At 38.6% G+C, this 60,948-nt stretch overlaps 1 protein-coding gene across 1 annotated transcript; it reads left to right on the top strand.

The window, feature by feature from the left end:
• Window positions 1-14,331: 14,331 nt before the first annotated feature.
• On the top strand, window positions 14,332-48,107 carry RASEF (RAS and EF-hand domain containing). The gene is made up of 17 exons (XM_054398003.1): window positions 14,332-14,690; window positions 24,952-25,098; window positions 25,882-25,972; window positions 28,785-28,880; window positions 29,790-29,867; window positions 30,297-30,412; window positions 31,166-31,234; window positions 32,153-32,237; window positions 35,838-35,929; window positions 38,483-38,717; window positions 39,678-39,815; window positions 39,903-40,050; window positions 41,977-42,058; window positions 43,356-43,470; window positions 44,331-44,450; window positions 45,965-46,041; window positions 47,999-48,107. Exons 1-17 carry the CDS (start codon window positions 14,332-14,334, stop codon window positions 48,105-48,107), a joined length of 2,157 nt encoding a protein of 718 aa, XP_054253978.1.
• The last annotated feature ends 12,841 nt before the right edge of the window (window positions 48,108-60,948 follow it).

The following is a 60,948-nucleotide window of genomic DNA, read 5'->3' as shown; positions in this document are numbered from 1 at the left end:
ACATTGTATCACAAAGTTGCAAATATGAAGATTGGAATGGCACTTTCTGTGAAGAGAAAAGGTAATTTAATACTTTTTTTTCTCCATTACCTTCCTTTGGAAAAAAGTATGGGCATAACAAGACTCTACACAGGCATGGAGCACTGCCTTAGGAATTAAGTTTCTTGTTCCTGAAATGCACAAGCTCATTCTTTGAATGAAAAATTGTCAGTGAGTCTATGATTTTCCTCTTCCCATATTCCTCTCCTTACGCAATCCCACCTCACGCCTTAATATGATCCTTGGACATAACATGTGGGTCATCATTGTGCTATCCTATGAGTAACCATTAATTTCTTCCCTAAATGTGATCTAGATACTGCTGCACAATACTGATAAAAATATTCTTCCTACTAGTAAAACTTCACAGATGAAAAAGAAACATTATTAATGTTTTGTGCTTTGAGGCTTAATGAAATTGCTACCTTTATGGTTATTATTGCATTAATTTATTTCCTTTTAAAAAATGAGAATCTGAGTTCCACCTGCCATTTATTGTCTTAGTAAAATTTTCATATATATATATATATATATATACACACACACACACACACACACACACATATATAATACTTCTTACTTTATAATGTCCAGGGTTGAATCAAAATATTATTAATCTACACGTTTTATGATTTTTCATAGGTGGATCAACTTATATATATAAATTAAACAAAAATATAATTTGGGAACATTTCTCTAGATGCATAATCCCTCTTAGAAAATGTTATTTAATATTTACGTGTATCTGTCACACAATAAAGAACAGGGAAAAATGTAAATTATTTGTAGTTATAGATTTTTACATATATATCTTTATATACAATTTTTCTGTATTTGTAAAGATTGTAACCAAATGCCTGTGACTTTATTTGTGATAGCCTGTGATAAGGTGCAAATATCTCGTTACAGAAATTAAAGCAGAAGCTAACAGACTTCTCTTATAAGGCAGAAAAATACTTCTTACTGTTTAAACACATTGTTACTCTTGGTTAAAATGAGTAATAGTATTTCTTATTAAGAATGTAGATGATCTTGTCCTTGCCAATTACTTGCTTACAGAAAAGAATGAACCTGATCATGGGATCTCCTGGAGTGCTCAGGCAGAGCACAGTCTCTGGTCATTGATTTTTTGAAATTTCATTTTTTCTTTAAATATGAGTCAGTAACAAATTTGCATTTGCATTTACCATTTCATTTCTTTTCCCCTGGTTGTAGACATTGATTCCAATACTCTTTCTCTTATTGTTCTGATCAATATGTATACTAATAGAAAAACAGACTCATTGTCTATCTGAAGTATTTTCTTCCTGGAAATCTTAAAAGCATTTTGTCCATTTTTATTGTCATATTAAAATTATTATTTTTATTATAATTTTGTTTATTTAATGACATTTACTTTTTATTTCAGAGAAATATCCAAAGATGTTGAAAAAGCAAACACCTTATAATTTTCTTTTGGGATACAATGACAAATCTTAACGGTCTAATGAACATGGAATTAGAAGACAGTAGCCAATGTATGATTCATGCAACACATGATAATTTTCTTTAAATAGTGTCTTTCATAGCAATGGTCTGTGCATGTGTTGGTTTTGTGCTATCTAAACAGAGATGACATTTTAAATAGAAGAGGAAGTTCAGGGTACTGCACCTGGGCCAGAACAATCCTCACTATCAATACAGACTGGGGGATAAGGTGATAGGAAGCAGCCCTCTAGAAAAGGACTTTGGTGTGCTGATGGACAAGAAGCTGGACATAGCAGACAGTGTGTGCTTGCAGCCCAGAAGGCAAATCACATCTGGGTTGCATCAAAAGTTGTGTTGCCAGCAGATTGAGAGAGGTGATTCTGCCACTTTGCTCTGGCAGGACCTCACCTGGAGTACTGCATCCAGGTCTGGAGCCTTCAATATAGGAAGGACATGGACCTGATGGAGCAGGTCAAGAGGAGGGCCATGAGAGTGATAAAGGGGTTGGAGCACCTCTGCTGCGAGGACAGGCTGAGGGAGCTGGGGTGTTCTGGAAAAGAGAGGGTTCTAGGTAGACCTAATAGCAGCCTTCCCATAGCTGAAGGGGGCCTACAAAAAGATAGAGACTGTTTACAAAGGCGTGTAGTGAGAGGACGAGGGGCAATGGCTTCAAGCTAGAGAGCAGCAGATTTGAATGTTAGTATAATAAAATGTATATTCTTACATATTTTTCTGTTTAATATTTTTGGTGGTGGTATCTTCAGACACTGCCATAACTTATTTACAAAGTATATTTACAGGTTCTGTTATTCTGTTGTGAATAGTACATTCCGCATATGGAGACAGTTAAACTATTTAAGCACAAATCTGAGAATTTCCAATACAGTGACTTAAATTGGAAATAAAGGTGCTGCGATCTGTGGTTTCCCACAAACGGGATTCTGTGGCAGATGAGATGGGTACTCACAACTTGCTCCTTTGTCTGGTATCTTCCCAGATGCTGTAACTATAATTCAAGCAGCTCTTGGCTTGGAGCCAAGGGGCCTGCCTCTCCTTCATGCCCAGTACATGGTCTGGAGGTTTTCCTTGGCTTGAGGAGAGCTAAGAGGTCTTTGTCTCTTGTGTGTTCCATTGGGAGGCTGTAGCCTTCCCGTGGCTCTTCTGGGATTCAATTCTCTTGAGGCTTTTCCCCTTTCTGCCTTGGTCCACCTGCAGGGCCCAGGTGTCATTTGGCTGTTAGGACAAGCTCTTCAGCTGCAACTTTGCCAGCATTTGGATCTTGTTGCTTTCTGTGTGAGAACAAGGCCCAGGTAGAGCTTGCCTGTTAGTTAGGGCAGGCTCTTCAGCTGCAACAAGGCAGCATTTGGCTCTTGCTGCTTTCTTGGTGAGAACAAGACAAATTTCCTACCATCATGGCTGGTTAAAATATTGTCCAAAGACAATTAATGCCCTTTGGTAACAGAGAAACCTGATAGCTGAACCTATAGAATGGGGCATATCCAAACATGTCCAGGGACACACACAGTTCACAAGTGTGTTACAAGGTTAATTACACATGATACATGTTTGCCTGGACCATCTAGACCCCAGGAAGTGTTCAGGTTTGCACATTCACAGGTGTTTAACCCATTGTCCGGGTTACAGCCTGTTTTAGGGCTTGTCCCTTCAGGACAGTGGGGAAGAGGTTCTTTATCATGAGGGTGGTGGAACACTGGAACAGGTTGCCCAGGGAGGTGGTTGGGGCCCCATCCCTGGAGATATTAAAAGTGAGGATCAACAGGGTTCTGGGCAACCTGATCAAGTTGAGGATGCCCCTGCTTAGCTGCAAGAGGGGGTTAGACTAGATGACCTTTTGTGCTCCCTTCCAACCCAGACCATTCTATGATTCTACAATTCTATGTATATGTATGTGGGTATGTATGTATACACAAATGAGACATACACATGAAGTTCGCCGTAAAATGAATGACAAAAATTTGGTTCCAATAGAGACGGGTTTCAAGGAACTTCTGTAGTGCATTTGTTACAGGTTATTTGATGATTAACTGCTCCAGTTTCTCTTTTGGGCGGTCTGCCTTAAAACTCAGTGATAATTCCAATTGAAAGAGTTAATTTTAATTGGATAGTTCCTCAATCAGAAATGGTTTGGAGTGTTTTGTTATTGTTGGTGTTATGAATGTATGAATGTATTAAATCAACATGGCAAATATGAATATTAATTAAAATATTAATAACTTTTATTAATATGAAAAATTGCCAAAAACTGATTAAATAGGTTCTAGGTTGGAATATATATTTTCAGTGGGAATGTACAGTATTTAGGCAAATATAACTAATTTAACAATTTTAAGCAAACTGGGAGGAATAACAGAGAGAGAGAGATTCCTCTGTGCGAAATGGCACCTGATCATGGGGGGAAGACTCCACAGGAAACATTAAGCCAAGGAGGCAATGAATTAATTACTCAAGAAGAGTCATACCCCAAGTAGGGGGGGTGCTGCTGCTATATTAGCCATTGAGGCTTTTTGGGGCATTCTCATGTGCCAAGCATGGCTGGCTGCTGGCAGGAACGCCACACAGCCTTCGATGCTGGTCTGACTTCAGCAGGGTGGCAGGTGATAACGACGTGTTCAACGTGAAGGGCTTTTGTGTCTTCCTGGGTAAACTGAGGCATGGCTCAAACTCTAGTTGCAAGGGGAAGGAAGGCTTGGATCCTAAGGCTTCTCAAGCTTACAGTGGGGAGGCTTGTGGATTCTGTCTGAGGTTTTGGACCACGTAGCTTGAGGCAGGGCAACTTGAGGCAAGGCAGATTAAAACAAGGAGGTCCAAGCAGGCAAGGCAAGGCGAACACAAATCAGCCTGCTGTTGAGCTTTGTAGTGCAAGTGTTTTGAAATGCTTAACCAATGACTGTTTAGATAAGTTTTGTTTGGCTAGGATGGAAAAATACTGCTAGAAACAGGCTTTCTCTCTACTTCTGCTAAAAGATATATAAGCTGAGTGTTCTTACAATGAACAGATCCTGGCCATTCTCTAAGCTATTTATGGTGTCATCAAGTCTCCTTTTTAGATACTGTGGGGGTCCATAGATGACCATTTTAAAGATTTATCAGGGGAAAAAAAAAACAACTTAATTCGTGTTGCTGTACTTCATGATTGACTAGAAACGTGTAATTAGACAAATGCCATCTTCAGTGTGTGTTTGTGTCTTTATATATACACACACACACACACACATATATATATACACGTATAAGGATTCAGGTGACCACAAAACTGAGAAGAGTTATGTGCACTAGGTCACTGCATGTGCAACATGTTCGTATTGACAAGGCTCTGTTTATAAGATCTCTTCAGATTAACAGCACTGTTTAATTTTTGGCTCAAGACTCTGCAGAGGAGCCATGAAGGCAAAGTTCTGTTCTCCTCCCCCTCTACTCTGCCCTGGTAAGACCTTACCTGGAATATTGTGTCCAGTTACAAATACTATTGCTTGTCATTACATAAAATGGGAACTGGAAAAAAAGAAAAGAAAAAAAAGAGAGTCTTTCTTTTCTTTACCCTTGGTCATTAATATATTTATATAATTTTAGATTGTTTTCCAGAAATGTGCCACTCAACAATTCCTTTTCAGAGTTAATTGGCAACCCAATGTCCTGTCAGAAAAGCAAGAGCTCTCACATCTGTACTAATAAACAAATGAATGTGTCCGGGATTGTTCCTGGGTTCTGAAACAAATCCACATGACACAGCACATGTCTGTGTGGTCTGTGTTTTGGGAACAGTCTTGAAACAATTCTAGCTGCCTGGGAATTGTCAAGAGAGTGCTAGTTAGAACAGGCTGAACCTGTGTCAAGAAATGGTCTAATAACTTAGTAGTAGAGTCAGATGAATTATAGGAAGTAGCAGTGACAGAGAGGGAAACTAGCTATTTAAATTGGACATGTAGACAAAGTTCTTCTTCCTAACCTTGGAATTCATACATAGAAATTAAAAAAAAAATTTTGCTTTGGTAATTTTGCTATATTTTCCAGAATTATTTACTCGCCCAGTTTATACTTAATTTCCCTTTTTTCCCTCAATTTTTCTAAAATGTGAAAAATTTAATTCAAAATTAACATTGCTGGGATTTGGAATTTAATATTTATTTATGGTTTTCCAGAAGTGAAGCTGACTCAGCCTTAATAATTATGTGGTTGTGTATGCCTGTAGAACCTAATGTCTCTCTGCTCTTTCTTGTCCCTTTTTGTGTACAGGGGGTAAGGGAGAGCAGGGAGAGAGAAGCTATTAGCTTCCCCTGGTCCTTGGCCGGGGGGGGGGTGTCCTTGTGCTGTTCATTAATTGTAAATACTTGTAAATATTGTATATCCGTACATATTCATTACATTCCATTGTGGATTGTAGTTTTGCTTGTAAATACAGCTTTCATTTGCTTCAACTGAGCTGGTCTGGCAAATTAAATGTTGGGGGGGAAATTTTCAACTCACCACAATTTTTGAAACTAGATGTGTCCTCATTTTTGCTGAAGACAAATCACATGATATATGATACTCCCTGATCACATGGGTGAACTAGATGGCCCATTTATGTTAAACCTTCCCTCAGAGCACATTTTGTTAATAGTCACATAGCTACAAAGTGGGACAAAATATAACATGAATTTATCCAACAGCTTTTAGCCCAGTGGTGAAGTTGACTAAAGCACTTAGATCTCATCACTGCTAAGTCTACCCTAAGACTGGGTTTCAGAAGTCAGGTGCTTTAGGAAGAGGAGCAGCTTTCCATGAGAAGCACTCATTTTACATACATAGAACTAACTTGCCATAGATTTTCTTGAGTGTTTACTTGAAGTTTACTAATATATGAATGTCAGTATACTTTGTAAGAGATTTGTGAGCAGAGGTGGACACAATACAATATTTGTGGAAGAAACTACCTGTAAAAAACCAGCACATTGGAAATATGAGGGGTTTTGTGATTTGAAGATCTGCAAGGTAATACACATCTGAAGGCTATGTTAAGGTGTATTTGTCTCAGTGTGACAGCTGAAATCCCCCCACCAACAATAACCAGGCTAGCTCAGTCTGGAAGCAAATGAAAGCTGTATTTACAAGCAAATTTACAATCTACAATGAAATGCAATGAATATGTACAAATATACACTATTCACAACATTTACAAATATATACAATCAACAGAAAAAGCACAACCAAGCTCCCTTTGCTTTCCCCAAAGGACTTTCCCCAATGGGCATCTTCCCTGGGGGCCTCCCCCCAGAAAGAATCCCTCCAGACCCCCTGGCAGAAGGCAGAGTTAAGAAGCAGAGAGGCTATTAGACTTAGCTTATCAAGGTCAGTGTGTTATCTTCAGCCAGAAAAGAAGCAGCAGCAGCCAGACAGAAGCCCAGCAAATTGCGAACTGCCCCACTCAGACTCCGACTGCCCCAACTTTGTTCTGAGTAGTGGTTCTTACACATTTCTATCTATCCAATGGAAGTGTTTAGAACAATTGTTATTTTGCTTTCTTACACCCAACAGTGATTTATTTACATTCTTTCGCTTCTCTGCTTGATCTTTGTAGAGAAAAATTAAAGATAGTTTTAAACCGTCACTTAAGGCTGTTAATGAATTTGGACTCATAAGAACACTTTTTTTTTTTTTAAATGCTGTGGAGGTAGATGAGAGATAACCAAGTTTTAGTAACCTTCTTGAGGAGGAAGCATTCAATATAACTAATTATTTTTCTTTTCAATTTATCTTTTTCTGTATTTTCTATGACTAGAAAAGAGGATCTCCAAAACTGGAGAAACTCTGGCAGATTTTTTTTCCCTAAGGCTAGGACAAAAATCTCATTCCTCTTCAAGACTAACAAGCACAGTATTTCATCTTACATTCCAGAAGAGTTAGTATGGCTTTATAACAGTGTGAGTCTTTTATTTGTTTTACTCCACAGGTCTGCATCATGTCACATTTAACCTCCTTTGGTTTATAAGTCCCATGATTTTCTTTTAACGCTTTTCTATTTAGGAGATCCTTGAGGGATGCTTTACTACACCTTTATTCTTGTCCAGCTTTCCATTCTTTTATCACAATATTGTTTAGTTGTACATTGTAATAAATAATTATTTAATAGTTTTGAATGCACTTATTTTATTTCTCATATGATACAGAATTAACCTTGCATAGGTGGTGAAATGTCAAACAGTTGTGTTCACATTTACTTAGCAGATGAATCTGAACTATTGTCAGGGTAGCATATATTCAGGAAGTAAATTCCAATAAGATTATCATGTCAAATGTTATTTTGGCCTTTTGTAAATTAAAAGACCTACACAGGCTATTATTCTGTCCTAGCAAATTAAAAACACCAGAAATGCTCTCTGGCACTGAGACCCGTGGGCATTGCAGTATCTACTTCATTATTGTTAAATTGGACTTACCTTCCAAAACAGGATGGCTGCATTAAATTTGTCTTATCCTGTTAAGAAATTGTACTTAACTAATAAATGATATGGCAAATGGGTGTTAATAAAAATATTAGTAACCCTTTATTAATATGGAAAATTGCCAAAACTCACTAAATAGGATTGTTGTATGGTTGGAATATATGTTTACAACGGGAATGTACAGTCTTTAGGCAAATATAACAATAATTCTATGCAAACTGGGAGGAAATAACATGGAAAGAGAGTAACCCCATGAGCAAAAATGGCACTCAACCACAGCATGGCAGTGGGGGAGACTCGGTAAGAACTTTTAAGCCCAAGAGGCAATGAATCAATTACTCACAGCTGGTTTCACCCAAGTCGGGAGTGCTGCTGCTCTGCATTAGCTATCAGGCTTTTGGGGCACTCTCGTACGGCACTGGCATGGCAGGTTGCCGGCAAGAAGATGCCATACGGTTCCAGAGCTGATCTGGCTTCAGCAGATGGTGGGTGGTTTATGACGTTTCTCATGAAGGGTGCTTGCTTTGTCCTGGGTAAACTGAGGCACAGCACAATTCCAGTTGCAAGGGGAAGCAGGCTGAACTCTGTCTCCTAAGCTAGTGGCTTCTCCAGTTTGCTGTGTTGTAGACTCGTAGCTTTCTCCCAGGCTCTGGACCGGGCACTCGAGGCAGGGCAGGACAACTCGAGGCAGCTTCATGCAAGATGGGTCCAAGAAGGCAATTCGAGCATGGCTTGAGCAAGGCAAGACTTGAAAGCATATAATTTAACAGTATAGGTGGCTGAGTTTCAATGTATTTGACAGTGATCTGGCACTTTTGAAATTTTTAGTTGTGGTCAAGGGGACCAAGACACCATCTAAACCTGCCTTCAATGGGACATTGACCAGTTCTGTTTTCCCCAGGAAAATTGCCCAGGAGCCTGAAGTTGTGGGCTTGTCCACTATCCTGTTGGCACTGAATAGCCTAACAGCCAAAATCCTCTTTCTTTCCTCTTTAAGGATCTCCTCTGGTGTCAATACACAGAGCTTGCCTAACAGGAGAAGGCTTCACACAATGAAAATCAACAGCAGACACTTTTGCCCAAAATAAAGCAGAAGGAAGTACTGATTGTGTGTGTCTTTACAGAGCAACCTGAAGGTATGAGCATTACACATAAGTTTGCGGGATGGATTTAGCCTTTCTCTCTGTATGAACAGATTCAGATATTTCTTGCTCCATGCAAGAATTCCTGTTCCTTAGGCTGTCTTACAGTTGCTCAAGCCATTGAATCTTCCATTTAGCCAGAATCTCTGAAAACAGTGTAAAATTTTCCAGACTGGACAGAGAGAATGAAGGATGTATTAGTAATGCATTGGCACAGGGAAAACCAGCATCCAGCATCTTTTCCGAAGAGTCTTTTATCTAGCCATAATGCACTGTAAAGATCAGATATTTGGAGAAGTGGCTGTGAGCAATCGGATGCGTCAGCTCTACCTCTGTCCCTAACAGTTTTTGCAATTAAGACATCTGAATGACAAAAAAGAAATGTAACTTTAAGATGTTTCAGGTAGAGCAGTGAGTTAAAACGTGATTCTCCTGCTTCTGGTCATGTTCAAACGAACTGACCAGGCAAGGGAGATAGCAAAAGGGTGAAACAGTAACCTTGCTCTTTGCAAGGCAAATCTGGACTTCGCTGTGTTTTTGAAAGAGATTTGGCAGCAACCTGCAGAAAAAGTTCAAACCTAATCCTAACTGGAAGGAGATACATGTGTTTGACCTAACACTGCTCATCTCTGTCCTGAAGACAATGTATCTATCCTCTGTCTTCAGAACTGCTCATTGTTAACAAGGCTTGGATATTGTATTTGTCAGATGCCCATTTCCATAAAAACAGAGAGGGTTAATCAGTAAATGTATTTTGGTTTTGACTACTAGAACTGGAAAAGTATGTAAACTTTCAAACACAAGGAAGGCTTATGTATCTGATATCTTATATAACTGTCAGTTAAAAATACTATCTTAGCCTAATTCCCATTACAGTAGAAGTAACTCTTGGCTTCTGTAGGAAACCTAGGAAACTGATCAGTATGGATTTCACCATCTGTGACCATGCACAAATTAATATCTAGACCACTGTGAAATTCAAACTCTTCATATTGAGCAGGGTGTAATAATCTAATGTGGTAAATGACTTCTCCATTGATAAATTATATTTCTCTGTCAACAGTATGACTACTTTCTTTTTCAGTTCATTTTATGAATGGACTCCGAGAGTTTTGCTTAATATTAATTTCTTCTATAATTTCTTCACTGTGTCTATAACAGTGACAAAACCCACGCACTTCTACTCAGTACAGTAAGGATATTTTAGTGATACAATGAACCTCTTTTTCTTCTTATGACTCTCTGAAGTTCCTTCTAAGAATAGACACATAATTTTAGAACAAAGCACTGTTTTGCCATTGCCTGCCATTGCCATTGCCTTCACAACTCACTCTGTCCAGTTATCACCTAGATCAGCTTTTATTTGTTATCTTCTGTGCTACTGTGATAGGACCGTTTACTGTGCCATGGCCTGCCAAAGCAAGTACTGGTTGTGCGGCAATCTATAACACTGCAGACGTCATCTGGTTTGCAGGCTATACCTATGCCATAGCAGTGCTAAATGACACACTGTACTTCATGCCAGTGCCTGAGATTTGTTTGACAAAATTTCTGTAACAGTGTAAATATGGGAGATGCCAAAGGCAATGACATCCACTACACACAATGGATTACCTACACGTGAAGGCATAAATTTGGCCTATGTAGACATTACATTGGCAGATATTGCAAGACTTTTACATGGCTTGATTAAAAATCAAAAATTGATGCGAAGATCTCCATTTACTTCAGTGTTACTTATATTCCATATATTTCACAGAACTACAGAATCACAGAATATGTCTGGTTGGAAGAGACTTTCAAGATCATCTCCTCCAACCTTTGACTCAGCACTGAAAGGTCAACATTAAACCATGCCCCTAAGCACCAGGTCCACACATGGCTTAAACGCTTCCAGGGATGGTGACTACCCTGCCTGGGCAGGGATGGTGATCACTGCTCTGGACAGACTATTCAAACGTTTGACAACCCTTACAGTGAAGAAATATGTCCCAATATCCATCCTAAACCTCCCCCGGTGCAGCTTGTAACCATTTGCTCTAGTCCTGTCACTTGCCACCAAGGAGAAGAGGCTGGCCCCCTCCTTGCTTCAACCTCCCTTCAGATAGTCGCAGACTATGGAAAACACAGTATCACATAAACATTTTAAAGAAAACAAATATGCAGACCTTTGAAGTCTGAGGATCAAATCCCAAGTCATATAAAAACAGAGTATCACAGAGAAATGTGGGAAAAGATGATGTTAAATCTCAGAGAAAAGATGGGGGCTATATACCTGAAGTCTCTGCCTTCAATTTGGCAATGCAAGGTGGTTACTACCACAAGAAATACATTCAACAGAGTGAACAGACTGTGGGCAGAATAAGGATTACTGATAAATGTCAACTCATAAACCTACAGACACAAAAGCAAACAAGAAGGTGAGCACACTGATTTCAGTGGGAACTCCCTGTCTGTTTAGTGAGACACAGTCACCCTCAGAGAATCACAGAATCACAGAAACATTCAGGTTGGAAAAGACCCTCAGGATCATCAAGTCCAATTGATAACCCTACTCTACAAGGTTCACCCTTATAACATATCCCCAAGCACCACATCCAAATGACCTTTAAACATGGCCAGAGATGGTGACTCAACCACCTCCCTGGGTAGCACATTCCAGTGCCTAACCACTCTTTCCATGAAATTTTTTTTCCTAATGTCCAGTATAAACCTACCCAGTTGCAGCTTGAGGCTGTTCCCTCTTGTTTTAATGCTAATTATATGTGAGAAGAGACCAGCACCAGCCTCTCCACAACATCCTTTCAGGTAGTTCTAAACAGGGATGAGGTCTCCCCTCAGCCTCCTCTTTTTCAAACTAAACAGCCCCAGCTCCTTCAGTTGCTCCTCATAAGATTTATTTTCCAGGCCCTTCACCAGCTTCGTTGCCCTCCTCTGCACTTGCTCCAGCACCTTGACATCTCTCTTGTATTGAGATGCCCAAAAGTGGACAAAATACTCAAGGTGTGGCCTCACCAGAGCTGAGTACAAGGGGACAATCACCTTCCTATTCCTGCTGGACACAGCATTTCTGATACAAGCCAGGATGCCATTGGCTTTCTTAGCCACCTGGGCACATTTCTTGCTCATGTTCAGCCACTTGTCGATTAGAATTCCGAGGTCCCTTTCTGCCAGACAGCTTTCCAGCCACGCTTCCCCAAGCCTGTAATGTTGCTTGGGGTTGTTGTGACCCAAGTGCAGGACCTGGCATTTGGTCTTGTTGAAGCTCATCCTGTTAACATTGGCCTATCAATCCAATCCAATCCATCCAAGTCCCTCTGTAGAGCCTCCCTACCCTCGTGCAGATTAACACTCCTACCTAACTTGGTGTCATCTGTGAAATTACTGATGACACGCTGTCTTCATCAAGATCATCAATAAAGGTGTTAAACAGAAGCAGTCCCAACATTGAACCCTGAGGAACACCACTTGTCTCCGGCCACCAGCTGGATTTAACTCCGTTGACCACCACTCTTTGGGCCCATTCATCCAGCCAGTGCTTTACTCAGCAGAGCGTGTGCTCATCTAAGCCATAAGCAGCCAGTTTGTCCACAAATGAGGCCATCTCATGTCTTGGATGTTTGCCCTTGGAGAAGGCTGTTCCATTTCAGCTCTGGAGCTTGTCCACAATGAAAGCCAAACCTCTTGATGCCTATAAGCAGAGCTGATGTGTGTAAGAAAGGTAAGTTCGTCTCTTTGGATGGCTGAACATTCTCTCACCAGCCACATAAGGGTGTCATGGTAATCCTGGTGAAAAAATTAGGTAGATTAGCGACTAAGAAATAGAAAAACACTTCTGTTAAATTAATTATTAAACTACTACTAATTACTAAATGAATTACTAAACTGTTATCAAACCATTACATTTTGTTGGACTATGATAGTACTGCTTTGCTACTCTTCGCAATCCTACAATTGTGTAAATGGAAATGTAGTGACAAAAATGTATAAAATCATGACTTGAAGACCTTCAGTTATTTAATATTTTAAAGCTAAACTTCATATTCCAAGTTACTTAACAGCTGTATTTCTTGAGAGTGCAGGGAACATTTCACAAACATTTTACTGACTAGATATTGTTGGCAGGATTTTAGGCTGTTTGTCTAAGTCTGACAAAATAGTAATCAAAACCTGGAAAGTAATAATAGTTTATTCTTATGGCATTCCTCATATCTCAGGCAAAGGAACACTTCATAGTTGCCATTTACAGTATGTGGTTTATTCTACTGAGAGGTCAGACGGACTTTTTGTGCTCTGATGGATCATGTACTTTGCCTTGGGCTATGTTTCTGTCAATAAGGAAATAATTTTTCAATAGTTGGATTTGTATTCTGCTTAACTCTGTCACAGATTCAGTATGCACAACACATTTGCAGATAGACATAGACAAGAATAATTGGAGCAAAGTTTAAAAAATCCCAAACAACACAAACCAAACCTCAATTAAAATGTAACTTCTCCCAGTGAAGTCTGAGTTTTGAGTCCAGCTTCAAAAAAATGAGAAGTCTTGACTTCTGTCAAGAAAGACAGATGCTAGTTCTAATCAGAGCACTAAAACCCTGTCTCTTTTGGTTTATTAATCTGAACACAGCTTTTGCATTTTCACTTTAAGACGGTATTTTAACAATGAACCTTTCTAAATCACTGGTGATGGGATAGTAGTGCCCACGTACTTGTCAGTGTGTAATCCCAACACTACTTGTGGCCAGTAAGAATTCTTGTGAATAGATACCAGTGAATACCCAGTGAATAGATTGGAACTTACATTTGATTGCTGCAGCGGGTGTGAAATGCTTTTAACCTGTAAATTTACCTGTTCTGTTAGCAAAATACCAGGCAGAGAGGTGCGTCAAGGGTACATAGCACCTGCGGCCGGAAGTCCCGGGCAAGAAGGGGCCAGCATCTCTCGTCCTCCCTCCCCCGCCCCGCGTCGGAGCCATCCTGCCTTCTTCCCAGGGCGCCGGTAGTGCCACCCGTGTGCCGCGGCCGATTCGGCAGGGGAGGCACCTGCCACAGCCGTGAGTCGCCCCCTGCGGCCCGCCCCCTACCTCGTCCGTCCCGCGGGGCTCTGGGGCGGAGCAGGGGCCGTCCCGCCCTGTCAAGCGGTCGGCCAAGTTGTGCCACCAGGTTGCGTTACTGCCGCTTACCCCGTCAGTGGCGTCCCGTCCCGGCCACGGACAGCGCATCTGCATCCCTGGCCGATGGATCCCGAGGCAGTGGGGGACGACCTGTCCCGCCTGCGCGCTCTGTTCCTGGCCTGCGATGCCAGCGGCTCGGGCCGCATCGAGCGGGAGGACTTCGCTGCGCTCTGCGCCGAGCTGCGGGTGCGGCCGGCTGAGGCCGAGGCCATTTTCCAGCGCCTCGACAGCGACCGCGACGGGGCCATCTCCTTCCCGGAGTTTGCCCGTGGCTTCCGTGGCGCTACCCGGCGACAGCCCGGCGGCGGCGAGCCGGAGGGCGAGGAGGAGGCGGCGACAGCGGCATTGGCCACCGCGGGGCTGGAGCAGCCTTGGAGAGACTTCGAGGTGCGGCTCGGGGACGAGGCGAGGTACATTCCCAGGTAAGGTCCGGGCCCCGCCGGCACCCGTCCTCGTCCTTGGCCCGAGGGCGGCAGCGACAGCCTCCCCGTGGAGCGGGACTGCCGCGGCGGGGGTGCCGGGGTTGAGCTTGCCCGCGGGGAGCCTCGTGGCAGCCGATCGCCCCAGCAGGCCTCCGGAACGGGAACTGCCCCTCCCGTCAGCAGCTTGCCCCGGTGCTGATGCAATACCCTAGTGGGGAACGGCCGCACCGGTGTGCTGCCCGATCCCTCGCCCGCAGTGTTTGCAGGCATTTAGAGCCCGCCCCAGATCTGCTTCCCGGTTTTGAGGGTTTCCAGGTGTTTTTCCAGTTTGCTTGCTTTCTTCCGCGGCTCTGCCACTGACCCACGTGGGAAAAGCAGGCCGGTGAAACAAACGCACGGGATGCAAATTGCTGCCCGCTCCGCAAGTGAATCTTTATCCTCCGGCTATCCCCGACCAGCATCTTTCTTGCACCCCTGTCTTCCTTTCCCTGGTACAGCCGGACCACTGTCACCTTTGCCTCCGGGTTAGCGGGGTTCGTAAGTACGACTCTCGGGCTAAAGTCCGTGAGAGCTTTGCCCCTGGTGTCAGTGAGATGAAGACAACTAGTGGTGTCTTGGTTTGGGGTTAAATCCGATTACCACAGATCTTTCAGTACCGACATGGTTACAGGCACATCGTGGTGATTCACAGTTATCTGCACCTGCGGTGCTAAAAATTAATATGAAAATCCTGTCCGTATAAAGGACAGAGTGATTCTCCATCATTTAAATGCTGTAATTAAAGATTAAATGAAAGAAATCTGAGTTTAAGGGCTTGTCAGCAAGTTAAGAGGCAGTTAAAAAACCCTATACTTGAAAGTATCCGGAGACACTGTCAAGTTGCAGTGCATCCTGGCTTCGAGATACACAGAAGGTACTAAAATCCACGTTAATTTTCCTGTGACATTGGTAACAATCCATCAGAACGTGCAGCTTGTAGTTTTACAGGAGCATGGATCAAGTCATTAGCAAATTGTTATACCCGTCTCCAAGTAGTGCATGTTAAATTCTTACCTCCCCCACTTACTGGGTTCTAGCCACTTTTAAAGAAGTGTTTGGATTGTGAGAGGAAAAGGTTCTTCAGAGAGATTTTCAGTTAACCTAACCTGCTACTCATGTGCACAACTGGAATTGATTGTTCCTGTCATATTGGACTAGAAGGGTAAGAAAGTTTGGTTGGTCTTACTGGAATGCTTCAGTTCGGGCAGATTAGTAGCATAATACAGGTGTTTCTTACCTAGTTTGTCATGTCTTTCTTGCTACACACTTGCTTTCTACAGAAAGGGAACAGCAACAACAACAAAAGAAAAGCTTTTTAAAAATTTGCAGAAGCCATGAATAATTTAACCTAAAAAGCCAGGCAGAAACTCAGGAGGAAATGGAAAAAAACTCTCACAATCAGTGGTGGCTTGTTACACATCTGTCTCCTCTTGGTAATAAGCCTATCTCAGTATCTTGGTTACTATGTTTGCAGCAGCAGTTTGAATATAGTCCAGTTGTTTGTTTAAGAGTATAGTAAGACAGAAAGGGAATAGCTTTTGTCAGCTTGGTTTTGTAGATGTGTCCTTTAGCTTTGTTAAATGAATCATGACACAATTAATATAATTTGTGTTATGATCCTTGTATGTGAAAATTGCAAACAGAACTAAATTTTGATAGTTAAATATATGTGTGTGCGGTAGGAAGTAATTTGATGTAAATGTTTCCTATTCATGTTCAGCTTTATGAATAGCTTTGAAAATACTTCATAGTTGGCTGTATTTATTAGGTCTGTGGCAGCATCAGCTGAAGAGCAGTGTGCACTTTGGATTTTTTTTTCTTTCCTGTCCTGAAGTGCAAGAAGCAGATTTACATTACAGCTCAATGTTTTTCCGTTTGTGGCTCTCATATTTTTTTCTTTTTTCTTTTTTTTGTTTAATGTATCTGTACAGGTTTTTTTAGTTGTGAGTAGTCCCACTGCAATCGTTAGCGTAGTGCTTGTGTAAGTAATAAATGTATTGAAATAGCTTGAGTCTGGGCATAAGAGAGATGTTAAGCAACAGAATAAAACATAACCATGTTTTAAGAACATAGTCATGTTTTTAAAAGCAAGCTGGTACTTAAAAAATTTTTCTACTTTTTAATTTAAGTTTTATTTTTTTAATTCCAGTTGTGTTTTCTGTTCAGGTTTGGGGTTTTTTAGTGGGTTTGCTTTTTTGGTGTGTGTGTGTTTTTTGTTTGTTTGTTATTTAGGGAAAGGTAGTACTTTGAAAGACAGGCCTGCATCCTCATAACTATAAAAAAACCCAGTTGGTCTCTACATTGTGATTTATTACTCTTCATATGTTTGCTGTAACATTAGTGTTGAAAACTGTGAGAAAAGAAATTACAAGGAATAAGATCCTCAGACTCAGATGAGTGGAGTTAGTTGTCCATATTTTTTATCTTGATCATACGTGTTTTTGTATTGATCATTTTGGGGTTCAGTTCCTCAAACTTCTGTGCCTTCTGGAGCCAGGTTAGAAAAGCAAGGCTTCTGTACCTTGATGCTATTGTGATGTATACAGAGATAAACAAGGCATAGACGGTGGAATTAGTGAGATAAAAACAGAAATGTATGCAGCAAAGACCTGAAGTCCCTGTCGTTTCTGAGCTTGACTGAATGCCCATGGAAGTTTTTCGGTGATACTGTTCAGCCTTTTTTTCTGCAACTGAGCTTTTAAAAACTCAAATAAGCCTCCATAATGAGGTGTGAAAGCCAGTAACAGATCTGGATCCTGACTCAGCCCTCACTGCAATAGCAAACATTAGGTGCAGCCTTGATAACTGACAGGTACCACATCGTTCCAGGTGCTAAAATAAGCATATACTACAGTAAGAGTATTTTGAATTTAATATATTTAAAAAAATATAGTTCTATTATGTGATGTATCCTGCCTCTCTGTAGTTTGCACAGTTCTGTTAGCTTGTACTTTAAAACATCCAATCTTGTATTGCTGGCAAAACACTTCACTGAAAACAGATTTTGAAATTTTAATGTCAGAGACCTTCAACCCGAAAGAACAAAGAGTTGAGGCTCTTTGTGTTGTGTGTGTTCTTTTATATTGTGAGATCACTCTGGGATAAACTGAATCCCTTTAAGCCCTAGGAGGCATTTTTTGGTGGTATCTGATTGTAAAATGAAATAAATTAATTAAAGGCTGGATAAATCTGGAAAAGAAAGGGTTTGTTTTTTTTTTAGTTAATTTTTTCTGCTTCTGAGAATTCTCATACTTTAGTGCTTTGGTTGTGGTCTTGTCTTGCTTGTGGTCTTGTAATTTGAGCCAAGCTTTTTATGGGATTTCAGTAGCAGTTCTCCACCAGTCATGTCATCTGGAGCTATACGGGGAGTGTGGATCTGGAGGATGTGATGAAATGAGAAGAATTTTAACATGGACTACTTGAATTGTGAAGGCAGCCAGTGCTAATGGAATATACTGCTGTGCTGCAGCAAAGGCAAGGGCTCTGCTGCCTAAGGAAAAAAAAAAATCCAAAATCTATCAGACTCTTCTTGTCAGGAGCCAGGATGTATTTTTGCCAAAGTCAATACAGAGCATAGCATAAACTCTTATCAGCAACTTCTGTTTGCTTGCATGAGATGATGAGCCATGATACCAGGATTGGAGAGATTTCCTTGGAAGTTGAAGTGTGTTCACCAGACGGGGGATTAAGGCAAATCATGAGAAAAAAAAAACAAATGCTGGTTCCCCACCTTGTCACTGTGCTGGAGAAGAGATCTCTGCTGTAAGAATGATGTGTTGCCTTTTAATACATCTCACAACAAGGGATTGACAAATGTGCTTGCTGCAAGTGTGATGAATGGCTTTTTATGAGCTAGAAGAATTTCTGAGCTCCCTTAGGTTTTACTGCTCTTCTGTTTTGGTTTTTTTTTTTTTTTTTTGTGTGTGTGTGTGTTCATTTTTTGCTTTAGTTGGAACGACATCTGTGCCAAGTTACTCTATCATTTTTTTTCCTGGTTATATTCATGTCACGCTATCATTTGTCATAACCATATCCTTTGGACTATTCTCCTGTTCCATAGATTTAATATTTTGCTCGCTGTCCCACAGCCTTTTTCACTCTTGCATCACTGGCTCCAAATCACACCTCTGTTTTTAGGAAGGAAAAAGTATTTATTCCTTGGAAACATTAAAAAATTCTTTCCCTAGGAATCGACTGTTCCAACACCTCTCCTTGGGATAGAGGGTGAGGCTGACTGACCTGTAATTTCCTGGGTCTTCCTTGCCCTTTTTGAAGACTGGAGTGACTTTGTCTTTGCTCCAGTCCCTCAGGCATCTCTCCCATGCTGCATCACTATCTTTGCTTTTACCTGCACCTACAAAACCAGAAAATATTTTTCTAGTGCTTGAAAGATACCTGGGTGAAAAGAACAAAAAGAAAGTATTCGGGGACCTTAAGTCTGCAGGATAAGAAAGATGTGAAGATGTTGAGAATGATAAGGATGTTTTGTTTAATTTTCTTACCTTTCAGTACAACCTTCCCCCAGCTAAGCCTGACAACTTAAGTGAGCTTTTACCTTGTTTTGCTTGCTACTTTGTGCTCCCCAGAGTGCCCTGCACAAATGAGTCCTGGTATTGTGCTGGTTACCTTGTCAGTCTCCACCTCTCTGAAACAGACTAAGGTAAACATATGTAAAATGGCAACAGAAGAAACACCAAATCTTTAACATGTGCATGAGGGAAGGTGTTATTGTCACAGGCACATCTTTGGTTTCTTCCAATTTTCAATTGGCTTGATACATTTTTGTAATAAATGAATCTCTTGGGCAGTGGTGTCTTCAAACACTACCATAAGTTATTTACAAGATAAGTATTCACAAGTTCAATTATTCATTTATGGGTATTACATTCCAGATATGAAGACAGTTAAATGATTTAAGCACAGATCTAACATTTCCAATACAGCAATTCAAAGTGGAGATATAGGTGCTGTGATCTGTGGGTTTCCCACAAATGGGATCCTGTGGCAGATTGGCTGGGTACTCACAACTTGCTCCTCTGTCTGGTATCTTCCCAGTTGCTGTGGCTATGATTTGAGCAGTCCTTGGCTTGGAGAGAGCTAAGGGGTTTTCTGGTTCTCTCTCTTGTCATGCCCAGTTCACAGTCTGGAGCTTGCCCTTGGTTCAGAGAGGGCTAGGAGGTCTTTCTCTTGTGTGCTCCCTTGCTGGGCTGCAGCCTCTTCTGGGATTCAGTTCCCTTGGAGCTTTTCTGCCTTGGTCCAGGTGCAAGGCCTGGGTGAAGTTGTTGGTGTGCTAGAGTAGGTTCTTCAGCTGCTAATCAGGCAGCACTTCGCTCTTGTCTCTGTGGTAAGCAGGCCCTCAGCTGCTACTCGGGCAGCATTTGGCTCTTGTTGCTGTCTGGGTGAGGATAATGCAAGTTGCCTGACTTCTTGGCTAGTTTGAATACTGTCCCAAGACAATTCATGCTGTTTGGTAACACAGAACCCTGATAACTGGACCTATGGGACAGGGCATATCCAAACATGGCCAGGGGCACACACAGTTCCCAGCTGTGTTACAAAGTTAATTACGCATGGTGCATGTTTATCTGGACCCCAGGAAGTGTCCAGGTTTGCACATTCACAGGTGGTTACCATGTTAATCACACGTGCTGCACATTTACGATGGCCATCCGGATCCCAGGAACTGTCCAGGTTAGCACTTTGCAGGTGCTTAGCCGATTGTCTGGGCTAGGGCACGTTTGGGGGTTTGACCCTTCAGGAGAACTTCTTACATATTTGTTGGGAAACTGATCTGAAAAGACTGCTCTTGGGGTCAGACTAAAGAGCCTGTGTAGCACAGCGTCCTCTCTCTCGCAACTACGTGGGGAATGCATGTAAGATACTGAGCAACTGCAGGATTAATAATTCTGTAATAAATTCAGTCAGCTCCTTTTGAGCTGCATTCAGAGTGTGGATCATTAGACAAATACGACTATTCAGCAAACCACAATAATGCTATGAATTGATATGAATTAGCACAGGTCTCTGGGTTAACTGAGATTGTGACACTAAGTATCACCTAAATATACGATAATCTCTAATCTCAGTGTCTTTTTTCCTCTCCCTTCTACGTACCCTGTATTCCACCATGGTATTTTAAATTTGTCATGTTGCAAATTGTATTATCATCAGGGCAGGGTGTTTTTTTTTTTTTCCTGTAATTCTCTCAGGAATTTTATGAAACCACATGAATATAGTAACTTTGATTATGTTGATTTATATGTAAAGTTGTGCAAATATTGACTAATTACACTTATTAATTGTTAAATTTACAGACATCTTACTTTATAAAACCTTTGAGATGAAGTAAGTTAAAGCCAGAGCAATACTTGCCCAGAATACTACATTTTTTTGGGTGTTAGTGTTTTGTGTCTGTATTTTGTAGAAGCAAGAAAGGCATACACGGTAGGTAGTGCAACCATAGTGCCAGATGGTTCAAAGGAACCATTTCTTTCATGTATATAAAAAATCACTCATTCTATATATTAATGTTTACAAATGTCTGCCATTGTGTTAGTATATAACTTAAAGGCATGCAGCTAAATCCATTTGAAAGTGATTTCAGGATTTCAAGAAAGACCAGTTTAAGAGGGCAGACCTGAGCATTTCTGATGAATTCTGCTGAAACCGAAGAAAGAGCATTCCAGTTGCATTTTTTGTCCAGTAGAAAGCTAGATTGTTCAGGCATCAGTTTGGTGAAATCTATTTGTGAAATCTTCCTTGATACATGATTTTAGCTAATAAATTTGCAGAAATAAATAGCATATATCCAAGAGATAAACAAACAGATTGGGTAATATTAATAGCAAATAATCTTGTCCCGCTGCAGTGGTGGCACTGATATTCACCAAAGCATATGAAAACAGTGTGAATGAAAATATAGAGACAGTTCAGAACAATTAGTCTCATAATTGTTAAATACTTACTGCATGTTGCTGTAGAGTGTATATATAGTTGCATCTTTCTAAAATCCTGTGTATCTATAAAATATTATCATACTGTGCTTGCTGGTAATTCATCACAGATGCTAGGAGCAATTAAATCAATACCAATCTTCCCTGTTCATCAAAGTGATATTGCTTTTTTACAGAAGGCATAAATGATTAAGCAGAGTCTTACCAATTTTGTTGCATGACTTTAATTTCTCCTACTTTTATTGTTGCCGGAGTAGTTGTTGAGTTGGGTTTTAAGTAAGAATTCCAATAAAGTTGCCAAAGGAGCATGTAAGTGTCCCTCAGAATTTCAAAGACCAGCTTTAGTTTAAGAGTCTTCCAGGCTCTTTCCAGGATCTGCAAAAGTTGTGGTTGTACAGATATTGCTTTGCTTCTAAGTGCTGCTTCATAAAACTGAGTGACTGAGATATTTTGAATACATCTGGGTGGTAGCTGGTTACTAGGCTAAAGAGGAATAAGTATAAAGAGATTTTGTTATCATAGAGGGAGAATAAACTCTTGAGTTAGCTGTATAGCAGAGGCTCAGCAGCATGGCAATACAGATTTCTGCCTTCAGTTCTGGTATGTGTATTTGCATACACTTAGAAAAGAAGCTGCAAGAAGGACTGTCTGTGCCATTCTTGTAAAGAGAATGAAAGCTGCAGAAGTATGTTACAATATTCCACTGCAGATGTCTTCTGCTCCTGGTGCAAAATACAGTAAGCAAAGGCCCAAACAATTGTGTTTGTTTTTTTTTTCCCACTCCCATCATCATAAGGCATAAGACCTTCAGTTTTGCTACTTCATCAATAATGTGTATGGTAGGAACCCTCTGATATTAGCATTACGCATGTGCTGTTTTTTAACACAGAACTTTTAGTACGGTTTGAGGTACAGATGGAGCTTCATTTAATTTAAAGGCAGCAGCTGATTTATCCTGCATAAGCAAAAGGTAAGAGTACAAATGTAACCTGTAATCTTTTAAAAAGTGTTATGTAGGTCCTTAGAGATTCAACCTTAATTCAGTCACCTGTGCTTCAGAATAGAATCAGGAAAATGTTTGCTCATATAAGAAATATTTTACCTTAGTGTCAAATAACAAATAAATTTCCTGCTATTTCCTTGCTTTCTAGAAAGTTTTTATTGAGCGTCTCTTTGGTGAAGTGTAAAGGCAAAAAGAAAATTTCAGAACTCAAATTTATGATTGTATTTGGTGTCTCTAAAAATCATGTATGTTGACCTGAATTTGTCTGCTTTGGAAGATTGATAAGCTGTTCATCTTGTGGTGTCTACTGCTATTTCTGTGCAGGAAAGACTTCAGTGCATGAATTGCACCTTTGTTGTAGTAGTACAGCGTGAAAGTCTAAATTTTTGGGAGGGCTCTTTCCCCTAGTTTTAATATTTCTGATGGTGTTGATAATGTTAGTGTTGTTTTAGGGAAAGCTGCTGCTAAATGAAATGTTCTTAGCAGTTTTTAAAATGTGAGTTATTAATTGAGTAAACATACATGTGGGGAGTTCTTTAATGATGCATTATTTATAAATACTATCTAGCATCTGATAGTCAGGTAAACCTACATACATTGGAGCACTATTTTAAGTTTAACTTCTGGAAATACTGAGTACACCTAAAGCATTAGCTTTTGGAAAGGAAAACCTTTGAAAGACAAAGACTTGTACATGGAAATCCTTCTGGCATCGGTAAATCGGTATTTCTTTGTGCTGCTGTTATGTTTCTGTGTATTGAAATGAATGTTAGGATTTTAGCTGGAAATAGATTTTACAGTGTCCTGAAATACCTAGGTTGTTTAAAATGGAAATCTGGTCTATAGTAACAATTATGGTACTGTTTTAATAATTTCATTGGAGAAATCACACAGAAGCAGAGTGCTGTAGTGTGATAATCTAAGATGTTGAATTGTTTCAAGTAGGGAAAAATACAGAGAATATACACTGGTTGTTGATATCATGTATATGATGACAGTGTTAAGCAGCATTACCTCCACAGAAGTCAGGAAAATAACTTGTATATAATGAGGAAGATCATTAAATCAATGTTAGACTTTATGGTGCTAGATTGGAACTTGGAAAAGAGCTTTTTTTTTTGCATTTCTGCCACTAGTAGGCTGTATTCCCTCATTACTAGCCTGCTTCCTCAGCAGACTTGATCTACTCTTTTCCTTTTAATTAATTAAAATTAATTTAAAATTCTTGAATGTCCTTTCATATTCTAGAATATAGTCTGCGTGGCAATCAGCTTCAATGTACAATGAGACTGCTAACTTGTGTTACAGAATTTTTTCTGGTTTATGGTGTTATATCAATACAGACAATGCAATGTAGCTGGCATGTAACATGGTGTTGCTAGAAGTCAGTGCTTTGTATGTAATGACCTATGTAATAGTGTTTTGATCCTTGTGTTACTCTGCGATTTTGTATCTCATCAAAGTTATTTGTTATGAGAATTAAAACGATGTGAGTCCAGATGAAATGGAAATCAGAATATACCATTCCTTCCCGGGGGCAGCTTTTATGAAGCCATATACATTTCATGAGGACAAAAATGTTTTTCTTTCTTCTGTACAAGCTCTATCAGTTATCTTTCATATAAGAAAAATGTAAAGAATTAACTTCTTACAACAATGTATTTGCTGGGGTGTAAATCAGGGCTGGCATTATGACAAATGCAATCATCTGGACCAGAATAATTTGTTTTAAACCAAAGAGCTGTACTGTTATTTCCCATACAGCTCCCTGTGCTGCCACATACTGATACAAAAAATGTAAATACTGGAAGTCCAGCAGCTGGAGGAACATCAGGAGGAGATATGATCACCTTCTTCTCTCTGCTTTAAACATCCATTTTCATGTAGATGATTGGCATTTATACCCATATTAATTTCTTGTGCAGCCTCCTAAACTCATAAACTTCTTCATGGATTGTGATTAACATTAAACCACTAACAAACTTTATACACTTTATGGGATACTCTGATGCCATGCTTTTCAATATACCATGAATAGAAGTTAAAAAAAAATTACTTAAGCTAACAAGTGTTTTTCTACAGTAGCTATATTAGAGAAGCAGAAAGGGTAAGCATAATTTAGGAATGAGTCACACTAATCTGAATGTTCAAAGTACATATCTAATTTGCTAGATTTTAAAAATATGCAAAAGTGTAGTCTCTTAATTTCTAGTACGTTTTTCAAACCTTGCTCCAACTGTGTTAAAAAGGTATCTCTCTTTTTCAGACAAGAACAGGTCAGTGTTCTGTATCAGAACATACACATAGTGGAACCAAGGTTAGTCCAACCATATGAACATGTCATTAAGAACTTCATCCGAGAGATCAAACTGCAAAGCACAGAGATGGAAACTTTGGCCATCGCAGTAAAAAGGTACAGTGAGTTGTGTTTCTAGTTCAGTTACACAGTTCAGCCCCACATTGTTGGGTTAAATGCTGGGAGGTAATGCCAAAATGGGTCATGCAAAATATTTAGATGAACTAAGTTCAAATGTTTCTTTATATGCACGCATGTGTACAAACATATACAGCAACTTGCAAATGATTCCCTGTTAATATTTTGGATAAGACCTGGATAAAATTTTTGCTGTCTCTAATCTTGTGCTTAATACTTTAAATGATCTTGACTCTTTTTCTTTGGCTGCAACTTTGAGTTTTACTATATGTGCCCATTATGTTTTCATTTTAGAAATGTTTTTTCATCTTTTTCAGCTTCAGGGGGTGTATTTACCTGTTGTAGCTACTCGACATTTGAACTCTCACATCATTACTGCCAAAACTAAACAGATTAGCTCAGGACAGGGATTCTGTATGTGTGGTAATACGAGTTGCTGTGGTTGCCCTCTTTAAGTTTCTTCATAGGATAGTGAGGTGGGGAAGCTTTTACTTCTGTAACTTAATTTTCAAAATGCAGATGTGGTGTACTTCGTGTTAATCATCAACTGCCAGATAGTCTTTAAAATCTGATTTGCTTGTATTGTCAAATTAATTTGTGATTGTTCCCAACCCTACCAGTTTCAAGGTCTGGGCAATGTTAAACTGTTTCCATGTCTGCATGTTTAATTTATTTCAGCTGAGATAGGCAGATGTGTTTCACACAATGTTTCTGTCAAGCCAGAGGGTAATTTGTAAGAAAGTATTTAATTTTAAATTTCAGAGCTCAGGATAAAGCAGCAGTTCAGCTTAGTGAGCTGGAGGAAGAGATGGAACAACGTATACAAGCTGCAGAGCATAAAGTTAAAAAGGAAGTGAGTATTTTATATTTATGGAATTTAATAATTACCAAACTCCTAAGTGGTTTTAAGCAGCATTGATGGCCATGTATGTTTTCGATCCTGATGGGCTAACTCAAATCTGTTGAAGGCAGGGTCTGGGTGAAGAGAAGCTATCCATGAGATCAAAAACATATTCCTGTAATGCTTTCCTAAAGGGGAATGGCTGCTCAGATATAACAAACCAGGAAAAAAACCCAAATATTTCTCTTTTGTGAGAATATGCTGGCCTAGAGGAATTTATTTCTGAGACCAGTATTGGAAACAGATTGGAAAAAATGATAGTTCGCTGTATGGAATCTAGTTTTCCTAGTAGATGACTATGGATGAGGCACTTAGTGCCATGGTCTAGTTGATTGCTAAGGGCTGGGTGATCGGTTGGACTGGATGATCTTGGAGGTCTCTTCCAACCTGGTTGATTCTATGATTCTATGTAGAAACTGATGCTTAGGTAAGTTGTTCTTAATTTGTGTATCTGCATGGAGTGATGATCTTTTCCCATTCTTATCCTGCAACTGTATTTTAGAAGGCTATAGATACAGGAGAGGGTAATTAGGATGACAGACTGTGAGGCCCTGGGCTTCCCAAAGTTGAGGGCAAATTCTGTTTCAGTGGGCTCAAGTTTTGGCCATTGTTTCAAGACAATCATTGATGTTTTGATGGAAAAGTACAAGAATCCTCTTCCTCTTACTTATTAAGGGCATAATAAGGACACAGACCCCTGAGATATCGACAATGACTTGACGACACCAGTAGATAGCTCAGAAATGATCCGTTCTATTGAGAGAATACACAAAACTTAGATACTCTTAGCAGCAGTTGAAAGCAAGCCTGTTTCTAACAGTACTTTTCCACTTTAGCCACCCAAAACTTATCTAAATGGTCATTGGTCAAATATTTCAAACATTTGTACTGCACAGGTCAACAGCAGATGTCCTTTATCTTGTCTGCTCTCTAGTCTGCCACCTTCCAAGGTTTTGTTTTAATGAGCGTGTCTGTTTCTTTATTGGAAATCTGTTTCAGGTTCAAAAGTGATTAATTTATCTCCTTCAATCCCCACACTTACTGACTGAAAAATATGTTACAGCCACATGTGTCTGTGTAATTCTAAGCAGAAAGCAGCACAATAAAGCCACCCTACTTATGTTGGCTGCTTCATGTTGAAATCATAATAAAGTCACATAAGAAAAATCTAACTTTATAATTTGCATAAGAATGTAACACTTTGTGAAAGTGTTTTAATCTGGACATAAGCAATGCATTAATTAAAATGTACTGCAAGCATAATTACTGCTTTGTAGGATACACAGTATACTGGTAGTCTTTATATTTGGCAAGTATTATTTCACCAACGCTGTTGCAGAATCAGAAGCAATGAAGTGCAGTCTTCCAACTTGATGATTTGAAATAGCTCACAGTAATTAATTTGTGAAGGTAAATGGTATTCTGCTAGATTTGCTCCAAAAAGTCAATTGTTTTCCTAGAAAGAAAATATAATGACAAAAAATGTTAAAGATACCACCACAGCAAAAAAGCATATCATGATATGTTTCATGAATCATAACACAAATCTTAGAAGAGGAAAACCTTTCAATTTCCAGACAACTAAGCATTTATGTTTAGAAAGCAAATACATCTGCTTTGGAAAATTCCTGGTCTGCAAAAAGTGGTAAAACACTGAAAAAAGTTCTGAAGACTCTTCCAGTATTGTAAAAACCTGACTGGGATGTGTGTAATTGCTCTGTCTGAGAACATCCAAATGTATACGCTAGCATTATATAAAACCAGATCCACTATGTATTACTTCATCTAGTCTGTTTCTTATTGTGAAAACTCTTCAAATTGTCACTGAGTTGCATGGATTGTGATTTCACTATTCACACCTAGATACAGGTATGAAACACGAGCTGTAACTTGTTTCTCACAACAGTCTTGATTTTCACTTTCTGTATTTTTGCTTGAGCTCATAGTTCCACATAGTCCACCTCCTAAAACGCCCCGAGAGTAAACATAAGATATTTACTATGTGGGATTGTACTAAACCATTAATCTTAATGCCTGTACTCAAGGCTGTTGTCAGTGATCTGACTCATGCCACCATGACGCTTGCCTGTGTTTTGTTTCTTCAGGGAAAGCAAATACTTACCAAACAATGCCTAGGAGTCCTATATAAATGCCAACAGCAAGAGAAACTTAAGCTGATTACTTTGATTATTGTTTTAACACGTGGATTATAATTTAACACATGGACGTCAGCGTCACCTACAGGAATGCACTGAATTCCATGTCCATGACTGGGTGTTTTTATGTGAAAACTCAACCTGTCTCATTGGCACCTCGTATCACTGCTGCATTCTGATTTCTTGAGTTATGAAACTGGTCAGTGAAGTTCCTGGGGAGTGGCTGGAGTGAGTTAGACAAATACTTACCTACTGCATGCAGAACATACCATTATTCTCATTGTGCTTGATGTACTAGCCTTTAAAAATATGTATCAAGTAAAATGAAACTCAGAATATCATACCTGGTTTGATATTCAGACCAAGTACCATCTGAAAGAAAAGGTGCTCTCTTCAGCATGCCTTTTACTGAACATGGGCCTGTAACTTTCCAGTGCTTGCAAGTGAAAAAATGTTAGACAACCAGAAGTAAATAAGTAACTGATGGCAGCATCGTAGCGCTGTTACTTGCCATGTTGTATGCTGCGCCATGGAAGCCTGGTTTGAAAAAAAAGAATGCAGTGCCCTGATTTTGTGCCGCTGTGGCTGTATGTATCTGTATGTTTCAGGAGAAGCGAAAAGCTGAGGAAGCACTAAGTGAGCTGAAGCGCCAGTATGATACTGAAGTTGGAGATCTTCAGGTGACAATAAAAAAGCTTAAAAAGGTAAGTGAGGTGAAGTCAGGGTGAGAGTTTCTGAAGTGTTTTAAGAGATGCTGACCTTATGAAGTGCCTTCCCCAAGACATAGTCTTTATTGTAGTTTTTTAACTGTGTGTGTGTTAGTTAATGGCTGTTGTATTAATTCTGTGTAATTTTGAAATTAGTGAATTTCCTGAAACCTGAGGAGAGGGACCAACTGCTAGCCAAATTCTGTTGTTAATACATTACCTAGTTTTGTATTTGATGCATTGGAAATAATCTAATTTATTGGTTCTAAGTATATGTAATTTATAGATTTAGATGAAATCAACAGTCCAAATACAGTAATTTACAGTAATATAGTGACTTTTTGCAGATAGTGAACTTTTCTCAGATGTTAATGGCAGATGTGGGTTTAAGCTGAAATGACTAGTGGAACTAGCCTGGACCTAACTTCAAACTGATCTTTTAATTTAAAACTTAAGTGTAAGGAAAACCGAAATTTCAGATACGAATATTGATTTGAATTATTTTGTAATTTGGGTTTAATTTTGACATTAGTTTTTGTTACAAATTTTACCATAATTACAGTGACCAATGAGTATATATTTTTGTTTCTTCATATTGAATCACACTTAAGAGTGTTATTTATTTATTTAGTATTCCTCACCCCCCTACCTGCATTGTTTGGGATACCTGCTTATATCTTCTAGTGTCTTCCTAGTCATGCATATTTGACACCTACTGAGTACAAAATGCTCATTAATCATTTTAAAGTATCGATTAAAAAATATTGTAGAAAGCCACTGCAGTGATGCCTCTTAACACAGATAGGAAAACTCCTGAGTTTTAAACCTCTAAGAGATGCAAAATATTTTTATGTACTCTGAGTAAGAATAATTAATATATTGCATTAATTTTTTTTATCCTTCTAGTTGGAGGAGCAATCCAAAAACATAAATCACAGGGAAGATGTGATTGAATTGAAAAAAAGAATCCATGATATGTTCCTGGTAAGAGATTATTATGATTAACATATTAATTCAGCCTCAGTTATAGCATCTGCAATACATCTACTTTCATATTTTCTTGTAGATTTAGTACTAGTAAAGTTCTAAAGTTGTTTATAAGTGTTGTGAAAGTGTTTCTTCAACTTTGAAAAGAACCTGTTTTTGTATAAATGATCCTCATTCTATATTTGACATTTAGAGATGATATAATCCTTTTCTTCTGTAACTGGAAGGGAAAAATAAAAATTCAGTGGTTTTAGCATGCTGACTTCTCTGTTGATTTAGAGTTTTTTAATTTTATTTCCTCCTCCATGTTCAGATTTTCTATTGTTTAGTTTTTATTTAATGTTGATGATTATTAATTTACTACTATAATATGACAATATTGTATCTAGGTGACAGCTAACATATAATATCTTCCTTTTTTTTAAGGAAAATCAGAAACTTAAGAAAGATCTTTTAGAAGCACAGACAAATATAGCTTTTCTTCAGAGTGAATTAGATACCTTGAAAAGCGAGTATGCAGATCAAACTTTGAACAGTGAGAGGTAAGATACTTCATATTTTCAGCAGGGAGAAAAAGTCTCTTGCCTGATGTATTTATTATATAGGCAATTTTCAAAAATAGGCATAAATGACAGGTATACATTTGACACCATGCGAAGTATGCTGTAACTACATTTCTCCTGACAGGTTTCTGAAAGAGCAAGTTCTGGATAGCATAGGAACTCATAATGTTGCAAGGGAGCCTTTTGAGATTACTGTGACTTTAACTAAAGACACGGCAATAGGCAATTTTTAACTCCAGGACTTGCACTGAGGTGATATTTGTATGTGTATTAGGGAGAATGGTTTTGGAAGCCTCACACATCAGTCTCAACCATTTTTTTTCTAAAGTGACTGAAAGCTGCTTTATAGATATTTAAAGCAGCGTAAATGACAGCTTCATTATGTGGTCATATACAGATAGCACAAATAGTATTTCAAAGGGAAACGAAGTTCCTGTGGTTATTTTGTAGGTGTTTTGTTCTTCATTCACAGTCTTTGCTGAAATATAATGGCAGTGATCATTGAAGTTACCAGGTGATTTTACTTTGCCTAAAACTGCTTGTACCATATTTCATCAGAAATGTAAACACAGAAAAACTGTATTCAAAATATTTTGAGATTATCTCTTTTCTTGACTATGTTTTTATCACCTCTTATAAATGTTGACTGTTTTGTCATCTGCCAAAAGCAATATTATAAAAGTAAAAAAAATATGCCATAAAGTGTAGCTTCATTTTTTTTTTTTTTTCCAGAGACCTAGAAATGATACGAGAGTATACTGAGGAGAGAGATAATCTGGAAAGACAAATAGAAATACTTCAGTAAGTTCTTAGTAATTTGGGTTTTTATTAACAAACTTTGCCCCAACATATTTGTGGGTATATGTTCTTGTATGCAAAAGACTGAGATGATATTTCAGAAAAAGTACTAAATAAAAACAGTGAAATGGCCTCACTTCTGACAGAAGGAACCTGCTCTACCCTCGCAGAAGGAGCTGTGCTACTAACTACTGTGTTACTGACCCGCTAATTCTCCATTATTTTTTCTTTCTTTTCTTAGCCTCACTGACTTTCATTTCTTTACAATAAGCTGAAAGACATTTGAGTCTATCCATGCTTTTACAGAGATTATTACTTGGCTCCTTTTACATTGACTTTGTTTCTCCAGTAACACTCTGTCTTATTGTTATCTGGAAAGCACTAAGTGCAGTATTATACAAGGGGCACAGAGATTTTTGCTTTCAAGGAGGGTTACAATGAATAGCTTTTTGATACCTTTAGTTTATTTCTTTATCTTAAACATATTCTTTCTTTTCAAACAGCTGAATCACATCTGTCCTTTGAATTATCTCAGCAACACTTAAAGAGCTGTCACTTTATATTTCAGAAATGGCCATAGTCAGCTTACTACCTCATAGCTGTTGTTTTGTAGCCATTCTTACAGTGTACTTTTCCTCTCAGTTGACCAAAGACCATACTCCAGAAGTGAAACAGGGTTTCATAGGCTGCTTCTGGAGGCTAAACTTCACAGTGCTTTTTTCATGTACAATCATTTGCTTAGGTATACAACAACATGTTTCTAGTTCCACATTTCTCTTTAGGGTTTATCTAAATTAAAAAAAAGGGGGGGGTTGATATATATTTTTACAGCTATTGTTTTTGTTATAAGTTACATAATTTTTTATGTTTTCTTTGCCCTGCTCCTGAAAGTTAAACTATGTTTCCTTGTTTCCTTGTTAGATCAGCCAACAGAAAGCTACATGACAGCAATGATGGTTTAAGAAGTGCACTTGAAAACAGTTTCAGCAAATACAACAGATCATTGGTAGGTATTATAATTTCGTTGTGTTGTACTAGAAGGTTTCAGAATGAACACACCAAATACAAATTTGTACTTCAGTGGGTACTTACGAGTTTTATTCAGTGGACTCACTCTGGAAATACATTTGCATAGCTGAAGTTTGTTTGATTTTACCTTTCTTTTGTGTAATGGAGATTTGTTAAAACACAACTACTTTCTGAGATGCTTAGGAAGCTAGTTAATTGGAAAGTAGTGAATTTGGAAAGTAGTGTAATACGCTATGGCTACATGTATCTGATGTAGTGAATAGATCATCGATTTCTCTTGCACTTAAGTATGTTTGCATTGTGTATATAGGAGCTCTCTACCACTGAAAACACACTTTTTTATGAAACTGCTTTCTTTTATTAGCAAGGTACTAATCTAATTTGAACTTTTATCCAGGCAAATTACTGAGATAATGAATAGGAAGGAATACTGATAACAGTGACCTCAGTCAGACCCTTTTGGACTGACTAAAGAGGGATCTTTTGTAAGGACAATTTCAGAGTTACAAAAACCTACTCTACACAGCCATTTTTCAGTGTTGGGAGACCTGTTAAACTCCAGAACAGTCTTAGAGCTTATGGGTGAGGATTAAAAAGAGAAGGAAGTGGCACATGTTATCATACTGAGGGTGTTTTATAGACCACCTGATGAGGAAGACCAAGTGGATGAGGCTCTCTATAGACAGATAAAAGCAGCTTTGTGTTCACAAACCTGGTCCTCCTGGGCACTTCAACCCCCTTGATGTCTGGTTGGAGTGACTGTATAGCAAGGCATCAACAGTCCAGAATATTCCTGGAATAGATTGATAATAATTTCCTCCTTCAAGTGGTAGAGGAGCCAAAAAGAAAAGATGATATGCTTGTTCTCACCAATGAGGAGGGGCTGGTATGCAATGTGAAGCTCAAGGGCAGCCTTGGATGGAGTGACTATGAAATGGTTGAATTTGTGATTCTTAGCACAATAAGGAGGGTGCATAGCAGGCTCACTAGCCTAGACTTCAGGAGAACATACTTTGAACTCCTCAGGAATCTACTTAGTAGAGTACCCTGGGATAAAGTCCTGGAGGGTAGAGTGGCCTAAGAAAGCTGGTTAGTATTCGAAGATCTCTTCCCCTGATCCCAGGAACAATCCATCCTGACAAAGAGGAAGGTGAGCAAGAATGCCTGCATGGATGAACAAGGAGCTTCTGGACAATATTAGTTGCAAAAATAAAGCCTACAGAGGGTAAAAACATGGTCAGATAACCTGGGAGGAGTACCAAGTTGCCCAAGCAGTCAGGGATCAGGTTAGGAAAGCTAAGACCCAGATTTGGTTAAATCTGTCTAGGGACATCAAGGGTAGCAGGGAAAGTATACATCAGTGACAAAACAAGAACAGGGAAGAAGCAAACCCTCTGTGGAAGGAAATGGGGGACCTCATCACACAGGATATGGGGAAGGCTGAGGTATTCAGTGACTTTTTTTCTTGATCTTCAATGATGAGGGCTCATAAACACATCATCCAAGTTGCGGAAAGCAAGGACAGGGACTGGGAGGATGAAGATCCACCCACTGTAAGAGAAGACAAGGTCTGAGACCATCTAATGAACCTGAAGGTGCACAGGTCCATGGGACCTGATGACATTTATCCGTGGATACTGAGACGATTAGCAGATGAAGTTGTAAAGCCACTTTCACATAAAATCGCAGAATGTTAGGTGCTAGAAGGGACCTCAAAATATCTTAACTCCCCTGCCAGGGCAGGATCACCTATACCGGATCACACAGGAGCACATCCAGGTGGATTTTGAATATCTCCAGAGAAGGAGACTCTACAACCCCCCTGGGCAGCCTGTTCCAGTGTTCCTTCACCCTCACAGTGAAATAATTCTTCCTCCTGTTTCCATGGAACTTCCTATGCCTCAACTTCCACTCATTGCCCCTTGTCCTGTCACTGTTTATCACCAAGAAGAGCCTGACTCCATCCTCTTGGCACTCAGTCTTTGCATATTTGTAAACATTAATGAGGTCACACCTTAGTCTCCTCCTCTCCAGACTAAAGAGCCCCAGCTCCTTCAGTCTCTCCCTGTAAGGAAGATCTTCCACTCCCCTAATAATTTTCGTGGCTCTGCGATGGACTCTTTCAAAGCAGTTCCCGGTCCATCTTGACCTAAGGGGCCTAGAACTGGACACAATACTCCAGCTGCAGCCTCACCAGGGCAGACTAGAGGGGGAGGAGAATCACTCTTGACCTACTAGCCACCCCCAATTCTAATACACTGAAGAATGGCACTGGTCTTCTTGGCCACAAAAGCACATTGCTGGCTCATGGTCAACCTTCCATGCACTAGGACCACCAGGTCCTTTCCCCATCACTGCTCTCCAACAGGTCAGTCTCCAACCTATACTGATGCATCAAATGCTTTACTGATATCAAGATAAACCACATCCACTGCTCTACCATCATCTCTCCTCCTGGTTATGCCCTCATAAAAGGCTATCAGGTTGGTTGAACATGACTTCGCCCTGGTAAAACCATGCTGACTGCTCCTAATGACCCTCTTGTCCTTGATATGCCTAAGGACAGCGCCGAGGATAAATTGTTTCATTACCTTTCTGGGGATGGAGGCGAAGCTGATCAGTCTATAGTTACCTGGGTCCTTCTTCTTACCCTTTTTGAAGGCTGGAGTGACATTTGTCATCCTCCAGTCCCCTGTCCACCATGACTTACCAAAGATACTTGAGAGTGATCCGGCAATGACCTTTGCCAGCTCCCTCAGCACCCATGGGTGCATGCCATCAGGACTCATGGATTTATGGATGTCTAGGTTACTTAACAGTTCCCTAATCCCTCATTAACCCAGTCCTCATCAATCAAGGAAAACTCCTCCTTTGTCATGTCTTCCTCTGGGGCCTCAGGGATCTGGGGCTCCTGAGAATAGCTTCCAGCTATATAGATGGAGACAAAGAATACATTTAGTAACTTCACCTTCTTTGTATCTCCTGTGACCAAGGCACCCATCTGGTTTAGTAATGGGCCTAGGTTGCCTCTAGTGTTAGTTTTTCCTGCAGTGTATTTGAAGAAGCCCTTTCTGTTGTCTTTGACCTCCCTTATGAGGTTGACCTCTGTGGACACCTTAGCTTTCCTAGTTGCCTCCCTACATCCTGTGACAGCAGTCTTATACTCCTTTCAACTGGCCAGCCCCTCCTTCCATGATCTGTAGATTCTCTTCTTCCACTTGAGTTTGCTCAGTAGTTCCCTACTCATCCATGTGAGTCTGCTGGCTCCCTTTCTTGATTTTCTACCTGTTGGATTACTCTGATCTTGAGCTTGGAAGAAGAGGTCCTTGAATATGAACCAATTATCGTGGGCCCCTTTGCCCTCTAGTACCCTGTCCCTTAATGCTTGCAACAGTAGAGCCTAAATCATATATGTAATGGGATTGCTGACATCCAGTTCTATATAAAATGTGATGTTTGATTAAAAATAAGTAGTAGAATGTACATGAAAAGACAGTAATTTTGGTGATGCACAGTTCATCGAGACAGCAGATGTGTCCATCAAACTTGTTATGCATTTTTAATGTATCTGTTGCAGCGGTTAGCAAACACCTCACCTGGAAGTACTATTTCTAGAAGCAGTCCTAAATCTAATGGTGGGCAGTCTCCTCTAAACCTACGGTATGACAGGTAAGCCAGGTTTGCTTTTATTAAGTTTAAAAAAAATAGAGTGTTGCACTTGACTTTGAAGAGCAAATATTGTCAAATAACAGAATAGTCCTGTCTGATTCAGAAGGAATATGTGACTATAATATCCAAAGTTTACTGCAGTCAGTCCCTTTTCAATGACCTCAGAAAGTTCAGGAAAACTTTCCACTGCAAGTCATGAAATTATGGAGAGGTCAGACAGCCTCATTTAATCTGGCACTGCTGGATTCTCACTCTTCCTTCCTTGTTGCCTGAGAAACTACAAAAGTTTCTCATGGACCTCTGTTACATAGCTTACTCAGTATACTTGGGAAATAAAACATTTTTGGTCATCATATCCTCAGCCTGTATGTCTGGTTTTCCCATGTAATGATTCTTACAAAGGTATGTAAGCTTAGTTCCTCAGAACAATGAAAAAGAGTAATAAATGCACTTGTATATTAATGGGATAAGAGCCAGAGAAAATGGCAATAAGGTAACTAAATAAAAATATTAAGAGGTCAGGGCTGCTGTGGTTTTGTACTTACTGGATTTAGGTAATTGATTAGAGTGTCTTCAGATCATTGCTGAGACTCTCACTGAAGTCACTGGGCACTGGATCCCACTTTGAGTGCCTGTAGTCCATGCTATGTTTTTGCACCTTTTCTTTTTTTTTTTTTTTTTCCCCCCAAACAGAACTGACAGCAAAAATACATGTCCTTACTCAATTGTTAAATTGTTTTATGCTACTTTTCTTTCAGTGATACATCAAGCTCTAGAGACCTTTCTACTAGAATTCTTAGTAGTCTGTGTTTTACATTTTGCCAAAGCAATTAGTATCTTTGGTAGGGATTAAGTTGGTTTCTGTTTCACACGAATAATATGCCTATTCATTCGGTATTGTTACTCCTCTCTTGCTCTCTCCATGTGAGATGTACTTGCTCACTGCAAAGTTTTGCTTGTGGAGAACTGATTCCTTCTGCTGGATGCAGATAAAACTAGTTTCCCTCATTTGGACACTGCACTTTTTAAGAGGCATCTGCTACTAAGTTACATATTACATTGAGTAATTTTCTGAAGGGATAACTAAAGCCTCTCTGTAGGCTTATTAGTGTCCTTCTTGATGAATATTTATGAGTATCTGCTACATAGTTCAAATCTTGCATTTCCATGAAAGTGAGAAGTGCAAGCTCCTTTACAAGACACTGTGATGGGAATAAAAGTTATTCTTAAAAGTTATTCTTAACAGGTGTGACTTAGTGTTGAAAGACAGAAAGAGATATGAATGTTCATTTTCAGTTCTTTGCTGACATCAGATCAATGCTAAGAGATACTGATTTGCATTCTTACATGTTTTAATCAGTTTTCACTAGTAGATAATTGTGGGGTTTTTATGCTTTATCATACATCTTGGTCTAAGTCGCTTTAAGCATGTACAGAGGTCCTAGCATTGAATTCACACCTTTATTTCAGGGAATACCTGACAAGCTTAATTTTTTTCTACTAAGTGCCCTTCCTCTGTATTTCAGCAATTTGGTGTAGGCTAGTAGGTGTGTGAATAGTGTGGATGTTGTGGTATTCCACATTAAACATCATGGTCCTTCATATGATTATCATTAGCTTGACTGGATGTCAGTTAGATGGTCTGGATGTTGTTGCATGGTGATGCCTCTGTCACTCTTGTTTGTCTGATTGCAGGGAGGAATTATATTGAACTACGTAAGAGCTTCATTATTTAGTGGTTCTCCCCAGTATACTCTTCTGTACCGTGCTGTTGCACTGGGAGCTCTCAGCTCCTCTGGAACTAAACTATCTTTAAAAAGACTGATGCTGGCCTTGTCTCTTCTAGCAGTTCAATGCTTCACATCCATTCCTAATGGGGCAGAGCCTTACTGGTTCTCTTTTCTCCACTGTGACTTGGAGACTTTTTCTACCTCACATTTGTTTGTGTCTATCACTGTCTTGCTGTGGGAACAGGATTATGATTGTAGCCATAGTAAACTTTTTTAAAAGATTGAATATTTTATTATTAATTTTATTAATCCTTATTAATAATGTATTAATCCTTATTAATCCTTAGTTTCATTATCATAAATAACGTCTTTTGCTGTAAGCTGTCATTGCTGCATCCATTTAAGTATATTTCTTCATTTGAAATGAAAGGAAAAAGGCCTTTGAAGGAAGGGTGAGGGGAAAGGATGGACTTCTGTGTAAAACCTTAGGTTTTGCATACCCTACCAAACTGTAAGAAAAGACATTTCAATATTACATGAACTCAGTTGACCCCTTTTTTTAGTATTTTCATCTGTTATCTATTGCTCTACATGCTTCTTTGAGCAAATCCATTCATTTAAATTGGATACAACATTCAAGGCCATTTCATATGTCCTAGAATATACCAAAATTAGCTAAACCATCAGCTATGATATTCTGCCTTTGATGTCTTCATAGTAGGTAATTTTCTGAATCTTTCATTTAAAATTGTTTTTTTCTGTGTATGAATAAGCAGACATTTGTATAATAATTTTTTCCACCTCTCCAATATTTTCATGTTAGATCATCGCATTCTTCTTGTGTGGACGAAGATTATGATTCTTTAGCACTTTGTGATCCTATGCAAAGGATAAACTATGAAGTTGACAGCTTGCCTGAGAGCTGTTTCGACAGTGGCTTGTCTACCCTGAGGGATTCAAATGAGTATGATTCAGAAGTGGAGTACAGGCAGCAAAGGATTTTTCAGAGGTCACAATGTATGCAAGAAAGCTTTGGTGGTGATGCTTCTGATACAGATGTAAGTCTCCTTCTCTGAGAAAAACCTTAGGTTGCAGACAAAGTTAGTTTTCTGTTTTTAAAGTGAAGTGGATTATTGCCCTTAAGCCAGGTAAAATGAAGTATTTGGGTTATATGCATTTAAATAAGATTAGTGACAATTTTGAGGAGAATGAATAAACAGTTACTTCTCTTTAAAATAAAATGCTTGGGTTTAATTTTGGATAGATTTTTCAGGTAATAATTTTTGAGGTACACGTTTATTAAAGCTGTTAAAGAGCAGGTAGACAGGCATCTGTTTTCTAGTGGCTAAAAAGCAGCTACTGTAGAAGTAAAATGCATTTCTGTTTGCTATATCTTACTATGCTATGGCAGTGAATTAAAAAATGACATACATGAGAAAAAATTTGTTCATACATTTACTTACACAGTAAGTCTCAGAGAACTTAGAAATGTAGGAAGGTGTTACTGTGTCCATTTTATTGTTAGTAAAACAGATTTACTAATGGCTTGTATTAAGCACACCAGAATACAGGTCTTTTACAGCAGATCCTTTACTGTGACATTTAGTCATAGGATTTTCAGCTATCCTGTATTTACTTTTGCTTGACTAGTAATAGCATCGAGACTAATGTCCTGTGGGGAAATTCTCAATTTTTGTAAAATAAGTTCTGAAATAAATTGTTTATTGTAATGACTTTTTATCTGAAGGAAATGAATTTGTTGTATCTGGGAAGAATACTGAAAACATTTATGCCAAACAGCAAACATGGTGAAGAACCAAATGTAGAATACAGTAAACAGAAAAAGTGAATAACACAATAATCTCAATATATTGCCTGGAAATGCACATCTCTATTTGGATTAAAGAGAGTTTAATCTGTTAAAACTGTTAAAACAAATGTTTGAGTCAGTGTTATCTGTGCCTTTCTAAAAAGCCTACTTTTCTCACTAGAATTAACACACTATCTTGTGCTTTCAGGTTCCAGAGATAAGGGATGAGGAAGCATACAGTCCTGATAACAGCAGTACAGTATTGGACTGGAAGTCCTCACAACCAGTAAGTCGAAGCAGCTCAATTGCTTCAACAAGGAAATACATATCTGCTCTTGCTCCTCAGGTAATCAATTTTATAGGGAAAAAATATGTTTAATATAGAGAATATTCTTTATATGAGTTGAAATAGAGGAATTCTTATTATTTCCAGTCAGATGCAACTGAACATACTCCAAAATACCCCAGTTCGGAGAAGGCTTACAAGATTGTTCTTGCTGGAGATGCAGCAGTGGGAAAATCCAGTTTCCTTATGAGACTTTGCAAAAATGAATTTCGAGGCAATACTAGTGCAACTCTGGGTATGGTTCTTCTTAAAATACTAGAGTGAATTTCATTGCTCTTCTGCAGGAGTGAAAAGATTACTCTCTGTGATTGCTTGCAGGTGGGAGGAATTTTCAACCCACCACACCTGAATATACACACAAAGTTTCTTAGGCTATGAAGTATAATTGAATGCTAAAGCTTAGAAGTGCCTAATGGCTGTTTTGAGTGGATAATACTGTACTACTCTAATCTAGTTTCTTCTTGCAAAGCACAGAGTGTGTTCCTGAACAACACAAAGCACCAGAAAAGGGACAAGGGAAGGCCAACAGATGTCATCTATCTGGATTTTTTTAAAGTACCCCCCAACATCCTGCTCTCTGTGCTGGAGTGATAGGGGTTTGATGGGTGGACTGTCCAGTATAAGGAACTGGTTGGGTGGTCGCATAGAAAGGTTAGTGGTCAATGGTTCTGTGTCCAGATGGAGATGGGTGACAAGTAATATCCCTCAGGGTCTGTACGGGTAGCAGTGCTGTTCAATATCTTCATCAATGATACAGACGGTGGAATTGAATGCACCCTCAGCAAGTTTGCAGATGACACCAAGCTGAGTGGTGCAGTTGATAAAAATGAAGGAGGGGATGCCAGCTAGAGGGACCTAGACAGATTGGAGAGGTGGGCTGAGGAGAATCTCATGAGGTTCAGTAAGACAAAGTGCAAGGTTCTGCACCTAGATTGGGGCAACCCTCGATATCAACACAGACAGGGGGATGATGAAATTGAGAGCAGCCCTGCAGGAAAGGACTTAGGGCTACTAGGGATTGAGAAGCTGGGTATGAGCCAGCAATGTTCACTTGCAGCCCAAAAGACCAGCTGCATCCTAGGCCACATCAAAAGAAGAGAGGCCAGCAGGATTCCTCTGCTCTAGTGAGACCTCACCTGGAGTACTATGTCCATCTATGGGACCCCCAACACAAGAGAGACACAGACCTGATGGAGTGGGTCCAGATGAGGGCCACAAAGATGATCAGAGGGCCGGAGCACCTCTGCTGTGAAGACAGGATGAAAGAATTTGGGCTGTTGAGCCTGGAGGAGAGAAGGCTCTGGTGAGACCTTATTGGAGCATTTCAATGTCTGAAGGAGACTTACAGGAAGGATGGGGAAGGACTGTTTAGAGGGGCTTGTAGTCATAGGATGAGGGATGATGGTTTTAAACTGGAGCAGGGTAGATTTAGGAGGAAGTTCTTTACAATGAGATTGGTAAAATACTGGAACAGGCATTTGGTTGAGGCCCTGTCCCTGTAGTCACTGAAGATCATACTTGATGTGGCCTTGGGCAGTCTGGTCCAGTTGGGGATGTCCTTGCTGACTGTGGGGAGGTCAGACTAGATGACCTTTGGAGGACCCTTCTAGCCTGGACCATTCTAGGATTCTATACCTTGATGTCTTTCATACCATTTTTGGTCTTCATTTCCTCAAAGTGTTATTGCAGCCTTAGGTTAAATGTAACTGGAGGGATTTCTGACTAACATGTGGGTGTATTATTATAGCTATCAGCTAACAAATTGCAATTTTTATCTTCCAATCAAAACGTAGTTACATATTTATTGCTTCTGAGCTAGGATTTTTGTTCTAGTTTATTCTTTTCTTCCTTGACTTGAAATAAATTCTGTTTTACGAAACATTGGTTTTTTCTTCCAAAAAGCAAAATAAAGTTGGTCACTTGTATCAGTGCTTCTGTTAAAATGTATGGTCAAAATATTTCTTTAAATATTTTTCTACAGACAACTTGAGTATATTCAAGGTATTATTGTAGTCAAAGGCTGTGTGAATGACCAAAATCTCATTATTAAAAGAGATTAGTTTTGAAATTACTGTTGTATATGGCACTTAGCTTTTCTTTTTCTGTGGCCTTTTAACATTATCTATGTTTTTGGTTAGACTATACACTTTATTCTTTTCAGGTGTGGATTTTCAAATGAAAAGACTGATTGTTGATGGAGAACCCACAGTGCTACAGCTGTGGGACACAGCTGGGCAGGAGAGGTTAGTGATTGTCTGCATTTGCATAATTTCAATTTGATCCTTTCTGGAAGACTATAGCTTTTATTCATCTAGGGAAAAAAATCTGCTAAATAATAGATTGCCCTATACTAAATTGGTATGGCTGTATGTAATATCATAAACAAATCTGATTATGCTCTGCAGAGATCATAAAATGGGTGGAACATTTGTTAAGTTTGGTGATGCTTGAAGGTAATATTTTCTCTCTCTAGAGGGAAACAGTTGAGGTGCACCACAGCATTAATTAATTACATTCTTATGTCCCTCTCCTGCAGTACAAAAAGATAGAGTAGATACATGTTGTTTCTCCCATTTTTGGTCTTTAGCTTTCTTTCTCCTTTTACAGACCTGTATTTCTGAGCAGGTTTTGTCTTAGAGATTCCTTTCCCTTCACCCCCCTCTACTTCTCTTTTAAAGTCCTAACCCTGATTTGCAATGTATTCAGTGTACAAAAACCTTTTCCCAAAGACTTTAAAAATATTTATGGCAAAATTGTACAGATTGCTGAAAGAATATTTAAGGTTCTTCAGAGTATTCTGTAGAATTTCCTCAAAAATCTGTAACATCCTTACTTGAGAACCATTGCTTCTTTACTGACATCCTTTTGGGCTTATTAAAGATTAATTTCACACCTTGAAAGTCAGTTTTATCCATTCATTGACCAAGATTTGTCTTGGGCTGTATGTGTTTACTTTTGCCTGAATGAGTCATTTATGTGAAGTAGGTAGGTAGAGGCCAAATCATTCCTCTCCCACATAATACATTTGTGAAGTGTATTTTCATATAATGTAAATATCTAGTCACTGTACTTGGTTGTTAGGTAGATTGTGCTACGTTCATAGCAAAGATTACTGTAACTAATGAATTAATTCCTGGAATAAATGTATTGGTTTGATATTTTTTTTTCAGCTCTAGTAGAGTAACCCAACTAAAAGTGTGCAATTATACATAAATGAAAAAGTCCTGCCACTGAATCAAAAGTATGGTGCAAAGCATATTGTTTGTAATAGATACACTGTGGATTGTTTTGGTACAAAAAATATTGATTGCTGGTTATAACATATTCTTGTTTATCTTTATGAAGTGTTTGTAACCCTGCATCAGCAGTTTTCAAGAACTACTTACAAAAGAAGCTATGAGGAAATTCATCTTGTAATATGGAGAAAGTCCGACTCAGTAGTGCAATAAAGTAATGCTGTGTTCACAATGATGTTAAATTGAATCATTTTTTGACAATGTGGCATTGTGCAAATCTTTTTTTTTCTTTTTTTGATGAAAGGTTCCGAAGTATTGCTAAATCATACTTCAGAAGAGCAGATGGTGTCTTACTGCTCTATGACATCACATGTGAAAAAAGCTTTCTTAATGTGCGAGAATGGGTGGATATGATTGAGGTAACATCCTTGCGAATATACAGCTTACAAATTGTGTTTCACTATATTGTTAACCTTATTAGTTACAAAATGTTGATATCTGTATCTTGGAATTAGCCAGACTGCAATCTTTCGTAGAAGTAAAAGCCATGCAAAAATCCTAAATGTATGCTGACAATATTTGGTTAGTGTTAAAGCTGATACATCTTTTTGTTCTGTAAAAATGTATTGTGTAATCACGCCCTTCCTATTAACATTCTTTTGAAATTAAAATGAGAACCCATTTCAAGTACTTCTTGTGCGTAACTTGAGTATTCCTTGGAGCCTTTGCATTTGAGACCGATGTTAAATTTTCATAATTCAAGTGAAATTTTCAGTACTTCTTTCTACGGTTACTTCTTGTTTGTTTATTTGAAAATAAATTTGCCTTCAATTAAAGGAGTTTTTCTCCTGTTCAGGACGTGTTTAACGGGAGGCAAAGTAATAAGCAAAATCTTCAGTTCATCTTCTGAAAGCTGTTTCTTTTAATTATGGTACAGGAGTTGGTCACTTCTCCCTTAGTAATTTTGTCATGTAGCATTTGGATACAATAACTGTTTCTTTTAGATGAACATAACACATGAAATTCCTGGTTGGCAAAGAGGACTTATGGGAAGGGAAAGACTTCATTCCTAGCTGATGTTTAAGCTGGCTGCTTAAGTACTGACTACCTCATGAAAAGTTATCAGTGTAACTTTCGTAGTCTGTTGGGTAGTTTTGATAGTATGCAAATTTTTTTTTTTGGTGGGGGTGGGGAAGGAAAATGTTATGTCATGGTGATGATGGTTACTTTTTTGTATGCTGAGAGTTCTAGCAGTAAGAAAACAAGTTCTTCTTTACAGGATGCAACTCATGAGAATATTCCAATTATGATGGTGGGAAACAAAGCAGATCTCCGTCAAGCTTTTACAGCACAAGGGCACAAATGTCTGCCTATAAATTATGGAGAAAAGCTGGCTATGGTAAGGTCCAAGTTTACCTCTTCAGTATGAAATGATTTTAGGAGCTTGAATCTGAAAACCGGTCTTTGCCTGGTCACTTGTTCAAATCTAGTAATTAAGATTCATGGATACTTATAATGAAAACTATCCTATTTTGATGGTGTTTGACAGGTTAAATCACATCTTTTTGTCCGCTGAGCTGAACTTTGTTATTGGCTGGGGTAGTCTTCTCAGCCTTCACAGTGGAAAAGTGGATGGTTTCTCTGCTGCCAAAGAGAAATTGCCTGTGCAGACACACTAGTGAACACATGAGGCTTTTTGCCTGACTTGTGCCTGTTCATCTTTTGAGTGGAGTATTTCTTCTTCAAGAGATTTATCTTGTCTTCCTGCCACTTCTACACAAATGAAAAAGGAAATTTCTGCTGTAAATAGAGTAGGGTTTGCATTAATTTAAATAGGGGATAAAGGATGGGTGTATCCCATATTTTGGAGGAAAAATGGAGTGCTTGCACAAATAATTGCTCATAGCGGGGCAGATATCATGGCTGTTACTTAGGGGAATGATGTTTCTGTCTAGCCTAGACTACCAGATACTGTGTGAGTGCATGAGTAGCTAACGAGCTTCTTTTGCTAACCTGTCCTAGCAACTCTTTTTGCATTTTGTAGTCTTGTGGACAAGAGGATTGAGTCTGGACATTAAGCCTATGATATGCTTTTTATTAATTTTGTTAATTCAGAATATACTGAATATAAGCAAGATAAATTAAATAGAAATTACTGGTTTTTTTAACAGTACTAAAGTGCACGTATCGGCGAATGAAGAGTAACAGAAGTCCTGTTCATTTAAATGTGTGTCATCTTTCTTTGTGTTATTGAGGAAACTATTTGTATTTGAACATACGTATTCACATGGGAATAATTTCAGATTAGTTAACTGTAACAGTGTGAGCTGAAATCCCCCCACACTGACAATAACCAGGCTAACTCAGTCTGGAAGCAAATGAAAGCTGTATTTATAAGCAAATCTACAATCTAAGATGAAATGCAATGAATATGTACAAATATACACTATTCACAACATTTACAAATATGTACAATCAACAGATAAGCACAACCAAGTTCCGTTTGCTTCCCCCAAAAGGGGGGACCTCCCAAGGGGCCTCCTCCCCAACCAGAAGGACCCAGACCCCCCTGGCAGAAGGCAGAGAGTTAAGAAGCAGAGGGGCTGTTAAACTTAGCTCACCAAGGTTAGTGTGTTATCTTCAGCCAGAAGAGGAGAAGAAGAAGCCACACAGAAGCCCATCAAGCTGCGAACTGCAGACTCTGACTGCCCCAACTTTGTTTTGAGTAGTGGTTCTTAAACATTTCTATCTATCCAAAGGAAGTGTTTAGAACAATTGTTATTTTGCTTTCTTACACCCAATAGTGACTTATTTACATTCTTTAGCTTTCTCTGCTTGAACTTTGTAAAGAAAAAATTAAAAAGACAGTTTTTAAACCATCACATTGACTCAACATCTTACTTTTACTCACAGACTTACAATGCGCTTTTCTGTGAAACAAGTGCTAAAGATGGATCTAATATTGTAGAAGCAGTTCTTCATCTTGCTCGGTAAGTAGCCACGTTTTTATTTTCAAATAAACACATCTGAGTATATTTTATGTAACAAGGACATTATATACGTATATACATACAAAGATACACATGTACTTTTGAAATGGTACTAACATCAAATTAAACAAACAAAAAAAAATTAAAAAGAACACCATGTTAAATCTTAATGGATAAATGCAACAGAGGATTTATTCTCAGATAAATCAAATTATATTTTTTTGCTTCTGAATGTTACAAAGCTGTCTCAATAATTATTTAAATTAGAACTCAGTTACGGAGCTCACAATTTAAAAAAAACTGGTGAATGAATTACATTTTTAAATGATACATGGATTCACTTTTGTAATTTTTTTCCCCAAATGTATATAATTGTGTGTATAATTATTTCTTAGTTATTTCACATATATTACTATATATTGTTTTATTACTGACCATTCTAGTCCCACACAGTTTCTTGATGTCCGTTTCTCTAAATAATTAAAAAGATAGACATTCTGATTCTATCCATTTAGTAGCCTGATATTTCTATGATAATATGTGAGCCAGACATTACTACCTTTCCAAGCCATTTTTGGTTACAATATAATTTTGAATGGCTGTCAGTATGTACTGAATCTTCAGACTCTTAAGTTTTCAGGTTAATCCACAGAGCTTGAGGTTATAACTACAAATCACATTCATGTGACTTTTGCAACAATCTAATGCAATAATCTAACTTTTTGATACTTGGTCAGTATTTGATTTTTTTATTGTTAAAGTATTTCTGATTAACGTGATTTTGAATACAAAATAATGGCTTTCTAAAGAACATTGTTGCTTCTTCACATGAAGCTTTCAAGAGCACTTGTATTTCCAGGAAAGTTCATCCATCAGAGATGCAGCAAGAACGCAGGAATTTATCTGTCAATATCAATGTGAAGTTAATTACTAATTTGTTAAATGACTTATTTCCAAGAACCTGGCTGTGAATGCAGCAATGGATTATGAAATTGGAGAACATGTATAGCACAGTTATATAATAATCACTGGTGAAAATTACTTCTGATGTTTAAACATGATAACTCTGTTTAACTGTTTCAAGGATAAAATAATGTTTTGGCAGTTGGAGCCTCTCTTTTCAAATTCAAAACCCAAACTAAAATCAACCAAGTAAAAAATTGTTGTTCACAAGGCCAATTGATCCTCAAATGGTCTAGGCATTACCCAGAACCTTGGTCTGTAATGCTGGGCTGCAATTTCTTTACTCAAGTCTAAGTAATTTATATTCCTTGAGAGAAGCATTTAATTTTAAAATAAAAATTTCTCAGTGATCATTTCCTTGACATTGTTTTATGAGAGGAACTTCCTGAATTTTTAAAATATATATATATTATTTTTAAAAATATCTATATATATCGATATAGATCTATATAAAAAGCAGGAAATTTTGGAGCTAGCTTTTGACATTATAGGGTCCCATGGAAAGAATATAGATCAATAACCAGCTTTTAAGACTGTGTTTTTAATAAAACATCCAACAACATGTGATTTTTCTTTGAGGGGTAATCTGTGCTTGAAATTGCAATTATTTAGTTCTGTTCTTCCAACTATGAAGAAATTCTTTTTCTATGATAATATGCTAAGGCAAACATATTAAAGGAAAATCATCAAAAGAAAAGGAGAGAGAAAACAAAACACAATGGAACATACCAGAAATTACTATGTTCCTGTAACTATCTCTGTGATTTGTATAAAAATACTGATATGACTCCTGAATAAAAATTGCAAGGCATGTTGATCATGTGCACTAAACCCTGCAGTTTTAGCCACAGAACAGATGATAGTGCAGTCTGTGACATATACTGGGAGAAACAGAACAGTGACCATGAATAGAAATGTATTAATTGAATGCCCTTTTTTCTTTTTTTTTTTTGTTATTTTGATTGTTTGTTTGATTTTTTTTTTTTTTTTACAGTGAAGTGCGAAAACGTAGTGATAATCAAGATGATAGGAGGTCAGTAACCAGCCTGGCCGAGACACCTATCAAAAAATCAGCGCTCACGAAAAACTGTTGCAGTGTTTAAGTATCATGTATTTTTCCTGACCTAAATAATAATTATTTTTATTTTTTTTTAAAGAAGGATTTCAATAATTTATTCTTTTTACTGGGGATTTATAAATTTGTGTATTTAGAAATTGCACATCCAAGTTAAAAATCCAGACTACTTTCTACTCATTGATATTTGCACGCTTGCTTTGCCCAAGTAGGCTCTGATTTCATTACTTTTCTGATGTAATGTGAGTCAATGAAGCGAGCTCAGAATCGATCCTACAGTACTCACTGCATACACGATTGTCATATTTTATCTTTTTTTACCTGCTTTTTTCTTTATGATCTCAATACTTCTTAAAATACAGAGCATGGTAATATCATGTACTACTCACAGGTTAAGAAAAAATCACAGCTTTGATTAATTTAATCTTTTTGCTCTTATCTGCTTAGCTAGTTTTTTGAAGGCCTTAAGTTATATATTGATGATACGTTTCCTACGAAACTCCCAAATGGTTAAAATATTGCCAAGATCTAGGTGACCCCTAGGTTCAGGGCATGAATTATTATGTGTTCCTGTTTGGAGAAGACGTTGGCAGGTTCATGGGGGGTTCTGGTATAATTTTGCGGAAGTTGGTAAGTTGCAATTTTTTTAATTTTGGGAGTCGGGGTTTGATTCAGAACCGAGAAGTAAAATACAATTCTGATCTGATCCTACACAGCTCGGCATTGAAAGGAATGTTTGTGTGGACCATTACGATTCAAAATTCCAGAGAGACTATAATACCTGTGATGTGTAGGATTACTGAGATGAATTAATGATCCAGCACCTGCCTGTTTGTTTAGTCTAGATCATTATTAGTGTTACAGAGAGATATGGGTTGTAATTTTCCGCTTGTAATTCAAATGTCTTCCATTCAGACAGTAATTGAGATTTTGTAATAGTACAGAGGAGTCTAGTTTAATCGATATTCTTTATGCATTTTTAAAGTTTTAAACCTGCAGGTGAAAGAATTGCTGCACATGCATAAGCATCTGTATAAACTGTTCATTAAAAGAAGTTTTTGAAGTGAGCAGCAAGCAGTTAACCTTAATGAGAATTCCTTTGCCTGATTTTACGAAAATTCTGAAAAACTCACTAGTGGGTGGTAGCATTTGGTGTCAGGGTCTCTAAAAGCTGGCTTATTATTACTTACAATAGTTCCCAACAGTCCTATTATGTAGTAAAAATTATAGGTATTTCTACAGTTAACAAACACGATCCAGTTCTTGTCAGCTTTCACTAATTTTGATTGAAATGGGATAAGGCTCCTTCAGAGCCAGGAAAACGTTTCATTCTTTTCTGTGTATCTTAATAAAACATCTCCAGGTTAAAACCTAGCTGAGTAAATCAACCTTGAGTAAAGTTCTATGGGCTGATTGGAAAACTATATGACTAGCTGCTGTTCCTGAATTTTATCAGCATTTCATTTGAACACTGTATTGCTTGTGCTATCAGTGTTTTAAAATGTTGACTTCACAGAAACAGGATGGTTCATCATTAAAAAAAAAAAGTTTTAAAGAAGTAAAACCAATGTTTTTAAGCATCCTTTTCAATCTCTAGATCAGAGCAACTAATCATTAGGTAACTATCTGAAAGACAGAGAAATCTTAATACCAGAAGGAGTAACATATTTTTATTTCACTGTGTTGTACTTCAACCCTAGAAGGGAAAATATGTTTGGCATCCTTTTTTGAAGTAATAAGGGACGCTTCACACGCTACCTTATTCCACTTCAGGTTTGTAGCATCTCACCTCACTGTAGTCCTGAGTCTTTTCTGGAGCAGGTGGCAGAGAATGAAGAAGTTGCAGGTGTGCCAGAAATGTGCCTGGTCACAAAAGCATTGCTTATAATTAACTCTGTATTATTTAAACAAGAAAACTACAGCTGTAATTAGCTTCTCCGAGGAGAAAATCATGCTTAACTGAGTGCATTGATAACAGCCTTTTCCTGTGTTGTGTGTAAAAGCTTCTCTATCCTCAAAGTAGTGAAATGGAAGTAGAATTAAAGTAGAATTAATGTGGACTGTACTTCCACATAGTTCTTTCTGCAGCAGTAGGGAGGAGAGGGAGACTTAGTTTCTGAAGTGTAAGCTTACCTGTAGGCATTTGCATTTTCTCAGGATGAGGTCATGTTTATAAGCTGTTCCTTACATACAAAATTGTTGTTCTGCCAGTGTAATTAGCTTCTGTTAAATTATAGGAATTAGATTCAGTGTTCTGTGTCTCCTGAACCACGGCATTTGAATTGCTCTGTGGTCTTGACCTGCTGTAAATGAGGTGAATTGTATTTACCTAAACCTTGCTGACACACCTGCATGAGAAAACTGAAAACATTGTTGGATACAGAGAATCACATCAAGTTGTTTGCAGGAAGGATTTCTGGAAATGCTTTTGTCAAACCTACCATGCACCTAAGCAGAGACAGAGTTGCCAGCCCTAGATCAGGTTAATGGTGTGTTTGGTTAGCTAGGCTATGAAAAATACATAAAGATACCACTACCATTCTCTGTAACCTGGTTCTTGTGTTTTGTTCAACCTTGGGTTCCCAAGTGGTTAAAAATTTGTAGCCATTTCCCCTCATTGTATCATCTCCAGCTACCAAGAAGAGTTTGGCTTCAATCTTCATAAATCCCTTTCAGTATTTATAGGCTATTGGATCCCTTTTGGCCTTCTCTTTGCCATTTTAATAGCGTTATGAGAGACCTCTTGCAAATGCAAATTCCATAAGCCAGAGTTAGCAGTGTGTGTGCATGTGCAGTAATTGCTTTCTTATCTCAGATTCTTGTCATAGAGAGAGTATTGTGTGGAGTATCTGTGCCTATAGAGAGCCCCGTTCAGGGACCTACCTTCTCACCAATATTTTTAGTCTGTACAGGAATGGGCCATTGATATTTTGGGCACTTCTCTTTGGGTTTATTTTAATGACAAAAATCTCTTATGAAATTTGGCCAAATATCACAAATTAAAAAAAAAAAAAAAAACCACAACTTTTTTTAAAGCTCTGTAGATTTATGTGTCGTGGCAGGGTTGGAAACTGCTAAAGTTTTTGCTTTGGAGTAGTTTTCTCGTCAGTGTCTAAAAAAGGTTACTAAAAAAGACCTACCAAACGGGGATATAACTATAGCTCAGTTTGAACTAGTTTTAGAAATCTTGGGATAATTAGCTCCATCAAGTCTGAATAGTTAAATAATATGTAAAATTAATGTTAAAGCAGAAGGACTTGAAAAAATATTTAAATTTAGAATTTAAAGCATGTATTTATACTTTGAAATAATACATAGTTTTCTGTTGTTTTCTTTGAAGGGTACCTTGCCTTCTACCTAAAATGTAAAATGGCAAACATCAGCCTTATGATTTGACATGGTTGCATTATTGTACATTGAATGTTTTTATGGTTTTGTTTAGTACATAAGAACTATTCATTTGATTGCACAAAGTTTGGGGGATTTTTTTTTTAATTTTTTATTTAGTAGATGTGTACCCATAATACATATATTTATTTGAAAAGGAAAGGCCTTTCCTGTTTTTCCTCGTGACCTGTAAATAAGTTGTTTTTACTAAGTTGACAAGGAAGTATTATTATATCAGGCATTGATTTTGACCCTTTTTAATTGTTCTGTAGTACACATTTCAGAGGCAATAATTTCTTGTGAGACACTTCCAAAATGTGTCAATTACTTAAGTTTTTGTAACCACATTAGTGGCTTAAAAAGGCAAGCTGCTGCTTGTTTTAATTGTTCTTACAAGTACAGTTGTGACCTAACATGGTTTAAGTGTTTTTCTGTGTAAGTCTTAATGTATTAACTAGAAAGTCCTCTATTATTTTAGAAAAAATAAGTTGCAGTTTAAAACATGCATAGCCTGGTGAAATGTATTCCAACGGAAGTATCTAGGGGCACCCCTGCAAGGAGCATCATTGAGATGTGCACCCATGTAGATCCCCAGATTCTAGCTCTCTGCTGGGGCAGGCAATCTGTTCATATATACCAACCTTTAAATAGGTTCCTCTTTTGCCTCCATCCACTTCCGTACAACAATGTTAGGTTACTTTTTTAGGGAAAAAGGTTGCAGTGAAAGATACCTAATTTGTAAACCAGAGGGATATATTTATTCTTATATCCAAGGCTCTTTTTATTTCAGACCTACTTCTGAGGTGTTTCTAACTGTATTAGGTAATTAAAAAAATGGACCAGAATCTCATGTGCAGTTCAAATGTCCTTTACCACTACCCTTGCCAAATTTGATATAGTATATAATACTATCCCTCTGACCCAGGATAGGCTGCTTAAGGGTTGGAGAAGCTTTTTACAGTGCCAGTTGTTTTAGTATTTTTCTCCCACTGTATTACTATCAGGCCTAATCCTTTTTAAATCGATATCCTTAGAATGTACATTATTATTATATACATTTGTCATTTTTTCACCTATCTAGTTTTGTGAGAAAACTCATAGTAAGAGAAAATTTTACTCAGCTATCTAGAACACAGGTACAAATATGTTACTCAGTTGGTAAAAACAAGTTGGTTTTCTACAATACTTCCCCTTTGAGTTCTGGCTATGCATAGTTGGGTTTGTAGGAAATTAGTCATTGGGTGGCTGAGCAACAAACCCAAGATGTGAAGGTTTCCTACTGAATATGAAAGTTTATTTTCATGCTAGTATGAGGAAGAAATTTAGTGCAAATTGCATGTGCCAGCTTTCAATAGAAGTCTGTATATTATATAAATAAGGCTTTAAATTGTGAAAACTTTCAAAACTTCAATTCATACTGTTTACAAGTAAAACTGTGATGTTCATGCATTTTGTTCCTTCTCAAAAATACAGATCACTGCATTTACTGTAATTTTTTATGTATGTTTAAAAAGAACTACATATTTTCTGTATTACAGATTGCTGTAAAATAAAATCTGCTTCAACAGCCTTTTTTCTTCAGTGTGTTTTCTTTTTGTCACTGCTTATGAGCAGCAATCTGGCGTATCATCTGTGACCTCTCAGTTTAACGTTGTTAGGATTCACCCATTTCTGTGGTCAAAGAGTATACGAGAGTTATGCAACCATTAGTATCTCTGGCTGCCTCCAACTTCTTAGTCTCAATGAGCAGTCAACAACTTCTATCAACTGAGAGATGTCCCTCACTGTGAGTTCTGAATAAGTCTTGAAATTATGTTGCCATACCTGTTAACAGATGCTTTAGCCACTCTAACTGCTAATATATGATACTGTTAAGGAAAGAAAGCAAAGAAGAAAATAGCTAAAATAATGAAATAAAATAAGTCTGTTGTAAATATGCTCTACATAGGGCTCTACACTTCAAATAGAAAATACTTACCGGTCCATATGTTAAAGAAAAACTGCCCCAAAACCCAAATTAAAAGCTGCTCAGGGTGAAATTGACAACTTTAAATGTTACTATAAAAATCACAGAATCATTTAGATTGAAAAAGTCTCTTAAGATCAGCGAGTCCAATTGTTAACCTAACGCTGCCAAATCCACCACTAAACCATTTCACTAAGTACCACATCTACATGTGACTATTCTAAATACCTCCATGGATAGTAACTCAATTTAGGTAAAGGTACTATAGCATTTTTTGCATTCTAGTCTGTAATTGCTTGAGAATATGGATCTGCAGTGAGCATGGGACTACCTCAGAATGATCCTCTTTCAAGTTCTGCATGAATGATTCAGGTTGCAAGGTGGTCCCAAGGAATAAATAGCATCTTTTCTAAAGAGAGCATTACAGTTCTCACAGAATAGCTGTGCTTTTAGAAGAGTGAGTAATTGAAGCAATGAAGTTCTGTCATGGGCATAGAATCCATCCTTAGATGGGGAATGTAGATGGATCATTTTGTGTGTGTAAAAACTCACTTTCTTTCCCCCCTTTTCAAATGCATTTACAAGTAATGAAGTACTGGGGAGGACAGGAGTCGTGCAGCCTGTGTATGGCTTTCCAAGAGAGCATGATGACACACCAAGCTTTTAACTGAGTTCAAACCAGAATATGACACTTTCAGTGAATGGAACAAATAGGTGATACGGAGTGTGAAATATCTTTGGTGATTAGTCACTGATAGGATTTTGCTGAATAAAAGTGGTAAAATAACACTTCCAAAGAGTACATTTGAAGCTAGAACGAGACCTTTAAAACTCAACCAGTGAAGCACGTGTAACTGTGAAGGTATGAGCAGGTTTAACCTGGGTCTTCAAGATTAAAGACAAGTTCTTCAAACGTCTTGGTAAGTCATAGTATTTCATTAACTCACACCTTACTTTTATCTTAAATTTCTTTGAAATTTAGATGTTGGATGACTAATTTATGTATCAAGACATTTAAAATAGTTTTGTGAAAGAAAGTTGTATATGCAAAAACTAAATATTGAAGGCTGGAAGTTATCCTGCATATCACGCCCAGAAAGGCTTAATTGTTCTGTTCCCAAGTCCTGGAGTTTTTTGGTTCTTATTTCAGTATTTTTAACTACCTGTCTATCCATCTCATACTCTCCTTCCATGTTTTTCACTACCACTGTCATTCATCTACTTCCAGTTACTCAGGTATTTTTTATTTTTCCTTCACCATAGCTATTCTGTCGCAAACTTTCATCTCTTCTGCTTCACTGTTATCCTGGTGCAAAGGCTGTGTCTTCTGATGCTCCTGGGCCTGTCAATGCCTCAGGGAGTGTTTTCTCAACCATGTGATGTTTTCTTTGCTGACTTGCTAAAGGTGAGCCCAGGTGGTAGACGTTTCTCTGAGAGTGGTTGGCATTGACTTGAGTTCAGACAAGAAAATGTGTATCACTGTTTTATCACTGATTTTTTTTTTTTTCAGGTAAGAGCATATAGGTAGAGTAGACAAGTGCAGTGCAGAAGTCTCAAGGAGTGCACATGTGCCTCAGGGGCTGATTACAGGTTTAATAGCTGTATAGTATTTAGCACCTGCCGTTCTGCTAGGCTCATTACAGAGATAAAAGGTTGCTAATGACAAAAGAAAAGGGTTTACTGTGTTCATCTGGAGCACTGTAATCCTGAATTAACCAAAAACCTGGAATATGTTCTGCTAGTCAGAGCACAAATGAATGAGAAACCAAAGGCTTTGACAAACTAAAGGTGGCATGGTCAAGTTAAGTTTTTTTTCTTCCAGTATTAGTCTTGTGATGAATATAATAAATGATTTGTGTTAAAGGGTAAGCTAGGAGTAAAATTCAAGGATTTTTTGTTTTGAGAATGGATGGGGGACTGAAGGAGACTGTGTGTTCAAGAAACTTAAACAAAGGGCTGTGCGCTTTCAAACCAGACAAATCAAAGCTCTGAGGGTGTCAGACCAGAGATAAGATGCTGTACCAGCACGACTTCAGATAGAAACCTGAGGAATGGTGCAGGGCTGTTCAATGGACTCTGTGAGAAAAAAACAAGACTCACGCCAAGCAGAATGCACATGAGCAAGGGAATCCCACCCATTCTGAGAACATTCTGAAAACTCATTATCATATCCCTACCTTCTATTTAGCATAAGCCTGCCTGTTTCTGTAAATGAGATGGCTCTATAAGGAGAAACAAAAAGCTATTGTAGCTGCTGTGATTTGTCCCCCCAGACCAGCGTGCTGTTTGCTTGCTTTTATTCCCAATAAAATTTTAAAAGATTTTTCTGGTCAGCTCATTTATAACAGTCTGATTCAAGAGAGAATTTCACTGAGGCTAGCTACAGAAGACAAGTTTGTGCTATCAGAAAACATTGGGGGCTCAGGACTGAGGTTGATGTGTTAGGCCAAAATATGTGCTCTGAGCTTATTCTTCACTCACGTGTTTGTTTCCTTTCCCCCTCGCTTTATCTCTGGTTATAGCACAAAAGAAATGCAAGTGAGGTCTGGAGGAAGGTTCTTTGGAGCATCCAAAGAACATCTGTGGTGCATGTTTTTTGAGTATAGACTGAGAGCTTGGAAAAGGAAATAGTCTGACATATATAAATGCACCATTTACACTTCCAGCTGTACTTGAGTGGCGATAGTTTGCTTTACTGAGAGGAAATGCCAGTTGAAGGAAGTTAAAATTGAGATATTAACAGCATCTTGTACTGCAGAATGCTACTTTTGAAAAACACTATATAACTTTCTCAAGAATTATTACACAGGAAACACGGATGATGCATGAATAATTTCCAAACCCCTTTCCTACCAATAAGCCTGTGATGATAGTTATGGTTCTTAATTATGATTTAGGAAAAGATAATAGGAATATTTTAATTATTTATTAATATAAACTTTAATATTTTATCTATATATATGCAGATTCTAGTGCATGGTTGTAGACATACCCCATAAACTGGTAGAATATAACAATTTTGAACCAAATTAGAAAAATAAAAAACAGTTATTCAATTAAGAATCAAGAGTGCAATTCCACGTTTGTCCACCAGATGGCGACTCGACAAGGCGCTGGCGGCTGCTAAACAGCTACGTATCAGAGCGCATACAATTTTAAAAGAACCATTCAGAGACGTAAATCAATTTTGATCACGAATTATGGCTCTGGGCATAAGCGGGGTGCTGCCTCATAAACTGTAGATCACAATACCACACGAGCTAAAGCACGGGGATTTTAAACAGAACCCAAACTGGTGTTAAACATGTGAATGCTGAAAAGATACAATTTCCCTTGCTAAACTGGTTGCTAAGTTACTGCTGCGCTGGTTGATGAGGCTCGCAGGGACCTGGCGGGGCCGTAGCTGTTCACTGCCAAGGCTCAGTAGCTCATGGGGACCCGGTGCTGGCTCCCGGAGACAGTCTCTTCCGAATGGTGGAGGCAGCTCCCTCCTGCTGCTGTGGGGGGTGCAGTGTAGGGGCTGGCTCACCTGAAACAGGCTCTCAGGCGCTTCCCTCAGTGCTACAGTCCTGCGGAGTCTGCAGGATGCTCTGGGGGCGTAGTTCCCCTCCTGGAGTGGTTTGAGAGCATAGTGGGGGCAGCGTGGAGCTGTGTGGCTTTCCCCTGGCTCAGCTCAGAAAGTGAGCGAGCGATCCGGGGCACTCACAGGTGATCCTGGCAGAGACGGTGCTCCAAGTCATGTGGGGCAGAGACGTTGCTCCAAGTCAGGTGGAGCAGAGACTCCTTCTCCCGTGGCTGAGCAGCCAGCATGCTGGGGCTACTAAGTGAGGTTCTTGCTTTGTGAGCAGGCTCATGGAAGCTTTGGCTTACAGGTCGGCAGCTTCTGCTCACAGCAGACACTGTTAGAATTGCTGAAAAGATTCAGGCAAATTATCTCCCAGATGGCTAGGCTTGGCTAACAGGGCTCAGTTCCTCAGGGTGCGGTGGCAATGTCTTCTTACCAGCGGGACTGGGGTATGACACTAAGCTAAGTATGATACTAAGTCAAACTTGGTAAACACCATTAGCCAATGGCAAAGCATGTGGCTAGAATTATGCCTACACTTGGAAGAAACACAAGCATCCCATAAGGTGGGTACGTGATCTTGTTTACCCCAAAAAGGCAGGTTGGGTTGTTTATCCCAGCTTGTTGATGCCTGGCTCTTTGTTTACTCAACTCTGGCTGAGTATCCATGCCAGAAGGAGGAGAAAGGGGGGAATTTGAACTAAACATGTAGGGACAAATTTTGACAATATTTGGGGTATATGGAGCCTTCACCACAAAACCTACACTGGTTATGTGATTATATTGCTAGCTGTGGTAATTTGATTATATTATTATAAATGACTGTGAAGTCTTAACTGGAGGTGTATGGAGGATTCAGACATGCTCCATCAGTTTGCTAGATATAAAGATTAAACCCAGGGTTTTCACGAAAGTAATTTACTACGATGTTACAGTTTGTTATAATTTAGTCCAGTTAACTAGTATTTATGCTGGTAAAACAAATAGGTTTAAGATTTTGCATGGAGAAATTACATCAAAAGGTATGATTTTCAACATTGTTAATAATATGGGTAAGGTCCATTTAAAGTTAATATCTATAAGATAAACAAAAACACAGTCACAAAATACTTAAAATTTGGAAATATGATATTAAGTTCTATACTAAAATACAGATTTTTGCAAAAAAATTACTCTGAATTTTTAACTAAGGTTGTAATACTCATGTACTCCTAGTGAAATGACAGGCAGTTCTACACATACACAATGTATGGAAGGAAGGCAGTGACACACATTTAAGAGCTATGTTGGTTTTTGCTAAAATTACTAACACTGTTTACTGTAAAAATCCACAGTAGTGTAAATAGTGTCACATGCATAAAACATTTCCTAGATAAAGTAGAGCACATTCAACTAGTTGCCATGTAATATAATTTCTTTTTTGCAGCTGTAACTTTTCTAAATTACTTGTCGTGCAGTATGTCAGTGCAACACAAAAGTATCACTGATTGCAATTTATGATCATTGATTGCACTACACATTTCATTTGCAGAAATATTTATTTTCAAGTAATTTATTTATTCATATTATATTTAATTTTAATTTTAACTAGGATTTCACTCTCATAAGATTCTATTATGGTTAATGATACCCAACTTACCTCCACAGCAAAGAAACTGTATCATATTCTTCCAGTTGTTTGCTCTGTGCAGTCACTAGAGGGCAGCAATACCCAGTATAACACTACCTATCAGTCCCTCAGGTTAGACTCGTGTTGCAAAAACAAAAGCTAAAGACCCCCACGTTAGAAATACATGCAGTCGAAAACAGGTTAGTATAGCAGAATATTCATACTATGTTATTTAAATTCAATACTGCTTTTGATTAAGCAACCCTTCTGAGTGGTTTATTACTTGCTTGTGAAAATTACCCTATGGGTAAAATCCACAGGAAAACCTTACAATCCCCTCTGTAGCACACTTTTTAGCTGTACAAATGCTTGGCTGGTCTCATGTTGCAGTTAGTGGTGCAGCACCTGTGTCTGACTGTGGCTGCCAGCTGTTGTCTTGCAAAAATGCTTGGGATGTTTTTATTCTTTGAGTGCTTTCATTAGTCTTTTAGGTTATTATTTTTATTATGAAAACAAATTGCTTAGGATAGATTTCTGTAATGAAAAGCATTTCATCAGGGTCTTTGAATGGAGGAAATAATCTCCTTTTTACATCTTCTGACCAACATCATTTCACAGGTGGAAGAATGTGTACCACATTTTGTGTTCTGGAGTATTTTATAGGGTAAGAGATTATTTTTAGAAGTCTTTTTACACATGTATCTTGATAGTCTGAATTAATTAATTTTGAGAAATAATTGAAAAATAAGACATACCCTTCATTTTTGGACTATCCTGATTAGAAATTTGTTGTGTACTGACATGCATTAATTGACAATTAAGTTAACTAAAGCAACTGTAAATGTTAAGACTTTCTCAAGATGTTTATTCACTGCCCTATTTCATCAATGCAGCAAATATTTGTTCTTTACCCTGCTGATCATCCTAGGGTAATGAACAAATGTTTGCAGTTGGAAACAAATGAACTCCATGCTAACCTTACTGTGTGCCATGGAAAACACTTGCAAACATGAAAAAACTACTTGTTAAGTGGCAAGCCTCTGACATTGCATCAAGGGCAGTGGCTTGGCACTAAGATAGCCTTTGCCTTTGCTGTGGAGGCTGCAGGCTGAGATGAGAGCTAGCCCACCATCACCCTCACAGCCTATTGTACAGGATGCTGAGGTCTGGGCTAGCCCTCTGGGTCTGTGGAGTTTGCTGCCTTCTGGGATCACAGGAGGCTTGAATTAAAACTTTTCTGGTGCTGCACAAACAAAAGAGAAAAGAGATCTGCCCTGACCAGCTGTTGTTGGCTTGTGAGGTACCAGGCTTAAAGGTCCTGGCTGGGCACAGCTAAGGAGGCTGTGTAACCCCAGGAGCTGATGAGTAAAGTGAGATCCTGTCCTAGGGTGTTGACCCAAAGGTTTGCTTCTATAGCAGAAGAACTGCTGAGCATGGGTGGGAGGATGTGAAGGTTGAGCTGCAGGGCCATGCTCTCCACCACAGGTGTTGGTAGTGGTGTAAAATGGCATCCTCTGGGGTGAGTGGCATGGTGAAGTGATGGATGCTGATGTCTTCTGTTGAGGATATGTCCCAGATTGGACTTTTTGAACCAAACCCCTCCTGTATTGTTTGTGGAGGCTCTGTGCATGGAAGGAGAGAGAGCAGATTTTGCCCTGCTGCAGGGTAGCAAGGCTGCAGTAAGGGTGCTGAGGAAACTGGTGTTTATGAAGGGGAATAGGCTCAGGGGGGTGGGGAGAGATGGCAACAGAAAGCATGTGAAATGGGTAAATGGAACCCTTGAGAGAATGCTGTTTATATGGGCAGCCTGTAACAGCACCTTTTTTTGAGAGGACATCAGAGCTGCAGGCTGTTGTGTGCTCTTCTGTGTCAGCGAGTGAATTCATAAAGAGTAAAATTTTGTGCTCAGCCAGCCTCTGCAGTGTTCAGCCATATCCCATTCTGGGTGCTGGTGTATTGGAAGTGGGATGCAGTGCTCCACTGGACTTGGCTGTGCTATTTTATGTAAACTCACACTGGTTCACGCAAGCTTTTTTTTGTTTGTTTGTTTGTTTTGTTTTGATTTTTAAGAATAGGATTCAAGATCGGTTGGTAAATTCCACTGTCTGGAAGAGTCCCAGCCCTGGCATCATCCTCCTCTCTGATGGACTAGTGCATGGCTACAGCTGCTAAGGAGTTGGGAACAGGAGCAACCAGGCCTAAGTACCCAATAGCCTTCCCCAGTCACCATGGGGAGCATATGCCCTCATAGCCCATATATATGAGCATAAATGTGGCTGTCTAAAAGGCAGGCCTGGAAGTAGGGTCTGATCCCTGAATATGGATAGCCTTAGAGCCCAAGC

The sequence above is a fragment of the Indicator indicator genome, chromosome Z (assembly GCF_027791375.1).
Source record: "Indicator indicator isolate 239-I01 chromosome Z, UM_Iind_1.1, whole genome shotgun sequence".
Lineage (NCBI taxonomy): Eukaryota > Metazoa > Chordata > Aves > Piciformes > Indicatoridae > Indicator > Indicator indicator.
Note: the sequence above shows the minus strand (reverse complement) of the source record. Positions and strands in the feature narration are given on the sequence as shown.

Excerpts from the sequence above, each read along its gene's own strand:
- RASEF (XM_054398003.1), top strand. The coding sequence starts at position 14,332 with ATGGATCCCGAGGCAGTGGGGGACGACCTGTCCCGCCTGCGCGCTCTG. Across the intron at positions 14,691-24,951 it reads GAGGCGAGGTACATTCCCAG|ACAAGAACAGGTCAGTGTTC; the intron begins GTAAGGTCCGGG and ends TCTCTTTTTCAG. Across the intron at positions 39,816-39,902 it reads TATCTGCTCTTGCTCCTCAG|TCAGATGCAACTGAACATAC; the intron begins GTAATCAATTTT and ends TATTATTTCCAG.